Source organism: Pelobates fuscus, chromosome 1, assembly GCF_036172605.1.
Source record: "Pelobates fuscus isolate aPelFus1 chromosome 1, aPelFus1.pri, whole genome shotgun sequence".
Classification (NCBI taxonomy): Eukaryota; Metazoa; Chordata; class Amphibia; order Anura; family Pelobatidae; genus Pelobates; species Pelobates fuscus.
The window spans coordinates 487678398-487750486 of record NC_086317.1 but is presented as its reverse complement, the minus strand read 5'-3'; the positions used below and the strand labels follow the sequence as shown (position 1 = coordinate 487750486).

At 43.6% G+C, this 72089-nt stretch overlaps 1 protein-coding gene across 1 annotated transcript; it reads left to right on the top strand.

Moving 5' to 3' along the window:
• Positions 1-23656: 23656 nt before the first annotated feature.
• Positions 23657-69283, top strand: LRRC51 (leucine rich repeat containing 51). Its single transcript, XM_063445007.1, has 5 exons — positions 23657-23723; positions 26482-26579; positions 47189-47394; positions 60475-60623; positions 68760-69283. Exons 2-5 carry the CDS (start codon positions 26504-26506, stop codon positions 68896-68898), a joined length of 570 nt encoding a protein of 189 aa, XP_063301077.1. The 5' UTR covers positions 23657-23723; positions 26482-26503; the 3' UTR covers positions 68899-69283.
• The last annotated feature ends 2806 nt before the right edge of the window (positions 69284-72089 follow it).

Sequence of the window (72089 nt, the reverse complement as noted above, 5' to 3'; positions counted from 1 at the left end):
TGGAGGTCTGCGAGCAGGGATTTTAACACCCCAGTGGTCACCAGTTCGGCGTCTGGGTCCTTCCTTGGTCCGCTGGGTTTTGCCTTCGGCTTTGGGTCTGGGGTTGGGAGGTATTCATCTCCAGCTCCCTCGGAGTAATCATCTGAAAAGTCTGAGCAGCCTCCGTGGAGCGCCGCCATATTGGATCCGCTCGGGCCGCACGCCTGCCGCCACATTTCCCCTATCGTGAGCCCTGGGGCCGGTTTATCCGGCATCTGCTTCTTGTGCTTTCGTCCCATCTGGGCTGGGGGGTGTTCCGCTGTCGGTTAACGGGTGTTGGGGGTATTTTCTGTCGGCCTTGTGTTAATTTTGTTTCGTTTGGTTCAGAGCTCCTAAGATGTGCGTCTGCTTCTCTCCGCTGTTAGGCTCCGCCTCCCTCATAGAAGACTCTCTTTATATATTTTTCAACCAGCTCTAGGTTAGCAGAATGACCAGGGCAGGAACGTATTGCTCCAGTATAACAGAGAGCAAGAAGAGACCAGCACACTGCAAACTCTTCATATTTGCCTTATAGCTTCCCCCTTCCTAGGACATCAAAACAGGGATCATGTCTTCTCCAACCAGCATCAATAAATCCTCTTCAACTCAGCTTAGTGCTGGCTGAGGCTGATGGGAGTGGGGATGTGCAGCAGCTCATTCCTGCCTCTCCTCCCCATGCTGCTACCTGCTGCTGCCTCCTTCCTCCCGCGGTGCTCTCTCCCACCTCAATAATTTTATTAGGCAGGGATCGTATAGCAAAGTCCCAAATGCAGTAAGATTAGTTTTTGCTCCCTTTTCCTATGCACCTTGTAACATCTATTTAATTTTCTATATACTCATCTGCTCCTGCTGCCCTGGCCTCTTTCCGGATTAGTTACTGTTTTCACTGATGTTTTATGCCAGTCTTCGTACGCAAATCTTTTTATATAGTCGTCCTCAATACCAGGAGTGTGCTCTCGGCGTTCAACCGCTTCAATTCGGCTCAGCCCCATACATCACACGGACCATCGTCCTCACCCTGGTCTACGACCCCTCCTGTAAGACTCTCTCCAATCTCTCCAGGCAACTGCCACTACCTCTCCCAAATCAGCATCAATAACCGCCAATAAATAGCGGTCGGCAGTTGGCGTTGAGACTACAATTTCTTGCGCGGCATACAGCTCCCATTTGCCTCAGTTGCGGTCAGTCTCCTCCTTCATGCTTGCGCACGTCCGTGCGTCACGTCATCACGCCCTGTGTAGATAGCTTCCAGCAGCCATGATGATAGATTTAAAAAATGAAAACGGGATATTCCCGTATTCTATTATATTCATTACATCTAAACCTTCTAATAATAGTTCCTTACATAAAACATTCAAAAACACAATAGCTCTTGATCAAAGGGGTTGGAGAGGGGGGAGGGGGTTCTATGAGCATTTTCTTTGGGTTTAAATCTATTATAACATATTAAAGGACCACTATAGTGCCAGGAAAACAAACTCGTTTTCCTGGCACTATAGTGTTAATAGGTCCCCCTCACCCTCATGGCCCCCCTCCCGCCGGGCTCTAGGGGGAGGAAGGGGTTAAATGCTTACCTTTCTCCAGCGCCGGGCTCCCTCGGCGCTGGGGACTCTCCTCCTCCTTCAGACGTCATTGGCTGAATGCGCATGCGCGGCAATGCTTTCCTATGGACGCTGGCGTCTTCTCACTGTGAAAATCACAGTGGGAAGCGCCTCTAGCGGCTGTCAATGAGACAGCCACTAGAGGCTGGATTAGCCCATATGTAAACAAGGAGTTTCTCTAAAACTGCTATGTTTACAGCAGGCAGGGTTAACCCTACATGGACCTGGCACCCAGACCCCTTCATTAAGCTGAAGTGGTCTGGGTGCCTATAGTGGTCCTTTAAGTAACCTTATTGATTAGTCCCAAAAGCCAATATATCTTAGTCTTTTATTATTAGGGGTCGGAATATATTTAGTTTGTGACATATTTGATGTCTAATCAGGCACCAATCTGGTTTTGATGGATTTTTCCAATTCCTAGCTATAACTAATTTAACTGCTGACAGCATGTGGAGTAATAGTATCCGTTCTTTTTTTTATATTGGGTATGTTAATATGTAGGAGCATCATATCTGGTCTTAGGGATATTGTGCGTTTTAAGATTTTATTTATATTTCTTTCCACATCCTGGCCATAGGTCTTTAATAATCGAACACTCGCACCATATATGTAACAAGTCTGCCTCTTTTGTCCCGCACCTCTAACATTCAGATGATTGGTTTGGAAAAAAATAGTTAATTCTTTTGGGGACTAAGTGCCAACTATTTAAGATCTTATGGTGTAGTTCATTCACGTTCAAACAGTAAAGGTTTTTTTATTTAGGATCGTAATTTAGTTGCACCATTCATTGAGAGATACCCAAATATCTACTCCACTTTGATATGGCTATTGGATAACATTGTTTTTCCATTTATATATCAAAAGATTAGTTTTGGAAATTAGTTCCTTTGGGTCCGTTGAGTTGATTTTTTGTTCAAAATATTTCAACATTTCTTCCTGAGGCACTTTCAGCCTTTTCATTAAAATGATGTTACTTTCAAGTAATCAAAAAAATCTTTTTTCGTAAGACTCTTCGTCATTTTAAGGTCATCAAAGGTTCTGGTTTTACCCGGGTTAATTAAGTCTTCAACAGTGTTAATACCTTCTTCAGGCCATGGGAGAAGATTGATATCGGTTAATAGGTCGTTTAATAGTTACATTTTAAAAGATGGAAGAATTTTTTCTTTTATATCTAATCTCCCTTTTATTTCATAACAATTTTTCATTTTATGGCTTAAAATAAAACTTTCATCAAAAAAACAAAAAATTCCTTAAATTCTTGATTAGATAACCAAACGATTGAGGAGATTTTGTTGGAGGGGCCTATTTTTTTAGTTTCAAGTATATACCAACTTTCCTCTGGGGATTTCTCTTGGAAAGTTCTAGTCCCATGAGTTAGAAGAGTGGCCTGGACCAATCTGATCAAGGATGGAATACGCAGCCCTCCATCTCCTAGTTTCTTTGACAGTAGTTTAATACTAATCCTTGTTTGTTTGTTTTTTAACCATATACATTTAGTAACGGATGAGTGTAATAAATTAATCCAATTTGAGGGAATATTATTTGGAATTAGACTCAGAATATTTGTTAGTTTAGGCAGGACATATAATTTTATAGTATTAATCCTGCCCCACCAGGATATTTCTCTCTCTTTTTTTTTTTTTTTCAGGTGTTCAACTTAGTATTAATTTCTTTTATCAAAAGGGAGCAAGTTAATCTCCATCCAATTTTGCGGGCTTGCTGTAATTTTAAGTCCTAAATAGGAAAAATGCTCCCTTGCCCAGAAGAAATCAAAACCCTCCGCAATCAGCGCCTTCATCTGAGGTGTTAAAAAAAGATGTATTTAATTTGTAGTTCGAGAATCGGCTATATTCTTGTATCACCTCCATTAAGAGAGTTTACTGGATCCTCCGGCACAATAAAGTACGTCATCTGCATATAGCTTTATTTTAATTTCCACCTGATCCTTAAAACCTTTTATTTTATTATTGTTTCTTATCTCAAATGCCAGAACCTCAATGGTTCGTAACATAAAGAAGAGGTGAGAGTGGACATCCTTGTCTAATACCATTTTTCAGTTAAAATAAAGTAGAAGAAATACCCTGGCCTATTACATTTCCCGTGGGGTTCGAATACAAAGCCATTATGGCTTGATGAATACTGCCCGAGAATCCAAAAGCTTTTAAAGTATTTGAAAGAAAATCCCAGCTGACCCTGTCAAAGGCTCTCTCAGCGTCCAATGACAGGGCCAGCATCGGGACACTCCTTCGTTTGACGGTCTCAAATATATTCATCAATGTTCATATGTGGCTAGTTCATGATCGTCCTGGGATGAAACCTACCTGGTCTATGTGTATTAAGTGGGATATGACAGATCTAAGTCTGTGTGTTATAATACCTGAATACAGTTATATATCTTCGTTCAGAAACAAATTAGGTCTATAGCTTTTAACATCGTGGGGGTCTGTCTCCTGTTTTACTATGGTAACAATATTCCCTCTTAATAGATCTTCTGAGAGGCTGCTTTTTTCTGCAAATTCATTAAATGTAATCTGTAGATAAGGTTCCAACTCTTAAGTTTTTTTTATAGAATATAGCCGTCAGGCCATCGGGTCCTGGTGCTTAATTCAATTTTGAGTGATCGATAATTCCCACGATTTCTTTCAGTGTAAAAAGTTCATTATGTTTTTCAAGATGTAAAGAAGTTAGCTTTTTAAGTTCTTTCCCCTAAGAAATAAGAGAATATCTTGAGAGGTGGCCTTAGAATTAATACTATATAGATCGCTATAATATTTTTCAAAGGTGTTTGCAATTTTATCAGGGGATAATAGTGTCATGTTAAAAATTATTTTAGATATAGTTTTTGCTTTTAGAATACTTTTCAATGTATTAGTTATCATCTTATCCTCCTTATTGCTCTTGTAATAATAATACGATTTCAATCTCTCTAATTTCTTAGATGTTTCAGAAGTTATTTTCTCATTTATAGTTTTTTAAGACCGTTAATCTTATTTGAAATATTATTTGTAGGGTTGATTTTGTTACTTCGAGTTAAATCTTCTAGGTTAATATATAATAATATATCAAAAATAACAAGATGGTCCCTATAATCTGTATTAATTGGTCACAATAAAAAAATGGTCTCTTTAATCTGGATTAATTGGTCACAATAAAAATATGGTCTCTTTAATCTGTATTAATTGGTCACAATACAAAAATGGTCATCTGTATTAATTGGTCACAATAAAAATATGGTCTCTTTAATCTGTATTAATTGGTCACAACAACAAGATGGTCTCTTTAATCTGTATTAATTGGTCACAATTAGTATCCAATCAAGGAGCACAACCATTAAATGACCACTCTAGACACCCAGATCACTTCAGCTCAAAAAAGTGGTCTGGGTGCCAGGTCCAGCTAGGATTAACCCTGCAGCTGTAAACATAGCAGTTTCACAGAAACTGCTATGTTTACAATAGGGTTAATCCAGCCTCTAGAGGCTGTCTCATTGACAACCGCTAGAGGCGCTTTCGCGCTTCTCACTGTGATTTTCACAGTGAGAAGACGCTGCCATCCATAGGAAAGCATTGAGTCGGGTCGCTAGGGGCATCCGAGGAGCTCCTTCTGGAAGACAACCTTAAGGTAAGTGTCTATTATTCCCCTTCCTCCCTTCAGGTTGTGGGGGGCAGATTCAGACTTTTTTCCCATGTGTGGTCGCATCTGACATCAGATGATTCGGTTCTGCAGGCTGTAACAGAGTACTGCATAGATTTCGTATCACACCCGACTCAACTCTCCCTACCCAGAGAGATTGTTTTTTCCCATCAAGATGCTATCCTTGTATCCAAGGAAATCCACAATCTGATGTGCAAACAAGCCATCACAGAGATCCTATTCAATACTCCAGGGTATGTCAGCAATCTCTTCCTGGTACCCAAGAAAGGCGGAGGAATGAGGCCAGTCATAAATTTGAAACAATTGAACACCTACGTGGCCCATCACCACTTCAAAATGGAAGGCATACACTGCCTGCGCGACCTCCTACAACCCAAAGATTGGATGGTCAAGTTAGACTTACAGGACGCATACCTCATGATACCCATATCAGACAGATACCAAGATTTTCTCCACTTCACGTGGGAAGGAAGGAAATGGAGGTTCACATGCCTCCCATTCGAACTGTCATCAGCCCCATGGTGTTTCACAAAGGTTCTGAAACTCGTGATTACTCTACTTCGGAGTCGAGGAGTGCAGCTTATCATCTACCTGGACGATATCCTCCTGTTAACCCAGTCTACTGGCCTACTCCACACGCATCTCGCATGAACTCTGACGCTGTTGCAAAACTTACACCCTGTTCCAAATTATTATGCAAATTCTAAGTGTCATAAAGATTAAATATTTTGTTTTTCAGTTTAACTCATGGATGGCATTGTGTCTCAGGGCTCTTTTGATCACTGACAACAATCTTGGACACCTGTGATAATTAGATTGCCAGGTGAGCCCAATTTAAGGAAAAACTACTAAAGGAGGGTGTTCCACATTATTAAGCAGAGCACCATTTTCATGCAGTATGGGGAAGAAAAAGGATCTCTCTGCTGCCGAAAAGAGTAAAATAGTTCAATGACGAGGTATGAAAACATTAGATATTTCACAAAAACCTAAGCGTGATCATCACACTATTAAGAGATTTGTGGCTGATTCAGAGCACAGACTGATTCGTGCAGATAAAGGCACATTGAGGAAGATTTCTGCCAGATCCATGCATCGGATCAAGAGAGCAGCTGCTAAAATACCATTACATAGCCGCAAACAGATATTTGAAGCTGCTGGTGCCTCTGGAGTCCCACGGACATCAAGGTGTAGAGTCCTCCAGAGTCTTGCAACTGTGCATAAACCTTCTATTCGGTCACCACTAACCAATGTTCACAAGCAGAAACAGCTGCATTGGGCTGAAAAATACATGAAGACTAATTTTCAAAAAGTCCTACTCACTGATGAGTGCCGTGCAACCCTGGATGGTCCAGATGGATAGAGTAGTGGATGGTTGGTGGATGGCCACCCTGTTCTAATAAGGCTGCGACGTCAGCAAGGCGGTGGTGGAGTCATGTTTTGAGCCGGAATCATGGGAAGAGAGCTGGTTGGCCCCTTTAGGGTCCCCGAAGGTGTAAAGATGACCTCTGCAAAGTATGTGGAGTTTCTGACTGACCACTTTCTTCCCTGGTACAGAAGGAAGAACTATGCTTTCCATAATAAAATCATCTTCATGCATGACAATGCACCATCTCATGCTGCAAAAGAATACCTCTGCATCAATGGCTGCTATGGGGAGAAAAGGAGAGAAAGTCATGGTGTGGCCTCCATCCTCCCCTGACCTCAATCCTATTAAGAACCTTTGGAGCATCCTCAAACAAAAGATGTATAAGGGTGGGAGGCAGTTTACATCCAAACAGCAGCTCTGGGAGGCTATTCTGACATGTTGCAAACAAATTCAAGCAGAAACTGTCCAAAAACTCACAAGTTCAATGGATGCAAGACTTGTGAAGCTGCTATCAAATAGGGGGTCCTATGTTAAAATGTAACGTGACCTGTTAAAATGTTTAAAAAGTTAAAATGTTGTTATAAGTTTGACATAGCTTTTGATTTCAGTAAATATGCTGCAAACACAACAAATGACAATTTTCAGTTCTTTACAACCTATAAAGTGTTTTGAAACTTACTGTATGTAATAATTTGGAACAGTGCATTGTAAGAGGTTTGTTCAATAAAATTTTAATTGTTTTCTTAATACTTGATAATATGAGACTTATGCTGACTGTTATTTACATCAATTGTTTAGGTAAATGAGAAAAATATAATTTGCATAATAATTTGGAACAGGGTGTATGTATATATATATATAAAATCCTCCTGCTGACATTGAGCCATGTTATAACTCCCAATATCCCCAGCCATATATATATATAATCCTCCTGCTGACATTGAGCCATGTTATAACTCCCAATATCCCCAGCCATACATATATTTAATCCTCCTGCTGACATTGAGTCATGTTATAACTCCCAATATCCCCAGCCATATATATATAATCCTCCTGCTGACATTGTCATGTTATAACTCCCAATATCCCCAGCCATATATATATATGTGGCGGAACCAACCTCGCCACTGAGAACTGGAGAAGCCTGGTTGCTAGCCTCCTGCCCAGTGATTATGGTCCCTGGGAGATATTGCCCTTTAAGGGACTGAATTGGGGCTTATGGACTGCTACCATAATGTACTGACCCTTTGGGAACTACTTTTGGGCATGGGGATTGTATAATACTGTCCCTAGCCCTTTAAATACTTTGGGGACAGATTGGTACTTTTGTATATGGCACTTCGGACACAGTCGAAGCTGTCGAAGCTGTCGAAGCTGTCAAAGCTGTCGAAGCTGTCGAAGCTGTCGAAGCTGTCGAAGCTGTCGAAGTTACCGAAGCTGTCGAAGTTACCGAAGCTGTCGAAGTCGTCGAAGTGGCCGGTATCGGACAAAGGACCACGTGGCCATTTTAACTTCGAACATTGCCGACCCTTAACATCAACTCCACTTCGACACTTCGACTAAAGTCGAAGTACAGGCACACTTCGAATGGGACTTAGTCGTTTTTATGCCAGGAATTGACCGACCGCAGAGCCCAAATCTATGGAACTGTTTTGGGCAAGAAAATGTGCTTGCGGTCGGTCATAAAAGGACTTCCGTGTAACTTTTGATCCACTGGAGGGATTTGCCTGATTTTTGAAAGTGTTTATGTTTAAAGTATGCTGAGTCTGAATATGTGATTTGTATGTGAATGTGATGTATGGTTTTGAAGTTACAGATATTGTGTAAAAGTTATGTTTTAAACTGTATATTAAGTGGATTATCTCTCAGGCTAAGGGGAGGGGATGTGTGGGTTGTACCATATCTCAGATTGGTTATTTTATGCCTCCCCCTGGGTGTGGCCTGTATGTGTGAGATGGAAATAAAAGCCAGGCTGGATGAGCCAGTCCAGAGTTCCTGTTTTAACCCTCAAAGTGATGTGTCGTCTCATTATTGGGGGAAGGATTTATTGCATGCTGTTCCAGTTGACTGCTAGGAGTACAAGCCTATTCATATGGTTCCTATTCAACTGTCTACAGCATTCAGAGGCTTGAGAGCATTCATATACTTCTCAGATTCGGTGATTGTGGTGTCTGCCAGAGTGCTTGGAGGCCTCAGGAAGCGCTAGGAGCATCCTTTAACGGAGGTACCAAGTCGGGGTGCCAGGCGATCCGTTACATTGGTGGCAGCGGTGGGATGGCGTCCTAGTGCGAGGTAAAGCAGCTCAGAGACACTGTTTGGATTTACAAATTGAGGGCAACGCTAGCAGTCGTGCAGCACCCCTGGGAGCAGACAAGTATGGAAGGTTCTGGCTCTGGAGATGATTGGCTGGCCGAGGTGAGGCAGCGAGTGGCCGAGTATGGGGATGATATACCCATGGAGACACGCCGGGTGATCTGGAACCAGGTCATGGCCGAGCGAAACACAAGGCTGGACCGAGAATTCCGGCTGGCGAAAGAGAGGAAGTCTCACGGCATAGCTAGCAACAGGCAGGTAGAGATGGGACCAAGGTCTCTCCACCGGGCCCACAGGGATGCTGGGCAGCCGGCCCAGATCCCCAGCAGCAGCCAGAGTTGCCAGGTGGGGAAGCAGGTGGCCCTTACTCACAAATATTGAGGGGGCTCACGGATTGGTCCTGGGAAGGCACACAGATGGCAGGTGGAGATGGGACTGCGGTCTCTCTACCGGCCCTACAGGGATGCTGGGCAGTCGGCCCAGATCCCCAGCGGCAGTGTGCGTTACAGGGAGCTGAAGGTACTGTTCTTGCTCCCCAGCGGCAGTCTACGGTGCAGGGAGAGGAGCCTGTTATCCCCTCTCCCCAGCGGCTGACGGTGTGTAAGGGAGAGGAGTTTGTTATTCCCTCTTCCCAGCGGCAGCACAGCTCACCAAGGGGAGACAGTAAGCCCCTCACCAGCGCAGATGGGACCGTGGTCTCTGCGCCCTGCCTACAGGGAGTACAGAGGGTCAGCCCTGCTCCCCAGCGGCTGAAAGTGTGTAAGGGAGAGGAGTTTGTTACCCCCTCTCCCCAGCGGCAGCTTAGCACACCAAGGGGAGACAGTAAGCCCCACACCAGCGCAGATGGGACCGTGGTCTCTGCGCCCTGCCTACAGGGAGTACAGAGGGTCAGCCCTGCTCCCCAGCGGCTGAAAGTGTGTAAGGGAGAGGAATTTGTTACCCTCTCTCCCCAGCGGCAGCTTAGCACACCAAGGGGAGACAGTAAGCCCCACACCAGCGCAGATGGGACCGTGGTCTCTGCGCCCAAGTTACAGGGAGCTGAAGGGGCCGTCCTCCCTCCCCAGCGGCAGTGTGATTTGTTGGGAATTGGGAGCCCAGTCTCCATTCCCCAGAGGCAGAGTATCCAGCAGGGAATGGAGAGCCCAGCCCCCTTTCCCCCACAGCAGGACTGGATGAGCCAGTCCAGAGTTCCTGTTTTACCCTGTTTTACCCTCAAAGTGAAGTGTCGTCTCATTATTGGGGGAAGGATTTATTGCATGTTGTTCCAGTTGACTGCTAGGAGTGTAAGCCTATTCGTATGGTTCCTATTCAACGGTCTACAGCATTCATATGCTAGAGAGGATTCCTATGCTTCTCTGATTCGGTGATTGTGGTGTCTGCCAGAGTGCTTGGAGTCCTCAGGAAGCGCTAGGAGCATCCTTTAACGGAGGTACCCAGTCGGGGTGCCAGGCGATCCGTTACAATATATGTAGTAAGGCCGTTTGGCCTGTATTTGTGGGAGGGGCTTAAGTTAACTCAACCCCCTATATAAGCTACACCCCTTACCTGACTCCTTACCGATCAAGGTCAGCGTCTGAATTGCACTTCCGGTTCATCCAGTCGCCATTTTGGATTTCTTCTGTGTTCCCACGAGGTCTTCCACGCTGAAACTGTGTCCTGGAACCCAGCAACAGGTTTCCGTCCGACCAGCTTCTAAATCTCATGTTCATCGCCGCAGATTACATCCCAGGCACTCGCATACCGTAAGTTGACCTACCCGTTCCGCCAGGCTACAGTCCCACGGCGTCGGTAACGGGCCAGGTCCACACTTTACGGCGGGATATCTTTTACAACCCCATCCCCGGTCCGGGCATACAACGGTTAATATATGCGTCCTTCAGACAAATTGAACTCCTGCAGCATACCTGCCCTCACACATATCTGTTCCATTTCGGGCTCACAACATACACTGGGGTATTAAGCAAACTGATTGCCACATATCGGTTAAAACTACATCCTAGGTGTCCCCCGGGCAGTCACATATAACTAACCTCGTCCTGGCAAAATCTGTTGCCCGACCGGGCAGTATCAAACGCCAGATCACATCATATGTACTTACACATGTCCAACTGTTACTGTTACCACACATGGCAGTCTGTTTTACAACAGACGGGGGCCGCCATTAGTATCCTCACCGGTAGTATTATCTTATCACTAACCAATTGTAAAACAGCTGTGTAATACCTAAAACCAAGCACATAGATTTTTCCCCCATACCTGGTCACCGGGATAACTCACTTCCACGCCGGTACTACATTCCCTATGAATGCTCCCACAACCCCTTCCATTTGCCCAATCACATGCCCCCTTGCATTTACATTCAAATCGCACGCCGGAACACGCAATTACAGGCACCAATTACCATAACACATGGATTTAATTCTTACACCCAAACTCACACTAAAGGTCACATAACGGTTTATAAATTTTCTCCCAGACATATATTCCACGCCGGAACTACATTTCCCCCCCCCCCCCTGTTATTTTCAAATTAAATTTACGCTGACAGTGCAATCATAGCGCCAATCACGTGATTCCCTTGTTCCGACCACATTTTTAAACTCAATTTTCGTGGGGATACATAACACAGCTTCATATTGGTTATCATTAAACTTCTTTTTAAATCCATTTTTCACGTTACAATTGCACCACTGATTAAATCACTACCACACTTTTACCACTCCACACATCGTTCTGTAAAATCAAATGCATGCTGCACATAACCACAGCGCCACCTTCAGGTTGCTATTACAGTACAGCATTTTATTCACATAATGATGACATAATTACTCACAGACATTCATATACACATCCTGACACTAAAGTATGTTACATACGTCAGGAACAATCTCCCAACAGACCACATACGGACCATAGGGCACGATTGTTCGTCATACCATTTAAATAAATATTGATGTTTGGGTTACATTAAAAAAAAAAAATGGTTTATGCGTTGTATTTATTTTCATACGGTATCCATCTATTCAGTTACAGGTATCTACTGCCACCTAAACGGATTGTCTAGAAATCTTTAACTAGACCACCAGGTACGTACACCTGCGCACAGATTATCCAAATACTACCCCCATAAATAGATAAAGTACTGGCAGATAGGGTCATAGGGGCCAATAACGTTGTATCTCCCTCTTGGCATTATGCTTCGGTTTAGCGGTCCCGCGAGGCCAACACCCCGCCTCATACTCGGAGGCATACACCCCTCGAGCCACACGTGAGCTAGCCGCCTCGCATGTTTATAGAGAGGGCCTCACCAGTCACTCCCTTTCCCCTTTTTTCTGGTATTATTTCACCGAGAGGCCATCAATCGGCCACCCCGATCAGTGGCCACTTAAAAAACGCCATCGCGCCAACGCATAGATAGAGCCTCTCAAGCCACTTGGCACTAGCAGGGCCTCACCAGCCACCAACTGAGGAATAATCGTTTCGCCTCACGGCATAGCTAGCAAGCCAGTACTAAAACACCCGGTTCAAATAATAATAATTTCACTTTTATTTTAGTTAAACATGTCTCATGCCAGTGGTGAAGGGCTATCGCTCGCTAGTTCCCCAGCTATGGGCGAGACTCCTTCTCACAGGGGAGATATGACCAGTCCAGCGTCAATCAGATCCTGGACTATACCACGCATCACCACCGAGTTAAGGAGACGGCAAATTCCCTACCCGGCTACGGCAAGGAAAGCGGAATTATTTCGACTCCTTAACACAACAACGAATAACACGGAAGCAGGGGAAGGCCCCAGCACCACCAGATCGGGAGACATCCAGGCTATGCTGACCTCACTCATGAGCTCCATAGGCAAGGTCAACGACAGACTGGCTAACCTCGAGGCGGTGACCACAGCCCTTACCAAGGCAGGCCTTCCCGACACCGCTCAAACGACACCAGTCGTACCAGTGGCCACGGGAAACGGTAACTCTTCAGATACCCATGACGTCGACCCCGCACACACTATACCAGCCCACATCAAGAAAGACATCCTGGAGGGCAAAGATGTCAACTTAGCATCCTTACTAATTGCCTCCCAGGATGTGGTAGAAATCAAAACCTACATGTATGATGAGGTATCGGTGGTGGTCAGATCTAAAGACTCCAGGTTGAACCGTAAACTGACCATCCCGGAATTTGTATTAGCATTTGGGATTTTCAGAGATGTTATGTGTGAGGTGTACCCTGCTAGAAGAGAGGAATTCGACCGTTACATGCACAAGCTGGTGGACCTTGGTAACAAATACGGCGGGTCGGCCTTTTATGATTATCACAGGTCATTTTCCACCAAAGTAGCTGGCGCGTTTTCCCAGTATGGTACCCGTATCAATTGGAGCAGGCTAGACACAGAGATCTTCTGCAGACACTTTGCAGGGCTCAAGACACCGGCTTGTGTTTCATGTTCTTCTACGACACACACCACAAATTTTTGTTCCAGCACTGCAGACGACCACAGCCAAGCTCCCAACACTGGCTACGCCGGGAAAACAGGAAGGAACGCCAGGGACAAGCTGGGCCGTCCTATAATTTTCTTCGGCAAATCACAAATTTGCAATAACTTTAATGGTGGCACATGTAGTTTCAGTGCATGTAGATTGTTACACATTTGTTCTCAATGTTTCAGGGCACATGCCAAATCCATGTGCCCTAATAAAATGTATCCTAAACCCTACCTAACGTCTGTTAACATTGATGTTCTAGCAGCACTACTAGCCAACCACCCATCCAGACACCTGGTAGATTTTCTTGTTACAGGATTCAACGAAGGGTTCCACACAGGCATCCTACACATGCCCACGGGCCACCTAGAATGCCCAAATTTACAGTCGGCAAACCAGAACCCAACAGCAGTGGATACCCTAATAGCCCAAGAATTGGCAGACGGGTTCGTGTTCGGTCCATTCTTAACCCCACCATTTACATCATGGCGTACAAACCCCATCGGTATTGTCACGGGTAAAACTTCCCTCAAGCAAAGACTCATTATTGATCTTTCAGCCCCTCATACCTCCCCTACCCCAAGTCTAAACTCCCTCATTCCCTCCGAGGAATTTTCCCTTCAATACGCCACCATCGATCACGCCATTACAGCCATCACACAGACTGGGGTTGGAGCTTGGTTAAGTAAAACAGACATTACGAATGCCTTCAAACTACTACCTATCCACCCTACACTCTGGCACCTACATGGTATTAAATGGGCAGACAAGTACTATTTCTTCTCCCGCTTAACCTTTGGGTCAAAAAGCAGCCCAAAGATTTTTGACACTTTCGCTGAAACCCTTTGCTGGTTACTTCTGAACATCTCAAGATGCCCCATGGTCATCCATTACCTCGACGACTTCCTAATGATAGAAGGGAACGAACTTCCGCCCAGCAGCCTCAAAGAAGCCCTTAATCTATTTCACCACTTGGGTGTCCCGGTATCCCTCAAGAAAACCGAAGGTCCTGACACCATCATAACATTTCTGGGTATACAACTGGATTCGGCATCCATGCAAGCAAGCTTACCACCCGACAAAATCGACAACATCATCAATAGCATAAACCACTACATTTTTCTGGGTACATGCAACCGTAAGGAACTCCAGTCCCTTATAGGTTCATTAAACTTCGCCATGCGCATCATCCCTCAAGGAAGGGCCTTCATATCCAGACTACTTTGTCTTTTTCCCCACTTTCAACACGAGAACCACAGACTGTCCATGGACCCACAAGCCACAGCAGACCTACAGATGTGGAGGAGGTTCTTGACCAGCTGGAACGGAAAAAGTCTGTTCCTCCCCGCCTTATCAGAGACGTCACCAACCGTATGGTCAGACGCAGCATCTAACAAGGGTTTTTCAGCCATCTTCGGTACCAAATGGCTTTGGGGCGCATGGCCAGAAGAAGTCCGTGACGTTGAAGGGTTTTTCACAACCTCAGCCCTCTTTGAGATCTACCCTATCGTGGCAGCTGCGGTGGCATGGGGACATCAATGGTCAGGCTTGTCTGTTCGCTGTCACTCAGATAACCAAGCCACATGTCACATAATAAACAAAGGCCGTTCATCATCCCTTACAATTATGAGGTTTCTTAGAAGGCTCACGTGGTTGGCAGCATGTCACAACTTCTACTTGGTTTGCTTTCATGTACCAGGTATTAGTAATGTAGCAGCTGACAGCCTGTCTCGTTTTAAATTTCAGGACTTTCGTCAAGCACACCCGTCAGCAGCTCAAGCAGCCACAGTAGCACCCCCGTTCTCACAACTAATCATGGACTAGACATTATAATGGAGCATAGCAGGGATCTAGCCACATTAGCACTATCACACAACACTCAAGCGACATACAACAGAGCCTTCACACTGTATAATAGATTTCTGGCAGATCACAACATATCACAACCTTTTGTCATGACATCCGTCATAGCTTTCGCTTCCTTTTGCCACCTCAAATTACACTTATCATATAACACAATTAAACTATATCTTACCGGCATACAACACCACATACTAACCATAAAACCTAACACACAGAGCTTCATGTCATCATACCAGGTAAAAATTATACTCAGAGGTATACAGAAATCCGTACCTCCACGACCACCACAACGCTTACCTATTGACAAAGAACTTTTCCAGTCATTATCCGACCTATTAGATTCCAGACCTTTCCACACTACCGCAAACACAGTCATTAAAACAGCCATGTATACAGCCTTCTACGGATTCCTCAGGCCAAGGGAGTTCACCACTGTCACAACTGACCAAAAAGAGAGGTGCCTACTACACAAACACCTTATAAAACATGGCGATCACTACATACTCTCTTTACCCCAATCAAAGACAAGCCAACATGCGCCCCCAGTAGAAATCACATATTATCCTACCCTAAACAAATGGTGTCCAGTAGCAGCCTTAGACTCCTATCTTCTCAACACCACAGCACTACCCTCACAACCATTATTCCAACTACAACACACAGTACTCACCACCACGGCATTCATGAGATATATACGATCCCTGCTAACAATGCTGGGTCTCAAACCTTCCCACTACTCTGGTCACTCGTTTCGCATAGGAGCAGCCTCCACCGCATCCAGCGCTAACGTACCAGTACACGTCATCAAGGCATTGGGACGTTGGAAATCATCTGCCTATACTACATATATCCCCAAGCCAACACAAGAATTAAGAAATGCTTTTAAAGCCATATCTGGATAAATTGTATATATTGTTGACTGTAATAAATCTTTTGTTATTCATTTTTGCCCTCTTTATTTACAGGCCTACCGTATCGTCGGTATCGGCACACCACAACCGACTTGCTCTTTTATACTATTCCCATTTCTTACTGAAGTCTCACTTCTTATACAAGTACTTTGCCCCTTACACAAGTAGTAAGGCCGTTTGGCCTGTATTTGTGGGAGGGGCTTAAGTTAACTCAACCCCCTATATAAGCTACACCCCTTACCTGACTCCTTACCGATCAAGGTCAGCGTCTGAATGCCCCTCCCACCCACTCCTCATTTCAACACTTTTTTCTTTCTTTTCTTTCCATTTTTCCTTTACTCTCATACTACTTGGTGGGCCCTCTTTATTTACAGGCCTACCGTATCGTCGGTATCGGCACACCACAACCGACTTGCTCTTTTATACTATTCCCATTTCTTACTGAAGTCTCACTTCTTATACAAGTACTTTGCCCCTTACACAAATATATATATATATATATATATATATATATAATCCTCCTGCTGACATTGAGCCATGTTATAACTCCCAATATCCCCAGCCATATATATAATCCTCCTGCTGACATTGAGTCATGTTATAACTCCCAATATCCCCAGCCATATATATATATAATCCTCCTGCTGACATTGAGCCATGCTATAACTCCCAATATCCCCAGCCATATATATAATCCTCCTGCTGACATTGAGTCATGTTATAACTCCCAATATCCCCAGCCATATATATATATATATATAATCCTCCTGCTGACATTGAGCCATGTTATAACTCCCAATTTCCCCAGCCATATATATATATATATATAATCCTCCTGCTGACATTGAGCCATGTTATAACTCCCAATATCCCCAGCCATATATATATATATATATATATAATCCTCCTGCTGACATTGAGCCATGTTATAACTCCCAATATCCCCAGCCATATATATATATATATATATAATCCTCCTGCTGACATTGAGCCATGTTATAACTCCCAATATCCCCAGCCATATATATAATCCTCCTGCTGACATTGAGTCATGTTATAACTCCCAATATCCCCAGCCATATATATATATAATCCTCCTGCTGACATTGAGTCATGTTATAACTCCCAATATCCCCAGCCATATATATAATTCTCCTGCTGACATTGAGTCATGTTATAACTCCCAATATCCCCAGCCATATATATATATATATATATATATATATATAATCCTCCTGCTGACATTGAGTCATGTTATAACTCCCAATATCCCCAGCCATATATATATAATCCTCCTGCTGACATTGAGCCATGTTATAACTCCCAATATCCCCAGCCATATATATATATATAATCCTCCTGCGGACATTGAGTCATGCTATAACTCCCAATATCCCCAGCCATATAAATATATATAATCCTCCTGCTGGCATTGAGCCATGTTATAACTCCCAATATCCCCAGACATATATATATATATATATATATATATATATATATATATAATCCTCCTGCTGACATTGCGTCATGCTATAACTCCCAATATCCCCGGCCATATATATATACAATCCTAATGCTGACATTGAGCCATGTTATAACTCCCAATATCCCCAGCCATATATATATATATATATATATATATATATATAATCCTCCTGCTGGCATTGAGCCATGTTATAACTCCCAATATCCCAGCCATATATATATATATATATAATCCTCCTGCTGACATTGAGTCATGCTATAACTCCCAATATCCCCAGCCATATATATATATATATATATATATATATAAATAAAATCATCCTGCTCACATTGAGTCATGTTATAACTCCCAATATCCCCAGCCATATATATATATATATAATCCTCCTGCAGGCATTGAGCCATGTTATAACTCCCAATATCCCCAGCCATATATATATATATATATAATCCTCCTGCTGACATTGTCATGTTATAACTCCCAATATCCCCAGCCATTGATATATATATAATCCTCCTGCTGACATTGTCATGTTATAACTCCCAATATCCCCAGCCATTTGTATATATATAATCCTCCTGCTGACATTGAGCCATGTTATAACTCCCAATATCCCCAGCCATATATATATATATAATCCTCCTGCTGGCATTGAGCCATGTTATAACTCCCAATATCCCCAGCCATATATATATATATATATATATATATATATATATATAATCCTCCTGCTGGCATTGAGCCATACTATAACTCCCAGTATCCCCAGCCATATATAGATATAGATATATATATATATATAATCCTCCTGCTGACATTGAGTCATGCTATAACTCCCAATATCCCCAGCCATATATATATATATATATATATAATCCTTCTGCTGACATTGAGCCATGTTATAACTCCCAATATCCCCAGCCATATATATATAATCCTCCTGCTGACATTGTCATGTTATAACTCCCAATATCCCCAGCCATTGATATATATATATATATAATCCTCCTGCTGACATTGTCATGTTATAACTCCCAATATCCCCAGCCATTTGTATATATATAATCCTCCTGCTGACATTGAGCCATGTTATACCTCCCAATATCCCCAGCCATATATATATATAATCCTCCTGCTGACATTGTCATGTTATAACTCCCAATATCCCCAGCCATATATATATATATATATATATATTGTCACGAGCGTGGGCTATAGGCCCAGCCGAGACAGTGGGGAGAGCGTGGAAGTGACAGGGTTAATGACACCAGACCCCTGGTTACCTGTTGCTAGTCCCAGCAACCACTCAATTAACCCCTGCAATCCCTTCTACACTAACCCCCTTAGTACACACTTTACTGCCACCACCAAGACTTTTAAACCCGGGCGTCTTAGGTTACCCCACACACAGGAGAATTATAGAATCACAGTTCTACTTTTACTAATCAAACTATTATAATTAACCCTTTTTGGTAACGTTTTTACCTGAGCTCTCTGGAGAGTAAAGCTCGTAGAAAACAGAGACTCAAGCTGATTAATTAAACATTTAATCTGACAAAAAAGATTCACAGTGCTGAGTACAAAATACAGAAATAAATGACATACAGATAACAAATTGCAAAACAGTACATAAAATAAAATAGGAGAAAACACAAGAAATTCCTTACATATATTTACCCTATATAGAATTCTTGTGGGAGTCTTAGATGGTATTGATCTCCTAGAAGTTACTGACAAAAAGAAAAATGAATACTGACCTCTGGATAGTCCAGCACCCTCATTATATATCTAAAACTAGTTATTTCTCAGTGGGCAGACCCCTGGGGGAATCAGAGGGGGTTGGTCTGGCAGTCTATTGCCCACTCTATGAAATTCCTTGTGTCCAGCTCTGGTGATGGCTATCTAGATGTTTTATGGTCTAGGCCTGGTGCAAGATCAAAGACCACAATAAATGCCATCCCAAGGTTTACAAAAAAAACAACTCTTAACAAATAAAAACACACATCAAACAAGAACTCATGCTTTTGGCATGACATATATATATATATATATATATATATATATATATATATATATATATACAGAGGCGGCTCTAGACTTTATGAGGCCTTAGGCGAAACGCAAACATGAGGCCCCACTAACAAAAAAGTGTCACATATACACATTGACGCACTGTCTACCTGTGTATGTGCCTGAGAGTGTGTCTGACAGAGAGTATCCTTGTGTGTGCGAACGTATGTCTCTGTGAGCATGTTTGTGTTTTTGTCTGAGACCCTATGTGTATGGGGTAGCTGATGGTGAGAGGGAGCGGGGGGTGTGATGGTGAGAGGGAGTGGACGGTGATGGTGAAAGGGAGCGGGGGGTTGATGGTAATGTGAGAGGGAGCAGGGGGTGATAGTAATGTGAGAGTGAGAGGGGGTAATGTGAGAGTGAGGGGGTTAATGTGAGAGTGAGGGGGTTAATGTGAGAGTGAGGGTGTTAATGTGAGAGTGAGGGGGTTAATGTGAGAGTGAGAGGGGGTAATGTGAGAGTGAGGGGGGTTAATGTGAGAGTGAGAGGGGGTAATGTGAGAGTGAGAGGGGGTAATGTGAGAGTGAGAGGGGGTAATGTGAGAGTGAGAGGGGGGTAATGTGAGAGTGAGAGGGGGGTAATGTGAGAGTGAGGTAATGTGAGAGTGAGAGGGGGGTAATGTGAGAGTGAGAGGGGGTAATGTGAGAGTGAGAGGGGGTAATGTGAGAGTGAGAGGGGGTAATGTGAGAGTGAGAGGGGGTAATGTGAGAGTGAGAGGGGGTAATGTGAGAGTGAGAGGGGGTAATGTGAGAGTGGGGGGGTAATGTGAGAGTGGGGGGGTAATGTGAGAGTGGGGGGGTAATGTGAGAGTGGGGGGGTAATGTGAGAGTGGGGGGGTAATGTGAGAGTGGGGGGGCTAATGTGAGAGTGGGGGGGCTAATGTGAGAGTGAGAGGGGGTAATGTGAGAGTGAGAAGGGGGTGATGTGAGAAGGAGGGGGTGATGGTGAGTGGGGGGAAGCTGAGGGTGGTGACGGAGGGTTATGCTGAGGGTGGTGATGCTGAGGGTGGTGGGGGGTAATGCTGAGGGTGGTGGGGGGTGATGCTGAGGGTGGTGGGGGGTGATGCTGAGGGGGGTGACGGGGGTGATGCTGAAGGTGGTGGGGGGAGTGATGCTGAGGGGTGGTGAAGCTGAGGGTGGTGGGGGGTTATGGGGGATGGTGAGGCTGAGGGTGGTGGGGGGTGAGGCTGAGGGTGGTGGGGGTGAGGCTGAGGGTGGGCAGGGGTGAGGCTGAGGGTGGGCAGGGGTGAGGCTGAGGGTGGGCAGGGGTGAAGCTGAGGGTGGGCGGGGGTGAAGCTGAGGGTGGGCGGGGGGTGAAGCTGAGGGTGGTGGGGGGTGATGGTGGTGGGGGGTGATGGTGACGGTGGTGGTGGGTGTAGCTGAGGGTGGTGGGGGTGAGGCTGAGGGTGGTGGGGGTGAGGCTGAGGGTGGTGGGGGTGATGGTGGGGAGGGGTGATGGTGGTGGGGGGTGATGGTGGTGGGGGTTAAGCTGAGGGTGGTGGGGGGTGAGGCTGAGGGTGGTGATGGTGGGTGATGGTGGTGGGGAATGAGGCTGAGGTTGGTGGGGGGGTGATGGTGACGGTGGTGGGGGGGTGAAGCTGATGGTGGTGGTGGGTGTAGCTGAGGGTGGTGGGGGTGAGGCTGAGGGTGGGGAGGGGTGATGGTGAGGGTGGTGGGGGTGATGGTGGTGAGGGTGGTGGGGGTGATGGTGGTGGGTGGTGAGGCTGAGGGTGGTGGGGGGTGAGGCTGAGGGTGGGGAGATGGTGGTGGGGGTGAGGGTGGGGTGATGGTGGTGGGGGTGAGGCTGAGGGTGGTGGGGGTGATGGTGGTGGGGTGAGGCTGAGGGTGGTGGGGGTGATGGTGGTGGGGGTTAAGCTGAGGGTTAAGCTGAGGGTGGTGGGGGGTGAGGCTGAGGGTGGTGATGGTGGGTGATGGTGGTGGGGGAATGAGGCTGAGGTTGGTGGGGGGGTGATGGTGACGGTGGTGGGGGGTGAAGCTGATGGTGGTGTGGTGGGTGTAGCTGAGGGTGGTGGGGGTGAGGCTGAGGGTGGTGGGGGGTGAGGCTGAGGGTGGTGGGGGGTGAGGCTGAGGGTGGGGAGATGGTGGTGGGGTGAGGCTGAGGGTGGGGTGATGGTGGTGGGGTGAGGCTGAGGGTGGTGGGGGTGATGGTGAGGGTGGTGGGGTGTGACGCTGAGGGTGGTGGGGGTGGTGGGTGGTGATGGTGGTCGGGGGTGAGCCTGAGTTTGGTGGGGGGTGATGGGGAGGGAGAGCCTACCTTTCCCTGGTGGTCCAGTGGGCTCCCTGGTGGTCCGGTGGCCCCTGCTCCCGGTCTGCAGCTCCTCAGAGCTGCAGACCGTGTATCTCGCGAGATTCAGAGCGTTGCCGTGGTAACCCGCGGCAACGCTCTGATTGGCCAATTCTCGCGAGTCACATGGTCTGCAGCTCTGCACACTGCGGAGCTGCAGACCAGTGTCTGCGGTGGCCGGCCTGGCAGCCAGGAGGGGCCTCGCACCCGGCGGCAGACCGGGCAAGCCGCCGGGCCCCCTCCTGGTGTCAGGTCCTCGGTCACTGACCGAGGACCTGACACACTCTGCCAACAGGCGGTTTAGGCGGCCGCGAGGCCCCAGCCAGCGCGAGGCCTTAGGCGGCCGCCTAAAACCGCCTAATTAGAGAGCCGCCTCTGTATATATATATAATCCTCCTGCTGACATTGAGTCATGTTATAACTCCCAATATCCCAGCCATATATATATATATATATAATCCTCCTGCTGACATTGAGTCATGTTATAACTCCCAATATCCCAGCCATATATATATATATATATAATCCTCCTGCTGACATTGAGTCATGTTATAACTCCCAATATCCCCAGCCATATATATATATATAATCCTCCTGCTGGCATTGAGCCATGTTATTACTCCCAATATCCCCAGCCATATATATATATATATATATAATCCTCCTGCTGACATTGAGTCATGTTATAACTCCCAATATCCCCAGCCATATATATATATATAATCCTCCTGCTGGCATTGAGCCATGTTATTACTCCCAATATCCCAGCCATATATATATATATAATCCTCCTGCTGACATTGAGCCATGTTATAACTCCCAATATCCCCAGCCATATATATATATAATCCTCCTGCTGACATTGAGCCATGTTATAACTCCCAATATCCCAGCCATATATATATATATATATATATATATATATATATATATAATCCTCCTGCTGACATTGAGCCATGTTATAACTCCCAATATCCCCAGCCATATAAATATATATAATCCTCCTGCTGGCATTGAGCCATGTTATAACTCCCAATATCCCCAGCCATATATATATATAATCCTCCTGCTGACATTGAGCCATGTTATAACTCCCAATATCCCCAGCCATATATATATATATAATCCTCCTGCTGACATTGAGCCATGTTATAACTCCCAATATCCCCAGCCATATATATATATAATCCTCCTGCTGACATTAAGCCATGTTATAACTCCCAATATCCCCAGCCATATATATATATATATATAATCCTCCTGCTGACATTGAGTTATGTTATAACTCCCAATATCCCCAGCCATATATATATATATATATAATCCTCCTGCTGACATTGAGCCATGTTATAACTCCCAATATCCCCAGCCATATATATATATATATATAATCCTCCTGCTGACATTGAGCCATGTTATAACTCCCAATATCCCCAGCCATATATATATATATATATATATATATATATAATCCTCCTGCTGACATGGAGTCACCCCCCCCCCCCCCCCCCCTAGTCATTTCTCTCCTTACACTTCCGGGTTCCAGAACAGCCTCACATAAGAGTCACATGATCAGCTCCAGTTGCCATAGAGACCGATTGATACAAAGTGTGGAGCTGATATCGATAGAACACACAGAGAGAGAAAGAGAAAGGGTGAGAGAGAGAGAGGGTGAGGGGGGGGAAGGGTGAGAGAGAGAAAGGGGAAAAGGGTGGGGGAGAGAGAGAGAGAGAGAGAGAGAGGAAAATGGTGAGAGAGAGAGGAAAAGGGTGAGAGAGAGAGAGGAAAAGGGTGTGAGAGAGAGAGAGAGAGGGGGGAAGGGTGAGAGAGAGAAAGGGTGAGAGAGGAAAAGGGTGAGAGAGAGAGAGGGGAAAAGGGTGAGAGAGAGAGAGAGAGGGGGGAAGGGTGAGAGAGAGAAAGGGGAAAAGGGTGGGGGAGAGAGAGAGAGAGAGAGAGAGAGGAAAAGGGTGAGAGAGAGAGAGGAAAAGGGTGAGAGAGAGAGAGAGAGAGGGGGGAAGGGTGAGAGAGAGAAAGGGGAAAAGGGTGGGGGAGAGAGAGAGAGAGAGAGGAAAATGGTGAGAGAGAGAGGAAAAGGGTGAGAGAGAGAGGAAAAGGGTGAGAGAGAGAGAGAGAGAGGAAAAGGGTGAGAGAGAGAGAGGAAAAGGGTGTGAGAGAGAGAGGAAAATGGTGAGAGAGAGAGGAAAAGGGTGAGAGAGAGAGAGAGAGAGAGAGAGGAAAAGGGTGAGAGAGAGAGGGGAAAAGGGTGAGAGAGAGAGGAAAAGGGTGTGAGAGAGAGAGAGAGAGGAAAAGGGTGAGAGAGGGGAAAAGGGTGAGAGAGACAGTGGAAAAGGGTGAGAGAGAGGGAGAGAGGAAAATGATGAGAGAGAGGGAAAGGGTGAGAGAGAGGGAAAAAGGGGGAGAGAGAGGGAGAAAGGGTGAGAGAGAGAAAGGAAAAGGGGGTGAGAGAGAGAAAGGAAAAGGGGGTGAGAGAGAGAGAAAGGTGAGAGAGAGAAAGGAAAAGGGGGTGAGAGAGAGAGAAAGTTGAGAGAGAGAGAGAGAGAGAGAGGAAAAGGGGGTGAGAGAGAGAGAGAAAGGGTGAGAGAGAGAGGAAAAGAGGGTGAGAGAGAGAGGAAAAGAGGGTGAGAGAGAGAGGAAAAGGGGGTGAGAGAGAGAGGAAAAGTGGTGATAGAAAGAGAGGAAAAGGGTGAGAGAGAGGATAAGGGTGAGAGAGAGAGAGGATAAGGGTGAGAGAGAGAGAGGATAAGGGTGAGAGAGAGAGGAGAAAAAGGTGAGAGAGAGGATGAAACAGAGACAAGGTGAAAGAGACAGGCTGAAAGAGAGAGACACGAAGAGGGTGAGAGAGACAGACAGGGTGAGAGAGAAAGTGGCCACACAGGTTGAGAGAGTGGCTACACAGGATGAATGGGGGTACAGGGTGAGAGAATGAGGGGCCACACAAGGTGAGAGAGTGGCTACACAGGATGAAGGGGGGTACAGGGTGAGAGAGAGAGGGGCCACACAGGGTGAGAGAGTGGCTACACAGGATGAATGGGGGTACAGGGTGAGAGACAGGGGGGCCACACAGGGTGAGAGAGTGGCTACACAGAATGAATGGGGGTACAGGGTAAGAGAGAGAGGGGCCACACAGGGTGAGAGAGTGGCTACACAGGATGAAGGGGGTGGGTACAGGGTGATAGAGTGAGGGGCCACACAGGGTGAGAGAGTGGCTACACAGGATGAATGGGGGTACAGGGTGAGAGAGTGGCTACACAGGATGAAGGGGGGTACAGGGTGAGAGAGTGGCTACACAGGATGAAGAGGGGTACAGGGTGAGAGAGAGAGGGGCCACACAGGGTGATAGAGTGGCTACACAGGATGAAGGGGGGTACAGGGTGAGAGAGTGGCTACATAGGATGAAGGGGGGTACAGGGTGAGAGAGAGAGGGGCCACACAGGGTGAGAGAGTGGCTACACAGGATGAATGGGGGGTACAGGGTGAGAGAGAGGGGCCACACAGGGTGAGAGAGTGGCTACACAGGATTAAGGGGGGTACAGGGTGAGAGAGTGGCTACACAGGATGAAGGGGGGTACAGGGTGAGAGAGTGGCTACATAGGATGAAGGGGGGTACAGGGTGAGAGAGAGAGGGGCCACACAGGGTGAGAGAGTGACTACACAGGATGAAGGGGGGTACAGGGTGAGAGAGTGGCTACATAGGATGAAGGGGGGTACAGGGTGAGAGAGAGAGGGGCCACACAGGGTGAGAGAGTGGCTACACAGGATGAATGGGGGGTACAGGGTGAGAGAGTGGCTACACAGGATTAAGGGGGGTACAGGGTGAGAGAGTGGCTACACAGGATGAAGGGGGGTACAGGGTGAGAGAGTGGCTACATAGGATGAAGGGGGGTACAGGGTGAGAGAGAGAGGGGCCACACAGGGTGAGAGAGTGGCTACACAGGATGAATGGGGGGTACAGGGTGAGAGAGAGGGGCCACACAGGGTGATAGAGTGGCTACACAGGATGAAGGGGGGTACAGGGTGAGAGAGTGGCTACATAGGATGAAGGGGGGTACAGGGTGAGAGAGAGAGGGGCCACACAGGGTGAGAAAAGACGTCTATGCAGAGAAAAGGTCCACACTTTCCATAACTAAAACGTAGCCGTCACTCACTGAATACAGTTTAAATCTCATGTAGAAACATAGAAACATAGAATGTGACGGCAGATAAGAACCATTCGGCCCATCTAGTCTGCCCAGTTTTCTAAATACTTTCATTAGTCCCTGGCCTTATCTTATAGTTAGGATAGCCTTATGCCTATCCCACGCATGCTTAAACTCCTTCACTGTGTTAGCACAATGATTGTGTATTATCATTATTATTATTGTCATTAATTATTAAATTATTATTTATTTTCAGGTTTTGTGCTTTCCTTCCAAGAATGAGCGGTAATACAAGAAATTCTGCCCCTGGAGCACCTGTAGATCTATCATTCAAATGCATCAACTTGGTGGCAGGTACTGCAAAGATCTGACACTACATTACATCATACGCAGGTCACAGTCCTCAAACACTAACATCACACGCAGATCACACAGTCATTAGATAACACTAACATTATACGCAGATCACACAGTCATTAACTAACACTAACATCATACACAGATCACACAGTCATTAAATAACACTAACATTATACGCAGATCACACAGTCATTAAATAACACTAACATTATACGCAGATCACACAGTCATTAAATAACACTAACATTATACGCAGATCACACAGTCATTAAATAACACCAACATTATACACAGATCACACAGTCATTAAATAACACTAACATTATACACAGATCACAGTCATTAAATAACACTAACATTATACGCAGATCACACAGTCATTAAATAACACTAACATTATACACAGATCACACAGTCATTAAATAACACTAACATTATACACAGATCACACAGTCATTAAATAACACTAACATTATACGCAGATCACACAGTCATTAAATAACACTAACATTATACGCAGATCACATAGTCATCAAATAACACTAACATTATACACAGATCACAGTCATTAAATAACACTAACATTATACGCAAATCACACAGTCATTAAATAACACTAACATTATACGCAGATCACACAGTCATTAACTAACACTAACATTATACGCAGATCACCCAGTCATTAAATAACACTAACATTATACACAGATCACACAGTCATTAACTAACACTAACATTATACGCAGATCACACAGTCATTAAATAACACTAACATTATACACAGATCACACAGTCATTAAATAACACTAACATTATACGCAGATCACACAGTCATTAAATAACACTAACATTATACACAGATCACACAGTCATTAACTAACACTAACATTATACGCAGATCACACAGTCATTAAATAACACTAACATTATACACAGATCACACAGTCATTAAACACTAACATTATACACAGATCACACAGTCATTAAATAACACCAACGTTATACACAGATCACACAGTCATTAAATAACACTAACATTATACGCAGATCACACAGTCATTAAATAACACTAACATTATACGCAAATCACACAGTCATTAAATAACACTAACATTATACGCAGATCACACAGTCATTAAATAACACTAACATTATACGCAGATCACACAGTCATTAAATAACACTAACATTATACGCAAATCACACAGTCATTAAATAACACTAACATTATACGCAGATCACACAGTCATTAAATAACACTAACATTATACACAGATCACACAGTCATTAACTAACACTAACATTATACACAGATCACACAGTCATTAACTAACACTAACATTATACGCAGATCACACAGTCATTAAATAACACTAACATTATACACAGATCACACAGTCATTAAATAACACTAACATTATACGCAGATCACACAGTCATTAAATAACACTAACATTATACGCAGATCACACAGTCATTAAACACTAACATTATACACAGATCACAAAGTCATTAAATAACACTAACATTATACGCAGATCACACAGTCATTAAATAACACTAACATTATACGCAGATCACACAGTCATTAAACACTAACATTATACACAGATCACACAGTCATTAAATAACACCAACATTATACACAGATCACACAGTCATTAAATAACACTAACATTATACGCAGATCACACAGTCATTAAATAACACTAACATTATACGCAGATCACACAGTCATTAAATAACACTAACATTATACACAGATCACACAGTCATTAAATAACACTAACATTATACACAGATCACAGTCATTAAATAACACTAACATTATACACAGATCACACAGTCATTAAATAACACTAACATTACACACAGATCACACAGTCATTAAATAACACCAACATTATACGCAGATCACACAGTCATTAAATAACACTAACATTATACGCAGATCACACAGTCATTAAACACTAACATTATACGCAGATCACACAGTCATTAAATAACACTAACATTATACGCAGATCACACAGTCATTAAATAACACTAACATTATACGCAGATCACACAGTCATTAAATAACACTAACATTATACACAGATCACACAGTCATTAAATAACACTAACATTATACGCAGATCACACAGTCATTAAATAACACTAACATTATACGCAGATCACACAGTCATTAAACACTAACATTATACGCAGATCACACAGTCATTAAATAACACTAACATTATACGCAGATCACACAGTCATTAAATAACACTAACATTATACGCAGATCACACAGTCATTAAATAACACTAACATTATACGCAGATCACACAGTCATTAAACACTAACATTATACGCAGATCACACAGTCATTAAATAACACTAACATTATACGCAGATCACACAGTCATTAAATAACACTAACATTATACACAGATCACACAGTCATTAAATAACACCAACATTATACACAGATCACACAGTCATTAAATAACACTAACATTATACGCAGATCACACAGTCATTAAATAACACTAACATTATACGCAGATCACACAGTCATTAAATAACACTAACATTATACACAGATCACACAGTCATTAAATAACACTAACATTATACACAGATCACAGTCATTAAATAACACTAACATTATACACAGATCACACAGTCATTAAATAACACTAACATTACACACAGATCACACAGTCATTAAATAACACCAACATTATACGCAGATCACACAGTCATTAAATAACACTAACATTATACGCAGATCACACAGTCATTAAACACTAACATTATACGCAGATCACACAGTCATTAAATAACACTAACATTATACGCAGATCACACAGTCATTAAATAACACTAACATTATACGCAGATCACACAGTCATTAAATAACACTAACATTATACACAGATCACACAGTCATTAAATAACACTAACATTATACGCAGATCACACAGTCATTAAATAACACTAACATTATACGCAGATCACACAGTCATTAAACACTAACATTATACGCAGATCACACAGTCATTAAATAACACTAACATTATACGCAGATCACACAGTCATTAAATAACACTAACATTATACGCAGATCACACAGTCATTAAATAACACTAACATTATACACAGATCACACAGTCATTAAATAACACTAACATTATACGCAGATCACACAGTCATTAAATAACACTAACATTATACGCAGATCACACAGTCATTAAATAACACTAACATTATACACAGATCACACAGTCATTAAATAACACTAACATTATACACAGATCACAGTCATTAAATAACACTAACATTATACACAGATCACACAGTCATTAAATAACACTAACATTACACACAGATCACACAGTCATTAAATAACACCAACATTATACGCAGATCACACAGTCATTAAATAACACTAACATTATACGCAGATCACACAGTCATTAAACACTAACATTATACGCAGATCACACAGTCATTAAATAACACTAACATTATACGCAGATCACACAGTCATTAAATAACACTAACATTATACGCAGATCACACAGTCATTAAATAACACTAACATTATACACAGATCACACAGTCATTAAATAACACTAACATTATACGCAGATCACACAGTCATTAAATAACACTTACATTATACGCAGATCACACAGTCATTAAACACTAACATTATACGCAGCTCACACAGTCATTAAATAACACTAACATTATACGCAGATCACACAGTCATTAAATAACACTAACATTATACGCAGATCACACAGTCATTAAATAACACTAACATTATACGCAGATCACACAGTCATTAAACACTAACATTATACGCAGATCACACAGTCATTAAATAACACTAACATTATACGCAGATCACACAGTCATTAAATAACACTAACATTATACACAGATCACACAGTCATTAAATAACACCAACATTATACACAGATCACACAGTCATTAAATAACACTAACATTATACGCAGATCACACAGTCATTAAATAACACTAACATTATACGTAGATCACACAGTCATTAAATAACACTAACATTATACACAGATCACACAGTCATTAAATAACACTTAAATTATACACAGATCACAGTCATTAAATAACACTAACATTATACACAGATCACACAGTCATTAAATAACACTAACATTACACACAGATCACACAGTCATTAAATAACACCAACATTATACGCAGATCACACAGTCATTAAATAACACTAACATTATACGCAGATCACACAGTCATTAAACACTAACATTATACGCAGATCACACAGTCATTAAATAACACTAACATTATACGCAGATCACACAGTCATTAAATAACACTAACATTATACCCAGATCACACAGTCATTAAATAACACTAACATTATACGCAGATCACACAGTCATTAAATAACACTAACATTATACGCAGATCACACAGTCATTAAACACTAACATTATACGCAGATCACACAGTCATTAAATAACACTAACATTATACGCAGATCACACAGTCATTAAATAACACTAACATTATACGCAGATCACACAGTCATTAAATAACACTAACATTATACACAGATCACACAGTCATTAAATAACACTAACATTATACGCAGATCACACAGTCATTAAATAACACTAACATTATACGCAGATCACACAGTCATTAAATAACACTAACATTATACGCAGATCACACAGTCATTAAATAACACTAACATTATACACAGATCACACAGTCATTAAACACTAACATTATACGCAGATCACACAGTCATTAAATAACACTAACATTATACACAGATCACACAGTCATTAAATAACACTAACATTATACGCAGATCACACAGTCATTAAACACTAACATTATACGCAGATCACACAGTCATTAAATAACACTAACATTATACGCAGATCACACAGTCATTAAATAACACTAACATTATACGCAGATCACACAGTCATTAAATAACACTAACATTATACGCAGATCACACAGTCATTAAACACTAACATTATACGCAGATCACACAGTCATTAAATAACACTAACATTATACGCAGATCACACAGTCATTAAATAACACTAACATCACACGCAGATCACACAGTCATTAAATAACACTAACATTATACGCAGATCACACAGTCATTAAATAACACTAACATTATACGGAGATCACACAGTCATTAAATAACACTAACATTATACGGAGATCACACAGTCATTAAATAACACTAACATTATACGCAGATCACACAGTCATTAAATAACACTAACATTATACACAGATCACACAGTCATTAAATAACACTAACATTATACACAGATCACACAGTCATTAAATAACACTAACATTATACGCAGATCACACAGTCATTAAATAACACTAATGTGATGTAATTCCAGTAAAATACAAGTTTAGCAGGCTAAGATTGCCACAAGGCATATGTATGTATATGTGTTTGTAGTATCAGTTAGTTAATAACACGTAGCTAAGATACTGTCATCACTGTACTGACCAGGTGCAGGAATGTAAGAACTGGAATTACGCGTCCCTCTCCTTTGTATCAGATGAGCCACGTGGTTAGACCGGATGGATGAGTTTAGACTCTATTCATTAAATAGGTTAAGGGTATGTGTGGGTGTAGTTAATTGTGGGAGGAGCTACAGTGCTATATAAGGAATGTACTCTATGTATTCAGTACTCAGACTTTGCTGTATTTTGGTGACGCTAGTCCCTCTGAGTCCCGATCGGTGATCCAATAAAGAATCTCTTCCTTCCTGAAGAAACCTGTGTCCATCTCTCTGTGCTTGGCTTCCGTCAGTTTCTCCGGTATCATTTGGTGCATTGGCCGGGAAGCTCATCGTTCAACGGTAGCTGAGAGGCAGAGGCGTGAGACGGTCTATCTTTGCCCACGTTCTCTACGGCTGCACCCCTGAACTTCTGCGTGGACCTCCCTTCGTCTCGGCGCCACTGGTCTGTTGTCCAGGAGATCATCGGCCTCTACGTGAGAAGTGCTGGGGTGTCCCCGTCGATGAGTGTGAACTCAGGTTCAGGAACGAGGAGGTAAGATAACTGCTGTTTTAGACGGCAGGACCCGCTAGGGGTATACCGATTGTGCGGTAGGCCCAAAGGGGTTTTTGAATCTGTATCTGCCCCCTCTGTCGGAGGGAAGGAGCGAAGGCGCACCGCTCGATCGAACGCTCTTTAGTCAGACCGTTTGATTTGGTTAGTCAGGCGGGGTCCTGGTGTAAGATAGCCCTAGCCGGACACCGGTGTCTTGTCTAGACTAGCGTTCTAGGGTGTATATTACGTTCGCTAGGTCGGAGGGACCGGGAGACTAAGCGGCGCCTGTGTAAATTCGGTTCGCTAGTTCTCATCCTATCTGGGCTAAGTGGGAAGGCGTGTAAATTTGGAACCCACTAGACTTTTGATAGTACGACTAAGAGGCGCCTGTGTAAATTCGGATCTCTAGCTCGTTGTATAGTGCGACTAAGAGGCGCCTGTGTAAATTCGGATCTCTAGCTCGCTATGTATATGTGGTGATTGGGCAGTGTGGCTAACCAAAACGGGTGTATATAGTTTTAGGTAGTCCATTCAAGGTACTGGCCAATAGTTTAGTTGGGAATTGTAAATGTGTTAACGATTGTTTAGTAAAGTGTATATCTTGTTAGATAGCGCGAGCTCAGCCGTCTAGCGAGAGTGTTAATAGTGTGTTGCTGTATTATAGTGCACGGTACCATAACCCTGTATATTTACTGACATTATATAATAAGTACTAATCATTGTCGTCCATTGCATGTTTAACACCATAACCACTAATAATTGTATTGTGACCTTAACTTGTGCTTTGACCTATGCTAACCGTACTGTAACCGCTATTTGTAAAAGACGATGTTACTGGGGTGTGTTATAGACGGGTAATTCGTATATAGAGAATTATAGCGTGGGTGACTGTGTAGTTACGCCAAAGGGCATAATATTGATTATATAGTGACTGGTGTAGCAGCTGTGTGTGTACGGGAATTCCCTGAGTGTTTATTGTTATTGTGTACGTTTCACTTGATAACCGTACCACGTGGTGCTGTTGCCAGAGGAAACGGGTGTGACTGTTGAATAGTACGCGTGTATAGTAATCGTTGTCGACAACGTTCCACTGTTAAATATGGGTGCGTCGCAGTCAACGATTCCGGATCCCTTAGGATGTATGGTTAAGAATTTTAAAAAGGGATTCAAAGTTTGTGATTTTGGGGTTAAGATGTCCCCTGTACGTTTGGTCACTTTGTGCACTAGGGAGTGGCCTACTTTGGTTGCGGCATGGCCGCCACGTGGCAGTTTGGATCCAACTCTGGTACAGCGCTTACACGTGGCTGTATCAGGTAGGCCTGAACTTTACGGCCAGTTTCCTTATATTGATTGTTGGAGACAGGCCGTAAATGACTCGCCAAAATGGCTCCGGACATGCCACGAGGAACAGTGTCGCCTCATGGTAGCTAGGACTTGTTCGTCCACTAGGGCTGGTGTTAGGCCCATTTTGGACACGCCCCCTGAGTCCGAGATCCCTTTGCCGCCCCCTTACTTTCCGTTAAGAAGAAGTGACGCAAACGCAGGAAGTCCTGTAACCCTTCCCTCACTACCCCCATCCACTTCCGCTTCCTCCTCCAGTGCAGGATCCACCCCCCCTCGTACTAAATCCCCCCTTCCGGAACCAGATAGACCAACCTCCATTAAAAATGAATATCCTGATTTGGCGCCACTTCAGACTTCCGGTCAAGCTTCATCTAGCTCGGCCCGAAGTGTTCTATTCACTACCTTTTCCCAAAACCAACCTCCCACATCCCCATACCCTATCTCTCCCCGACCGGAACCCATGACTGACGCTTCCCTACGTAGCCCCATCCAAACCCGACAGTTGACTGGTGCCCAACAATTAAAGCACTATCAGATGCCTCTTCGCTTAAATCCCGGGTCAGCTTATATCGATGCCGCAGGTCAAATGGCACACGCTGACCCTGTCTTCGTATATGTCCCTTTCACCACTACCGACCTTTTAAACTGGAAGACCCATAATTCCTCGTATACTGAGAAACCACAAGCCATGACTGATCTGTTCACCTCAATAGTACAGACGCATAATCCGACATGGGCTGATTGCCAGCAGTTACTAATGACTTTATTTAACAATGAGGAAAGGACAAGAATAAATCAAGCAGCCATTAAAGCATTAGAAGATAGAGCCCGTGCTTTGAACCAAGCTAATCCAGCAGCATGGGCCGCAACACATTATCCCAACACTGATCCCGATTGGAACGTAAATGGTGCTGATATGGTTCAACTCAGAGCCTATAGAGACGCTATAATTGCTGGCATGAAAGCCGGAGGAAAGAAAGCCATTAACATGTCGAAGACAGTTGAGGTGATCCAGAAAAGCGATGAAGCGCCCAGTGTCTTTTATGACCGATTATTGGAGGCGTACCGCTTGTACACCCCCTTTAATCCGGAAGACGCAGACAATTCCCGAATGGTGAACTCCGCCTTTGTCAGCCAAGCTTACGGAGATATTAAGCGCAAGCTACAAAAGCTAGAAGGGTTTGCAGGTATGTCAATCACCCAACTAATGGAGGTAGCTAATAAGGTGTATATGAATAGGGAAACAGAAAGCAAGAAAGAGGAGGAGCGCAAGATGCGTAAAAAGGCTGATATGCTAGCGGTAGCGATCGCAGGCGTAGATAAACGGGGCCCAGATAGAGGCAATAATAGATGGAGTAGGGAGCCTTTGAGTAGGGATCAGTGTGCGTATTGCAAGGAAGAAGGGCATTGGAGGAACGAATGTCCGCAAAGAGAGCAGTACGAGAGGGTCCTACCCAGGGCAGGCTACGGAAACTTTAGAGGCAGAGCGAGAGGTAGAGGAGGCCCCGGAGGGAGTAATGGTTATAGAGGGAGTAATGGGAACAGAGGAAGTGTTAGGGAAGACAGATATATTCCAGCAGCGCAAAGGTCCCGCGATAGAGAAGGTAGGGACTTCGTAGGATTGGCTGACACGGTCATGGAGGACTATTGATACCGACCGGGCTCCATCCCCCTTGGTCGAGCGGAGCCTATGGTCGATGTATCAATAGGGGGGAAAAGGAGTGCGTTCATGATCGACACTGGTGCTGAACATTCAGTGGTGACTAATCTAGTTGCTCCTCCATCTGGAAGGACTATTACTGTGATAGGAGCAACTGGAAGAAGTGCTGAAAGACCGGTTCTTAAAAGTCGACTCTGTACATTGGGAGGCCACGTAGTAAAACACCAATTCCTTTATATGCCTGAATGTCCAGTCCAATTGCTGGGACGTGATATGCTATCCAAATTACAAGCGCAGATTACGTTCCTACCAGATGGAACAACATCTTTAAAGTTTAATGGACCTTCAGGTATTATGACTTTATCCGTACCAAAGGAAGAAGAGTGGCGACTTTATACAGTGTTGACTAGCCAAAACCCTAGGAGTGATGAGACATTGTTTAACATACCAGGAGTTTGGGCAGAGAACAACCCACCAGGACTGGCCCGCAATATTCCACCAATAAAAATTGAACTGAAACATGGGGTTTATCCAGTGAGCCTAAGACAATATCACATTCCGCAGAAGGCTAAGAAGAACATCCAATCCTATCTGGATAAGTTCATACGGTATGGTATCCTAAAATTCTGTACTTCCCCCTGGAACACCCCATTGCTGCCTGTTCAAAAGCCCGGCACAGATGAGTATCGACCTGTGCAGGACTTAAGAGCAGTCAATGATGCGGTTGTTAGCATACATCCAGTTGTACCCAATCCATATAACCTGCTTGCTTTAATTCCGGGCGGGGCTACTTACTTCACAGTCTTAGATCTCAAAGATGCCTTCTTTTGCCTCCGAATTGCCGCAGAAAGTCAATGTATTTTCGCTTTCCAGTGGGAGAACGCTGTAACGGGCTCAAAACGCCAAATGACTTGGACAAGACTGCCCCAAGGGTTTAAAAATTCACCTACCCTATTTGGTTCAGCCCTAAGTCAAGATCTATTGGATTTCGAGTCCATCCCAGGAGAGTGTGTATTGTTACAATATGTAGATGACTTGTTGATAGCAGCAGTTACAAAAGAAATCTGTCAGCAAGCAACGCACGATCTACTACACATTCTCTGGAAGGCAGGATACAAGGTGTCTAGAAAGAAGGCTCAGTTGTGTTTGCCAACTGTCAAGTATCTAGGATTCCATATCTCTGAAGGTCAAAGAATTATGGGGCCAGAGAGAAAAGAAGCTGTCTGCCAAATACCAATACCCAAGAATAGAAGACAAGTGCGAGAATTCTTGGGGGCAGCAGGCTTCTGTAGGATATGGATTCCCAGCTATGCGATACTAGCAAAACCTCTGTACGCAGCTATCAAAGGTACAGAGCACGACCCTTTCTTATGGACCCAAGAACAGCAAACGGCATTTGAAGATGTGAAGAAGGCTTTGATGAGTGCCCCAGCATTAGGTCTACCTGATCACACACGACCATTCTACTTATATGTACACGAGCAAAGAAGAATGGCTGTGGGAGTATTGACACAGTACTTGGGATCATGGCAAAGACCTGTTGCCTACATGTCTAAGCAACTGGATGCAGTGGCCAGCGGACTTCCACCTTGTCTAAGAGCCGTAGCTGCAGCCGCCCTGCTAGTAGCTGAAGCCGATAAACTCACTCTGGGTCAAGAACTTTATGTACGAGTCCCACATGCAGTACAGACGTTGTTGGATTACAAAGGAAATCATTGGTTTAGTAATAGCCGTATGACCAAGTATCAAGCAATGTTGTGTGAAAACCCAAGAGTGCATTTAGAGACTGTAAACACCTTAAATCCAGCTACCCTTTTGCCACAACCTACTGAAAGTCAACATGATTGTTTAGAAGTAATGGATGAAGTATTCTCAAGTAGACCAGATCTTCGTGATTTTCCCATCCAGAACCCCGATGTTCAATATTACACCGACGGCAGTAGTTATGTGAAAGAAGGGATCCGCTATGCAGGATATGCAGTAACAACCATAGACAAGGTGATAGAAGCTCGGCCACTGGCGAAAGGAACATCAGCACAAAAGGCAGAATTAATAGCACTAACACGAGCGTTACAATTGGCTGAAGGTTTAAGAGTAAATATCTATACGGACTCTAAGTATGCGTTTTTAACCACTCATGCCCACGGAGCTTTGTATAAAGAAAGAGGACTACTGAATTCAGAGGGCAAAGAAATCAAGTACGCAGCTGAAATCCTACAACTATTGGAAGCAGTGTGGGAGCCGAAAGAAGTCGGTATTATTCATTGTCGAGCACATCTGAGAGGTGATGGTGATGTAACCAAGGGAAATCGGATGGCAGATAGTGCAGCTAAGCGTGCTGCTGAATCAGGAAGACAGGAGTATGTGGGGCATATAGCTGCTCTTATACCAACTCCACTGTCCCAATGGACTCCAGTTTATACAGCTCAAGAAGAGGAGTGGTTAAAGACTGAACCGGGAAAGTATCTGGAGAACAAGTGGTATCAGCTAGAAGATGGAAGAATAGTTATACCAGCATCGCTAGCGGTAGAAATTGTCCAAAATTATCACAACGGGACACATTCTGGGAGAGACAGTACTGAAGAATCTCTTAGAAAACATTTCTACATACCAAGATTGTCCAACTTGACTCAGGCCATTGTACGCAGATGTGTAACGTGTGCTAAGAATAATGCAAGACAAGGACCAGTAAAGCCACCAGGAGTTCAGTTTATGGGGGGACTCCCCATGTCCGATCTACAAATAGACTTTACAGTGATGCCTAAATCGGGTGGACATCGTTACCTGCTGGTAATTGTGTGCACCTATTCAGGCTGGGTAGAAGCATGTCCTACTCGTACAGAGAAAGCAGGAGAAGTTGTGAGATTCCTGCTACGAGAAATAATACCCCGATATGGACTACCCTGTTCTATAGGATCGGACAATGGTCCAGCTTTTGTTCATCAGTGCCTACAACAACTGACTCATATGCTTGGTATAAAGTGGAGGCTTCATACTGCATATAGACCCCAGAGTTCTGGTAAGGTAGAGAGAATGAATAGAACTATAAAGAACCAGTTGGCTAAAATGTGTCAGGAAACCCAACTTAAGTGGAACGTTCTCTTACCCATAGCTTTATTGCGAATCCGCAGTACCCCTACCAGAAGGATGGGCCTCTCTCCTTTTGAAATCATGTATGGGCGACCACCTCCCGTACTTGGTAACTTAAGGGGGGACTTGAGTCAGTTGGGAGAAGGAATTACCCGGCAGCAGGTTGTAGAGTTGGGTAAGACTATGGAGGAGGTACAGAAATGGGTACAAGATAGATTACCTGTGAATATTTATCCCCCTGTTCATAGTTATCATCCAGGAGATCAAGTGTGGATTAAAGAGTGGAATAATGTACCGTTAGGGCCCAAGTGGAGAGGTCCTTATGTTGTTCTTTTGTCTACCCCTACAGCAATAAAAGTAGCAGAAGTGACTCCGTGGATACATCACTCCAGGGTTAAACCAGCAGCAGTCGATTCTTGGCAAGTTACAGTAGATCCAGAGAATCCCTGCAAGATCCGGTTAAAACGCACTACTCAGTCGGAGTAACGAGGAATTATTGTGGATTACAAATTTTATTGTTACAGGTGTGAGTGAGAAGGCCATAATAAAGCCTGTCCGCTTACCATCACATAGTGTATAAGCCAGGAAAGTCTCGAAGGGACACCTGTGAAGACGAGCAGAACTCCATTCCCTGCAGCCCTCACATCCTGGAAGCTGAGGTTCCATCGCACGGACGAAGACTGAGGATGACGGCGAAAGATGTGCTTTTGATTGTGTTTATTTACATGTGTTTTTATATTCAGGAAGGTAGAGGTACCGACACTCCTAGCTGTGAGGTATGCATTAAGACTACGAGAACAGGTAACCATATTTCCCAAACCCTAATTTGGCATTCACAATACGAGTGTAAAGGAGATGTATCGAGATGTAGATACTTAAATATAGATTATAGTGTGTGCCATTTAGGAGTAGGAGAACCTAAGTGCTTCAGTCCGGAGTATCAACCTCGTACAATCTGGTTGACTCTCAGGAATGGAGATCCTCAGGGGACCCTAATTAATAAAACGGTGTTAGAATCCGTACATTCTTCGGGTGTTCTGCTATTTGATGCGTGTAAAGCGATATCGAGTGGTAGAAAGCCGTGGAATGTATGTGGGGATCTTAGATGGGAGAGGACGTATGGGTCTAACGATAAATATATTTGTCCCAGTAGCAAAAATAAATATGTAAGTCCTAGATGCCCAAATAGAGATTATAACTTTTGCCCATATTGGTCTTGTGTGGGGTGGGCAACTTGGGGACAGACAGTAGACAAAGACATGATAGTGACTAAGTTGCCGACTAGCCCTTATTGTAAGTCTATGGAATGCAACCCAGTCCATATACTCATTAATAACCCCGACAAGTTCTTAGATAAGTATGGAAATTTATTTGGGTTTCAAATATACGGGACGGGTTTAGATCCTGGGACATTATTGTTTATAGGAATAGAGACTGATACGGTATCCTCCCAGACTCATCAAGTATACCATTCCTTTTACGAAGAGATGAGTATAGATAATAAGATCCCCCATAATGCTAAAAACCTGTTCATCGATTTAGCTGAAAGTATTGCCAGTAGTCTTAATGTTACCAACTGCTATGTGTGTGGAGGTACTAACATGGGAGACCAATGGCCTTGGGAAGCAAAGGAGGTAATGTCCGGTTCTGAGGCAGTTGACCAATTAATATCTACACAAGCCGATTATCATATGAGTGTTAGAGGTAAATCTGAGTGGAGATTAAAGACCTCCATCATAGGTTATGTTTGCATAGCAAGGAAAGGAATGATGTATAATACTTCTGTAGGAGAATTAACTTGTCTAGGCCAAAAAGCTTATGATGATGATACAAAGAATACAACTTGGTGGTCGGCTTCAAATGTCTCAGAACCATCTAACCCGTTTGCTAGATATGCCAATTTAAAGGATGTGTGGTTTGATCTATCCATCACATCTACCTGGAGAGCCCCAGCAAATTTGTACTGGATCTGTGGTAAGAAAGCCTATTCGGAGTTGCCACAGGACTGGGAAGGGGCATGTGTGTTGGGTATGCTCAAACCATCCTTCTTCTTGTTACCGATTGAAACAGGTGAGACTTTAGGTGTTAAAGTGTATGATGTGAATCATAGGAAGAAAAGGGGACCCATAGAGATAGGCGCCTGGGAAGATAATGAATGGCCTCCCCAGCGTATTATAGATTATTATGGGCCAGCCACGTGGGCTGAGGATGGTACCTTTGGTTATAGAACCCCTATTTATATGCTCAACCGTATTATAAGATTACAGGCGGTGGTTGAGATTATCACAAATGAGACATCACAAGCGCTCAATCTTCTAGCGAAGCATAACACCAGGATGAGGACAGCAGTCTACCAAAATAGATTAGCCTTGGATTACCTTTTGGCAGTAGAGGGAGGTGTATGTGGGAAGTTTAACCTAAGTAATTGCTGTCTTCAAATAGATGACGAAGGGCAAGCAATAGCTGAGCTTACTAGCCATATGGTTAAACTAGCGCATGTGCCTACTCAGGTATGGAAAGGGTACAATCCAAGTAGTTGGTTTGGTAGCTGGTATGAGTGGTTTGGAGGGCTTAAGGCAGTGGTAGGTGGAGTCCTACTGATTTTACTGTTGTGTCTACTCCTACCGTGTCTTATACCCTTAGTAGTTAGGTCTGTGCAAAGCCTGATAGGAAGTATAGCAGAGAGGAAGGCTGCTGCACAGATAATGGCGATATATAAGTATAAGGCTCTAGATCAGGGAGAACCAATGCAAGAAGATGAATGTTGAAGATTCACATCATAAGATAAGTCTGGTTCATGGTAACCTGAGGTATATGCAAACCAAGGTTAAGTGATGCCTCAAGTAATTGTGAAATATCAGAGGCATCAAAGGGGGGAATGTGATGTAATTCCAGTAAAATACAAGTTTAGCAGGCTAAGATTGCCACAAGGCATATGTATGTATATGTGTTTGTAGTATCAGTTAGTTAATAACACGTAGCTAAGATACTGTCATCACTGTACTGACCAGGTGCAGGAATGTAAGAACTGGAATTACGCGTCCCTCTCCTTTGTATCAGATGAGCCACGTGGTTAGACCGGATGGATGAGTTTAGACTCTATTCATTAAATAGGTTAAGGGTATGTGTGGGTGTAGTTAATTGTGGGAGGAGCTACAGTGCTATATAAGGAATGTACTCTATGTATTCAGTACTCAGACTTTGCTGTATTTTGGTGACGCTAGTCCCTCTGAGTCCCGATCGGTGATCCAATAAAGAATCTCTTCCTTCCTGAAGAAACCTGTGTCCATCTCTCTGTGCTTGGCTTCCGTCAGTTTCTCCGGTATCACTAACATTATACGCAGATCACACAGTCATTAAATAACACTAACATTATACGCAGATCACACAGTCATTAAATAACACTAACATTATACACAGATCACACAGTCATTAAATAACACTAACATTATACGCAGATCACACAGTCATTAAATAACACTAACATTATACACAGATCACAGTCATTAAATAACACTAACATTATACGCAGATCACACAGTCATTAAATAACACTAACATTATACGGAGATCACACAGTCATTAAATAACACTAACATTATACACAGATCACACAGTCATTAAATAACACTAACATTATACACAGATCACACAGTCATTAAATAACACTAACATTATACACAGATCACACAGTCATTAAATAACACTAACATTATACACAAATCACACAGTCATTAAATAACACTAACATTATACGCAGATCACACAGTCAATAACACTAACATTATACACAGATCACAGTCATTAAATAACACTAACATTATACGCAGATCACACAGTCATTAAATAACACTAACATTATACGGAGATCACACAGTCATTAAATAACACTAACATTATACACAGATCACACAGTCATTAAATAACACTAACATTATACACAGATCACACAGTCATTAAATAACACTAACATTATACACAGATCACACAGTCATTAAATAACACTAACATTATACACAGATCACACAGTCATTAAATAACACCAACATTATACACAGATCACACAGTCATTAAATAACACCTACATTATACACAGATCACACAGTCATTAAATAACACCAACATTATACACAGATCACACAGTCATTAAATAACACTAACATTATACGCAGATCACAAAGTCATTAAATAACACTAACATCATACGCAGATCACACAGTCATTAAATAACACTAACATTATACGCAGATCACACAGTCATTAAATAACACTAACATTATACGCAGATCACACAGTCATTAAATAACACTAACATTATACACAGATCACACAGTCATTAAATAACACTAACATTATACGCAGATCACACAGTCATTAAACACTAACATTATACGCAGATCACACAGTCATTAAATAACACTAATATTATACGCAGATCACACAGTCATTAAATAACACTAACATTATACACAGATCACAGTCATTAAATAACACTAACATTATACGCAGATCACACAGTCATTAAATAACACTAACATTATACGGAGATCACACAGTCATTAAATAACACTAACATTATACACAGATCACACAGTCATTAAATAACACTAACATTATACACAGATCACACAGTCATTAAATAACACTAACATTATACACAGATCACACAGTCATTAAATAACACTAACATTATACACAGATCACACAGTCATTAAATAACACTAACATTATACGCAGATCACACAGTCATTAAATAACACTAACATTATACACAGATCACAGTCATTAAATAACACTAACATTATACGCAGATCACACAGTCATTAAATAACACTAACATTATACGGAGATCACAAAGTCATTAAATAACACTAACATCATACGCAGATCACACAGTCATTAAATAACACTAACATTATACGCAGATCACACAGTCATTAAATAACACTAACATTATACGCAGATCACACAGTCATTAAATAACACTAACATTATACACAGATCACACAGTCATTAAATAACACTAACATTATACGCAGATCACACAGTCATTAAACACTAACATTATACGCAGATCACACAGTCATTAAATAACACTAATATTATACGCAGATCACACAGTCATTAAATAACACTAACATTATACGCAGATCACACAGTCATTAAATAACACTAACATTATACACAGATCACAGTCATTAAATAACACTAACATTATACGCAGATCACACAGTCATTAAATAACACTAACATTATACGGAGATCACACAGTCATTAAATAACACTAACATTATACACAGATCACACAGTCATTAAATAACACTAACATTATACACAGATCACACAGTCATTAAATAACACTAACATTATACACAGATCACACAGTCATTAAATAACACTAACATTATACACAGATCACACAGTCATTAAATAACACTAACATTATACGCAGATCACACAGTCATTAAATAACACTAACATTATACACAGATCACAGTCATTAAATAACACTAACATTATACGCAGATCACACAGTCATTAAATAACACTAACATTATACGGAGATCACACAGTCATTAAATAACACTAACATTATACACAGATCACACAGTCATTAAATAACACTAACATTATACACAGATCACACAGTCATTAAATAACACTAACATTATACACAGATCACACAGTCATTAAATAACACTAACATTATACACAGATCACACAGTCATTAAATAACACCAACATTATACACAGATCACACAGTCATTAAATAACACCAACATTATACACAGATCACACAGTCATTAAATAACACCAACATTATACACAGATCACACAGTCATTAAATAACACTAACATTATACGCAGATCACAAAGTCATTAAATAACACTAACATCATACGCAGATCACACAGTCATTAAATAACACTAACATTATACACAGATCACACAGTCATTAAATAACACTAACATTATACGCAGATCACACAGTCATTAAATAACACTAACATTATACGGAGATCACACAGTCATTAAATAACACTAACATTATACACAGATCACACAGTCATTAAATAACACTAACATTATACACAGATCACACAGTCATTAAATAACACTAACATTATACACAGATCACACAGTCATTAAATAACACTAACATTATACACAGATCACACAGTCATTAAATAACACTAACATTATACGCAGATCACACAGTCATTAAATAACACTAACATTATACACAGATCACAGTCATTAAATAACACTAACATTATACGCAGATCACACAGTCATTAAATAACACTAACATTATACGGAGATCACACAGTCATTAAATAACACTAACATTATACACAGATCACACAGTCATTAAATAACACTAACATTATACACAGATCACACAGTCATTAAATAACACTAACATTATACACAGATCACACAGTCATTAAATAACACTAACATTATACACAGATCACACAGTCATTAAATAACACCAACATTATACACAGATCACACAGTCATTAAATAACACCAACATTATACACAGATCACACAGTCATTAAATAACACCAACATTATACACAGATCACACAGTCATTAAATAACACTAACATTATACGCAGATCACAAAGTCATTAAATAACACTAACATCATACGCAGATCACACAGTCATTAAATAACACTAACATTATACACAGATCACACAGTCATTAAATAACACCAAGAGCATATTCACTGAATTGTACTGAAGTGAACCGTAAATGGCTAAAATCCCCGCACAGTGAATATAACTGAAGTGAATGCTTTACCCTAGTACTGTCAGCTTTCTTCACTAATTGAGAATACCCTGAACTGACAGGATAATCTCACATTTTAGAAGAAAGGAGACAAACTGGACGCATTCTCCAACTTATCTATTTTTACCAATTTTGCCTTAGTGACATAAAAAATCAGTTTCTTTATCAGTTCTGGTTTAATGAATGAAAAGCAGAAGTTCCCAATGTCATTGTCACGGGGTTACCCACAAAAGGTTAGAGGTCAACTAGGGTCAAGAGGAAGAAAACAATGAAATATTCACACAGGGCTATACAAACCACTACTAGCCAGTCGCACATTAAATAAAATAATAAAAAAACTGACAGCCATGGGTGGAGGCTTAACTTCTAAATGGTGAGCATCGACTACTTAGCAGGATTAAAAATGTAGTGACTGGGTTGTTATTGCTGCTCAGCTCCTCACCCATGGGCAGCAGGTGGGGGGCTATAATAATACACCAGGAGAACAGGCCAGCGTCCCTCCTGGCCCTCACCCATGGGCAGCAGGTGGGGCGGCTATAATAATACACCAGGAGAACATGCCAGCGTCCCTCCTGGCCCTCACCCATGGGCAGCAGGTGGGGCGGCTATAATAATACACCAGGAGAACATGCCAGCGTCCCTCCTAGCCCTCACCCATGGGTAGCAGGTGGGGCGGCTATAATAATACACCAGGAGAACATGCCAGCGTCCCTCCTGGCCCTCACCCATGGGCAGCAGGTGGGGAGCTATAATAAACACCAGGAGAACATGCTATTGTCTCCCACAACCCTCCAACCATTGATATCAGCTGAATATGTTTTTCCCTTGGTTTAGTGTTTTCCCCTATGGGTAGGTAGGGGTCCCCAATCTCCTAGCCACTCCTCATAACATATCCCTTAGCTACTCCATTTACCCTAATAATAGTGGGGTGGCAATACATCTAAACATCTGTGAAAATAATACTTTATATCCCATGCAGGAACATCTCGAAGCATGGACTGATGGTATGTGTGCTGACAACAGATGTTCAATTTGGACAGAATTGACATTCGCAGATAATAATTGGGCTAATTAATGGTTTTGCATCTTCCAGGCTGACTAATGGCACCTCTGGCCGCTCTGTGATGTAACTCTTAAAAAAAACAAAAAAAAAAATACATGAATCGCAAAAAAAAACAAAAAAAACTTGACACACAAGAACAATGCATGTGGGCCCATGGAGGGCTCCGCGCATACTGACAATTCCACCCATGCATTGTTATAGAGCCCCCACCCGCAAGCCACTGCTTTAGCTTGTCACTCCCCCCCCCCCCCCCCCCATCCCCATTATTAATATTTAGCCACATACTGATGTCCAATGAGAGGAGGCAGACCAGTGCCAGGTTCATTTTCTGGTCCTTTCCCTGTGGGACAGAGTCTTTTTAGTGAATAGGCAGCAATGGCTAATGCCTGGGGCAATAAGGGTGTTTATATTTAGACAGGGGTAATATTAACCCTTTGTCTTTTATACAAATACAGGTCTACTTATTGTAAAACAACTATAGAAAAATGAGTTAGTGAAAGAGCCATTTGTACAGTGTTTTACTATGTCCTGTCATTGCAGACGCTATGTTGGAGGAGCCCCGCATGGGACTGAAGCCAGTCAAACGATGTAAAGATGGGAAGTTGCTGAGTCAAGCCTTGCGTCTCAACAACAATATCCTAACTGACCTTCAAGGCTTCGGGGAAACAATGGAGAAGCTTCTAAGTGACTCATCACAGCTCTCCTGGATTGACCTGTCTTTCAATGACCTGTCCACCATTGATCCAGTAAGCCTGTTGACATACGTTGTATAGACACAGCTCAGCATCTGATCTGCCATCTCTAATTGGGATCCAATGCTCCCCCCATCTCATTCATACAATGTACAACGTTCTCATTGTGAACATTCTTGTCAACCCTCTCTTATTCTTGCTGCATTTGTTCCTAGTATATGGAGCCTCTATACTCTAGTGTGGACTACGCTGGTATAAATTAGGGGTGCACATCATTTTTAGAGCGGTAGCCAGGTGACTGACTGAAATTCTTATCGGAGGCCACTGCCATGAGATGTCAACATGTTGGTTGTGCTCGATCTTTTTGATAATTGGTTGCAGGTTGATTTTCTTTTTCACCTGTTAATTTGCTTCGGATTTGTATCTGTGAAGATTCGTTTCTGTTCACAGATGTATGTGCTTGCAAACATGATTGCACATATTGCTGCATTGTGCAGAGGAATGTAGCAGAACAGCGTCACCAGGAATCGGCATGTAATGGACCAGGCCGCTAGTAATGTAACTATCTAGCATGTAACAGACCACTTCCCAGGAATCGGCATGTAACAGACCACTTCCCAGGAATCGGCATGTAACAGACCACTTCCCCAGGAATCGGCATGTAACAGACCACTTCACCAGGAATCGGCATGTAACAGACCACTTCACCAGGAATCGGCATGTAACAGACCACTTCACCAGGAATCGGCATGTAACAGACCACTTCACCAGGAATCGGCATGTAACGGACCACTTCACCAGGAATCGGCATGTAACAGACCACTTCCCAGGAATCGGCATGTAACAGACCACTTCACCAGGAATCGGCATGTAACAGACCACTTCACCAGGAATCGGCATGTAACAGACCACTTCACCAGGAATCGGCATGTAATAGACCACTTCCCCAGGAATCGGCATGTAACAGACCACTTCCCCAGGAATCGGCATGTAACAGACCACTTCCCAGGAATCGGCATGTAACAGACCACTTCACCAGGAATCGGCATGTAACAGACCACTTCACCAGGAATCGGCATGTAACAGACCACTTCACCAGGAATCGGCATGTAATGGACCACTTCACCAGGAATCGGCATGTAACAGACCACTTCCCAGGAATCGGCATGTAACAGACCACTTCACCAGGAATCGGCATGTAACAGACCACTTCCCAGGAATCGGCATGTAACGGACCACTTCACCAGGAATCGGCATGTAACGGACCACTTCCCAGGAATCGGCATGTAACAGACCACTTCACCAGGAATCGGCATGTAACAGACCACTTCCCAGGAATCGGCATGTGACAGACCACTTCCCAGGAATCGGCATGTAACAGACCACTTCCCAGGAATCGGCATGTAACAGACCACTTCACCAGGAATCGGCATGTAACAGACCACTTCACCAGGAATCGGCATGTAATAGACCACTTCCCCAGGAATCGGCATGTAACAGACCACTTCCCCAGGAATTGGCATGTAACAGACCACTTCCCAGGAATCGGCATGTAACAGACCACTTCCCAGGAATCGGCATGTAACAGACCACTTCACCAGGAATCGGCATGTAACAGACCACTTCACCAGGAATCGGCATGTAACAGACCACTTCACCAGGAATCGGCATGTAACAGACCACTTCCCCAGGAATCGGCATGTAACAGACCACTTCCCCAGGAATCGGCATGTAACAGACCACTTCCCCAGGAATCGGCATGTAACAGACCACTTCACCAGGAATCGGCATGTAACAGACCACTTCACCAGGAATCGGCATGTAATGGACCACTTCCCAGTAATCGGCATGAAATGGACCATGCCGCTAGTAATGTAACTATCTAGCATGTAACAGACCACTTCACCAGGAATCGGCATGTAACAGACCACTTCCCCAGGAATCGTCATGTAACAGACCACTTCCCCAGGAATCGTCATGTAACAGACCACTTCACCAGGAATCGGCATGTAATGGACCATGCCGCTAGTAATGTAACTATCTAGCATGTAACAGACCACTTCCCAGGAATCGGCATGTAACAGACCACTTCACCAGGAATCGGCATGTAACAGACCACTTCCCAGGAATCGGCATGTAAAAGACCACTTCACCAGGAATCGGCATGTAACAGACCACTTCCCTAGGAATCGGCATGTAACAGACCACTTCCCAGGAATCGGCATGTAACAGACCACTTCACCAGGAATCGGCATGTAACAGACCACTTCACCAGGAATCGGCATGTAACAGACCACTTCCCAGGAATCGGCATGTAACAGACCACTTCCCAGGAATCGGCATGTAACAGACCACTTCCCAGGAATCGGCATGTAACAGACCACTTCACCAGGAATCGGCATGTAACAGACCACTTCACCAGGAATCGGCATGTAATAGACCACTTCCCCAGGAATCGGCATGTAACAGACCACTTCCCCAGGAATCAGCATGTAACAGACCACTTCCCAGGAATCGGCATGTAACAGACCACTTCCCAGGAATCGGCATGTAACAGACCACTTCCCCAGGAATCGGCATGTAACAGACCACTTCCCCAGGAATCGGCATGTAACAGACCACTTCACCAGGAATCGGCATGTAACAGACCACTTCACCAGGAATCGGCATGTAATGGACCACTTCACCAGGAATCGGCATGTAACAGACCACTTCCCAGGAATCGGCATGTAACAGACCACTTCACCAGGAATCGGCATGTAACAGACCACTTCCCAGGAATCGGCATGTAACGGACCACTTCACCAGGAATCGGCATGTAACGGACCACTTCCCAGGAATCGGCATGTAACAGACCACTTCACCAGGAATCGACATGTAACAGACCACTTCCCAGGAATCGGCATGTGACAGACCACTTCCCAGGAATCGGCATGTAACAGACCACTTCCCAGGAATCGGCATGTAACAGACCACTTCACCAGGAATCGGCATGTAACAGACCACTTCACCAGGAATCGGCATGTAATAGACCACTTCCCCAGGAATCGGCATGTAACAGACCACTTCCCCAGGAATTGGCATGTAACAGACCACTTCCCAGGAATCGGCATGTAACAGACCACTTCCCAGGAATCGGCATGTAACAGACCACTTCACCAGGAATCGGCATGTAACAGACCACTTCACCAGGAATCGGCATGTAACAGACCACTTCACCAGGAATCGGCATGTAACAGACCACTTCCCCAGGAATCGGCATGTAACAGACCACTTCCCCAGGAATCGGCATGTAACAGACCACTTCCCCAGGAATCGGCATGTAACAGACCACTTCACCAGGAATCGGCATGTAACAGACCACTTCACCAGGAATCGGCATGTAATGGACCACTTCCCAGTAATCGGCATGAAATGGACCATGCCGCTAGTAATGTAACTATCTAGCATGTAACAGACCACTTCACCAGGAATCGGCATGTAACAGACCACTTCCCCAGGAATCGTCATGTAACAGACCACTTCCCCAGGAATCGTCATGTAACAGACCACTTCACCAGGAATCGGCATGTAATGGACCATGCCGCTAGTAATGTAACTATCTAGCATGTAACAGACCACTTCCCAGGAATCGGCATGTAACAGACCACTTCACCAGGAATCGGCATGTAACAGACCACTTCCCAGGAATCGGCATGTAAAAGACCACTTCACCAGGAATCGGCATGTAACAGACCACTTCCATAGGAATCGGCATGTAACAGACCACTTCCCAGGAATCGGCATGTAACAGACCACTTCACCAGGAATCGGCATGTAACAGACCACTTCACCAGGAATCGGCATGTAACAGACCACTTCACCAGGAATCGGCATGTAACAGACCACTTCCCAGGAATCGGCATGTAACAGACCACTTCCCAGGAATCGGCATGTAACAGACCACTTCACCAGGAATCGGCATGTAACAGACCACTTCACCAGGAATCGGCATGTAACAGACCACTTCACCAGGAATCGGCATGTAATAGACCACTTCCCCAGGAATCGGCATGTAACAGACCACTTCCCCAGGAATCAGCATGTAACAGACCACTTCCCAGGAATCGGCATGTAACAGACCACTTCCCAGGAATCGGCATGTAACAGACCACTTCCCCAGGAATCGGCATGTAACAGACCACTTCCCCAGGAATCGGCATGTAACAGACCACTTCACCAGGAATCGGCATGTAACAGACCACTTCACCAGGAATCGGCATGTAATGGACCACTTCCCAGTAATCGGCATGAAATGGACCATGCCGCTAGTAATGTAACTATCTAGCATGTAACAGACCACTTCACCAGGAATCGGCATGTAACAGACCACTTCACCAGGAATCGGCATGTAACAGACCACTTCCCCAGGAATCGGCATGTAACAGACCACTTCCCCAGGAATCGTCATGTAACAGACCACTTCACCAGGAATCGGCATGTAATGGACCATGCCGCTAGTAATGTAACTATCTAGCATGTAACAGACCACTTCCCAGGAATCGGCATGTAACAGTCCACTTCACCAGGAATCGGCATGTAACAGACCACTTCCCCAGGAATCGGCATGTAACAGACCACTTCCCCAGGAATCGGCATGTAACAGACCACTTCACCAGGAATCGGCATGTAATAGACCACTTCCCAGGAATCGGCATGTAACAGACCACTTCACCAGGAATCGGCATGTAATGGACCACTTCACCAGGAATCGGCATGTAATAGACCACTTCCCAGGAATCGGCATGTAATAGACCACTTCCCCAGGAATCGGCATGTAACAGACCACTTCCCCAGGAATCGGCATGTAACAGACCACTTCCCCAGGAATCGGCATGTAATGGACCACTTCACCAGGAATCGGCATGAAATAGACCACTTCCCAGGAATCGGCATGTAATAGACCACTTCCCAGGAATCGGCATGTAACAGACCACTTCACCAGGAATCGGCATGAAATGGACCACTTCACCAGGAATCGGCATGTAATAAACCACTTCCCAGGAATCGGCATGTAACAGACCACTTCCCCAGGAATCGGCATGTAACAGACCACTTCACCAGGAATCAGCATGTAATGGACCACTTCACCAGGAATCGGCATGTAATAGACCACTTCCCAGGAATCGGAATGTAATAGACCACTTCCCAGGAATCGGCATGTAACAGACCACTTCACCAGGAATCGGCATGTAACAGACCACTTCACCAGGAATCGGCATGAAATGGACCACTTCACCAGGAATCGGCATGAAATGGACCACTTCACCAGGAATCAGCATGTAATGGACCACTTCACCAGGAATCGGCATGTAATAGACCACTTCCCAGGAATCGGCATGTAATAGACCACTTCCCAGGAATCGGCATGAAATGGACCACTTCACCAGGAATCGGCATGAAATAGACCACTTCCCAGGAATCGGCATGTAATAGACCACTTCCCAGGAATCGGCATGTAATAGACCACTTCCCAGGAATCGGCATGTAACAGACCACTTCACCAGGAATCGGCATGAAATGGACCACTTCACCAGGAATCGGCATGAAATGGACCACTTCACCAGGAATCGGCATGAAATGGACCATGCTGCTAGTAATGTAACTACTACATTTATTGTACAAATAAAAAACTCCACTAGTAATAAATAGCCCCCAAAAATGAAATGGATAAAAACTAGAAAAAATTATAAAAATGTATACATATAAAAACGTGTGGAATAGAAAGACTTGAAAATGACAGTTTAATATATACTAAAACTTTTTTTATTTATTTTAAAGGAGGAGTGACTAAAACTAATCAGTTAAAAAAATGACACATTTCGAAATCTGAATTTAAACCATTAGGGATAAGGCTATTGAATTTAAAAATCCATTCCATTTCTACTTTACTCAGTTTTAAATTAAAATTACCTCCTCTCCAATCTTTAGATATCTTATTTATTCCCAGAAATATTGTACCTTTTGTCTCACAATTATGGTGGATTTTATAGTGTAATGACACGCTATGTTTTTCAAAACCTTTGTTAATATTTCGACCATGTTCTTCTATTCTTAAGTGTAGGGCTCTTGTAGTCTTCCCTATATAATTTAGCCCACATGGGCATTGCATGAGGTAGATGAGGTTTTTTGAATGGCACGTTATGAATTCTTTAATCGGATATTCATGCCCTTCATTGCATTTAAATTTATTTCTATGTCTTTTTTTTTGTTTTCGGTTCTTTTACAGGCTAGGCACATTCCACATCCAAAGAAACCTTTTTCTGAATTTAAAAAAGTGGTGTTTGTATTGGGTTTTTCTTTTATATAACTGGAAGTTAAAGATTTCCTTAGGTTATTGACTCCTCTATGTATAAAGCGGGGTTTCTCTGGGAGAAAAGTTTTTAATGCAGGATCTTGGAGGAGGATGTGCCAATATTTCGACACTGTCTTTCTCACTTTATAATTATTTGAACTATACGTACATACAAACGGAATTTTATTATCAGCATTTCCCTCTTTCTCTTTATATTGTTGTCACGGTAATATACCCCAACACGCAGGAATAGTTCAGATAGTCAAGAGACAAGAAACCAGGGTTCGTCTTACCGGACCTTAGAATGGCCGGACTGGACGAGTATAAGAAAGACAGAGTCTAGAACAAGCCGAGGTCAAGGGAACTGAGAGACAGCGTAACGTAGAACAAGCCGAGGACTGGTACACAGAGAACAAAACAGCGGATAAGCAAGCAAGGATAAAGAGAGAGCGGAGTCAGGAACAAAGCCAAGGTCAAGCACCAAAAAACCAACTGAACGATACAAGCACTAAAGGGAACTGGACAGAAACCACGATAGGGCAAGGAGCAAAGGAAACAGGTGAGTATAAATACCCTAATGTTCACTTTGATTGGCCCCTGTCATATCCACGCCCCCAAAACGTGAGTGTATGGGGAACGTGGCATGACAGGGGCCAATGGGAGACTGATTCTAATTTAGTCTCCCACTGTCCCTTTAAGAGCGCGCCCGAGACGCGCGGCGCGCTCTTAGTGTCGGGCGGGACACGTGACCGCTTCTCGCGGTCACTGCCCGCCTGACTGATCTTATCGTTGGCTGAGCCGCGCGCGGCGAGAAGAGAGGACCCCGGCCGGCCCCTGGAGAGGGTAAGTACCGCTACAGTACCCCCCCCTGAAGACACGCCCACCGGGTGGGGAGGAGCAGGCCTGGCAGGAAAACAAGCGTGGAAAGAACGCACAAGGCGAGGAGCGTGAACAGCGCCAGCGGAAATCCAACTGCGTTCCTCAGACCCATAGCCCTTCCAATGTACCAGATATTGGAGGCGACCCCGAAGAAAACGAGAGTCAATTATAGCCGCCACTTCAAATTCCTCATGGCCCTCCACAGAAACCGGAGGAGGAGGAGGGACATGCCGAGTATAACGGTTGCACAGGAGGGGTTTTAACAAGGAGGTATGAAACACGTTAGGAATGCGTAGATTCCTAGGAAGATCCAATGCATACGAGACAGGATTAACCACATGCAAGATACGAAAAGGACCAATAAAACGAGGGGCCAACTTCATAGAAGGCACACGAAGACGAATATTGCGAGTAGAAAGCCAAACCCGGTCTCCCACAGCATAGGATGGAGCCGCCCTGCGATGCTTGTCTGCCTGAACCTTCTGGCGAGCAGCGGAAGCCACCAAAGAACACTGAACCTGCTCCCAAGTATTACGTAGACTAGCCAAATGTTCATCCAGAGCTGGCATGCCCTGCAAGGAGAACGCAGCTGGAAGAACCACGGGATGCCGGCCATAAACAACGTAAAAAGGGCTGTTACCGGAGGATTCATGAGCAGCATTATTACGAGCAAACTCAGCCCAAGGAAGAAGGTCAGCCCAATTGTTCTGATGGTGGGACACGAAACAACGAAGATACTGCTCTAGAGATTGGTTGGCACGTTCAGCAGCTCCATTAGACTGGGGGTGGTAAGCGGAAGAAAACGAGAGGGAGATACCCATCTCTGTACAAAACGTTTTCCAGAATCTGGAGATAAACTGGCTACCCCTATCGGACACGATCGAAGTGGGAATACCATGCAACCGAAACACCTCCCTGGCAAAGATAGAGGCAAGTTCCTTGGATGATGGCAATTTGACAAGCGACACAAAATGAGCCATCTTAGAAAAACGATCCACAATCATCAGGATGACAGTTTTACCATTAGAGGGAGGTAATTCAACAATAAAATCCATGGATATATTGGACCACGGCCTCTCGGGTATGGGCAACGGATGCAACAACCCACAAGGAACTCTGTGGGAGGACTTCATACTGGCACAAGTACTACAGGCATTAACGTAATCGGTGACGTCCTTGCGCAAGGAAGCCCACCAGAAATATCTAGAAACTGCTGAGAATGTCTTAGAAATACCAGGGTGTCCAGCAGTTCTAGTGTCATGATATAATGACAAGATGTCTCGTCTCTCCGGTATATCAACGAATAGCTTATCAGCAGGACTCTCCCCAGGAGCCAAGTTTTGTTTAGCCTGAATAGCTTGTAAGAGGGAAGACGAAATAGAAAGAACAGTAGTAGCTATTATTCTGTCAGGCGGAATGACAGGGGTAACATCGATCTCGAGTTTGTCAGTAGTCTCGAATTGTCTGGACAGAGCGTCAGCTTTAGTATTACGATCACCTGGTCTGTATGTGATTATGTAATTAAAACGAGACAAAAACAGAGACCACCTGGCCTGCCTAGAAGACAATCTTTTTGCTTCACTGAGATAGGAGAGGTTTTTGTGATCTGTTAAAATGAGGATGGGATCCCTAGTACCCTCTAGCAGATGTCTCCATTCCTTGAGCGCCAAAATGATAGCAAGGAGTTCACGATTGCCTACATCATAATTCTTCTCTGCTTTGGACATCTGTCTGGAAAAGAAGCCACAAGGGTGTAACGGCTTTTCAGGTGAATCTCTTTGAGACAAGATAGCACCTACCCCTATCTCAGAAGCATCAACTTCAAGAATAAAGGGCAGTGAAGGGACAGGATGCTGTAAAATAGGAGCAGAGGCAAATGAAGCCTTCAGGAATTTAAAGGCCTCGAGTGCTTCTGGTTTCCAGACATGAGTATTACCATCCTTCTTGGTCATTCTGGTTATAGGTGCTACAATGGCAGAAAACCCTTTAATAAAACGCCTATAATAATTTGAGAACCCCAGAAAACGCTGAATGGCTTTCAAACCCTGAGGTAGAGGCCATTCCATAATGGCAGAAAGTTTCTTGGGATCCATACGAAAACCCTTGGCAGAGATTATATAACCCAAGAATTGGACTTCAGATTGATCAAATGAACATTTTTCGAGTTTGCAATAGAGACCGTTAACCAGAAGAGTTCTCAACACTAATTTAACATGCATGTGATGAGTCTGTAAATCAGTAGAATAAATTAATATGTTGTCCAAGTATACTATAATGAATGTATGTATATATTGACGTAGGACATCATTAATAAATTCTTGAAAAACTGCTGGGGCGTTACAAAGGCCAAAGGGCATCACAGTATATTCGTAGTGGCCACTCCTGGTATTGAATGCGGTCTTCCATTCGTGATCCTTTTTGATACGTATGAGATTGTAAGCACCCTTAAGGTCCAATTTAGTAAAAACTGTGGCCTGTTTAAGCCTATCAAATAAGTCTGTGATCAAAGGTATGGGGTACGCATTTTTGATGGTGATTTTATTTAGGCCCCTATAGTCAATACAAGGCCTTAATTCGCCATCTTTCTTAGATACAAAGAAGAAACCAGCCCCTGCCGGGGAAGAGGATCTTCTTATAAATCCCTTCTCTAAAGATTCCTTAATATATTCCTCCATAACCAGATTCTCCTGAGGAGATAAAGGATATATTCTCCCTTTGGGAGGCATCGTACCAGGTAGTAAATTAATAGCACAGTCGTAAGGCCTGTGAGGTGGCAATTTTTCAGCCTCCCTTTTATCAAAAACAGACTTAAGAGACAGGTACTGAGGGGGTATGACCGTAGGCACGGGAGGAATATTAGTAGAATTCAAAGGGGTGATTTTAACAATACAAGACTCTTGGCAAGAATCACTCCAAGAAACTATTTGTCCTGACTCCCAATCAATGGTGGGATTATGAGTACGCAACCAAGGATACCCTAACACGAGGTGAGAGGAAGGAGAAGTAATGATCTGAAACCGAATGGTCTCAGAGTGTAACACCCCTGTAGACATATGTAGTGGAACAGTTTCATGTGTGATAACTGGAGAGCATAATGGTCTACCATCTATGGCCTCAACGGCCAAGGGTGTCTCCTTCTCTCTGGTGGGTATGTTATTCTCCTTGACAAAACTGGAATCAATAAAGTTTTCGGCCGCTCCGGAATCAACCAGGGCTAGTATATTCCCTACTATGCAGTTACTACCAAGGTGCAGGGAAACAGGGAGAAGTAATTTATTAAGAGGCAAATGTGAGGACTGTGATGTCACACCCAAGGCCAGTCCTCTATACGGTCTTAGGTGCGATAGTTTCCCGGACGCACGGGACATTCTTGTCTCATATGACCCCTCCTACCACAATAAAGACAAAGTCCCTCCTTTCTCCTATAAAGCTTTTCAGCGTCAGTAAGTTTGGCAACCCCTAACTGCATAGGTTCCTCCTCTGACCCTTTAGATCCCTCGGGAGTCTCAGCTCTAGGTGAGTTAACGGGAACAAAACGTCTATTTCTGGACCTGGTATATAACCTGTCACGGATCCTGTTATCTATATCGATAAGATAGTCAATCAGGTCCTCCAGGGGTACAGGGAGGTCCTTAGCTGCTACCTCATCCAACATAGTTTCAGACAGACCTTCCATAAACGCAGTAGTAAGCCCATTATTAGTCCAATCTACCTGTGAGGCAAGGGTACGGAACTGAATAGCATAATCGGCTACAGATTTAGATCCTTGCTCTATTCTCATTAATGCCCTGGCGGCATTTTTTGACCTTTTAGTCGTGTCAAATGTTCTACGAAACGCTGTGAGGAAGCTATTGAAGTCGTGTACCATAGGCCCATTAGCCTCCCAAATAGGATTTGCCCATTCTAGTGCCTTATCCGTAAGCTGGTGCATAAGAAAACCCACCTTAGATCTATCAGTGGGAAATGAACGTGGGTACATTTCAAAGTGGAATTCCACTTGATTAAGGAATCCCCTACATGTCTTAGCGTCCCCTCCATACCTAGGTGGCGGGGTTAGATGTGCTGAAGCATTAGGCATATTAGCTGTGTCTAGTATAGGGTTTACAGGAGGCGCAGGTACAGGTACCGGAGCTGATCTGGATAACAGTGTCTGGATGGCTTGAGCCATTTGATCCATACGGTGATCCTGTTCTGCGAATCTAGCCTCATGAGTGGCCATCTGTTGCCCTAAACCTGCGGGGTCCATGGCCCTATCGTAATGTCACGGTAATATACCCCAACACGCAGGAATAGTTCAGATAGTCAAGAGACAAGAAACCAGGGTTCGTCTTACCGGACCTTAGAATGGCCGGACTGGACGAGTATAAGAAAGACAGAGTCTAGAACAAGCTGAGGTCAAGGGAACTGAGAGACAGTGTAACGTAGAACAAGCCGAGGACTGGTACACAGAGAACAAAACAGCGGATAAGCAAGCAAGGATAAAGAGAGAGCGGAGTCAGGAACAAAGCCAAGGTCAAGCACCAAAAAACCAACTGAACGATACAAGCACTAAAGGGAACTGGACAGAAACCACGATAGGGCAAGGAGCAAAGGAAACAGGTGAGTATAAATACCCTAATGTTCACTTTGATTGGCCCCTGTCATATCCACGCCCCCAAAACGTGAGTGTATGGGGAACGTGGCATGACAGGGGCCAATGGGAGACTGATTCTAATTTAGTCTCCCACTGTCCCTTTAAGAGCGCGCCCGAGACGCGCGGCGCGCTCTTAGTGTCGGGCGGGACACGTGACCGCTTCTCGCGGTCACTGCCCGCCTGACTGATCTTATCGTTGGCTGAGCCGCGCGCGGCTCGTGCAGGAGCAGGACTGCGCGCGGCGAGAAGAGAGGACCCCGGCCGGCCCCTGGAGAGGGTAAGTACCGCTACAATTGTAGGATACTAGTTCTCTCTATTTCTTTAATTTCCTGTCTTGATATTTCTAATTTTGTTCCTTCATATCCTTTTTCCATAAAATCTGATTTGATTTTATTGGACTGAATTTCAAACATTTCTACATCTGTGCAATTCCTTCTTATTCTAAGGAATTGCCCCTTAGGGGCTTTCTCCAACCATGGTAGAAAGTGACAGCTGTCTCTTCCTATAAAACTATTCGCTTCAACGGTTTTAAAATGTTTTTTAGTCTTAATACAATTGTTTTCTATATATATATATTTAGATCTAAAAAGATAACTTCTTTTTTACTCCAACTACTTGTTAGTTGGATCCCCCATGTGTTGGAGTTTAAAATATTTATAAAGGTGGACAGATCTTCTTCTTGTCCTTCCCATATAAAAAAGAGATATCATCTATGTAACGGCCATAGGTAACCAAGTTCTCCACCCAGTCATGCTGCCCGTAAATAAAGTGGTCTTCCCAAAATGCCATAAATAAATTAGCATAACTGGGTGCGAACTTGGTTCCCATTTCTTTCTTTTACAATACAAATCAGTTGAGAAGATTTGGAGAATGTGGACAACATGCATTAAATAACAATCTTGCCGATCCATCACTTAAAGAGTAACAAAGTGCTACCTTTCTCTTTGTGTGCTCCCATGTAACGCTGTGAGAGGTGAACAGGGCAAGGGCCGTGTATTGGACATTTTGGATTGTCTCATGTATACTAATACATCATTTTTCCAGATTCCTGGTACATATCACACGATTTGCCTTAAATAAAGACCCATTTAGTTAAACTATAAATTCTCTGCTATTAGATTACCCATTTGGGCATGTTTAAGCAGGTATGCTGGTCTGAGCATGGTTCGCGTCACTCCTTCCTCTGTGCTAAGCATGCTCTGCTGCAGTTACTTGTACATTTGTTTTTTTATTCTGCACGTTGGTGTTTTATAAACTATAATATTACATTTTATTGTCTCCTTTCCAGGTCCTGACCACTTACCTCCAGCTTTCAGTGCTCAACCTTCATGGTAACAGCATCCGCCAGCTGTCAGAGGTGGATAAATTGGCATGTCTGCCCAACTTGAAGAGTCTCACCCTGCATGGCAACCCAATCGAGACCGAGAAAGGATACAGGTGAGCAGATCACCACTTTGTAATGCAAAATGGCAGGGATATTCACTATAGTGAGAATTCAAAATTAAAGGGACACTATAGTCACCTGAACCACTTCAGCTTAATGGGACACTATAGTCACCTGAACCACTTCAGCTTAATGGGACACTATAGTCACCTGAACCATTTCAGCTTAATGGGACACTATAGTCACCTGAACCACTTCAGCTTAATGGGACACTATAGTCACCTGAACCACTTCAGCTTAAAGGACCACTCTAGGCACCCAGACCTCTTCAGCTTAATGAAGTGGTCTGGGTGCCAGGTCCTTCTAGGGTTAACCCATTTTTTCATAAACATAGCAGTTTCAGAGAAACTGCTATGTTTATTAATGGGTTAAGCCTTCCCCTATTTCCTCTAGTGGCTGTCTCACTGACAGCTGCTAGAGGCGCTTGCGTGATTCTCACTGTGAAAATCACAGTGAGAGCACGCAAGCGTCCATAGGAAAGCATTATGAATGCTTTCCTATGTGACCGGCTGAATGCGCGCGCAGCTCTTGCCGCGCGTGCGCATTCAGCCGACGGGGAGGAACGGAGGTGGAGAGGAGGAGGAGAGCTCTCCGCCAACCGCTGAAAAACGGTAAGTTTTAACCCCTTACCCCTTTCCAGAGCCCGGCGGGAGTGGGTCCCTGAGGGTGGGGGCACCCTCAGGGCACTCTAGTGCCAGGAAAACGAGTATGTTTTCCTGGCACTAGAGTGGTCCTTTAAAGGGATACTATATTCACCTGAACCACTTCAGCTTAATGGGATACTATAGTCACCTGAACCACTTCAGCTTAATAGGACACTATAGTCACCTGAACCACTTCAGCTTAATGGGACACTATAGTCACCTGAAGCACTTCAACTTAATGGGATACTATAGTCACCTGAAGCACTTCAACTTAATGGGATACTATAGTCACCTGAACCACTTCAGCTTAATGGGACACTATAGTCACCTGAACCACTTCAGCTGAGAGGGACACTATATTCACCCGAACCACTTCAGCTGAAAGGGACACTATAGTCACCCGAACCACTTCAGCTTAATGGGTCACTATATTCAAATGAACCACTTCAGCTTAAAGGGACACTATAATCACCCGAACCATTTCAGATTAAAGGGACACTATAGTCACCTGAACCACTTCAGCTTAATGGGACACTATATTCACCTGAACCACTTCGGCTTAAAGGGACACTATAGTCACCTGAACCAGTTCAGCTTAAAGGGACACTATAGTCACCTAAACCACTTCAGCTTAATGGGACACTATAGTCACCTGAACCACTTGAGCTTAATAGGACACTATAGTCACCTGAACCACTTCAGCTTAATAGGACACTATAGTCACCTGAACCACTTCAGCTTAATGGGACACTATAGTCACCTGAACCACTTCAGCTGAGAGGGACACTATAGTCACCCGAACCACTTCAGCTGAAAGGGACACTATAGTCACCCGAACCACTTCAGCTTAATGGGACACTATATTCAAATGAACCACTTCAGCTTAAAGGGACACTATAGTCACCCGAACCATTTCAGATTAAAGGGACACTATAGTCGCCTGAACCACTTCAGCTTAATGGGACACTATATTCACCTGAACCACTTCGGCTTAAAGGGACACTATAGTCACCTAAACCACTTCAGCTTAATGGGGTTGTTCAGGTGAGTACAATAGCTCCCTACAGGCTTTTTCATGTAAACACTGTATTTTCTGAGAAAATACAGTGTTTACATTAGAACCTAGGAACACCACTCAGACTGCCACCAGAGGGACTTCCAAGTCAAGTCCTGCCTGATGTGCAGCACTCACGTTTGACGTCTTCACGCTTAGCTCGGAGCCATCAAACGTGCTTTCAGGACACAGGAGGCACTGTGAACGCGCCTCCTGTGTCGTGTAGTAACCCAGAGCCTGTCAGCAGCCAGAGCCAACAGTTTGGGAGATAAGGATTTCCTGCAACACACAGCGTCGGCTCTAGCTGACAGGCAGCTGAAGGCAGGAGACCGAGCAGGAGGATCTACTGACTTCAAACAGTAAGTAAACTTATTTTAAAAAATGAGTTAGTGAGTGTGAGAGTGTGAGTGAGAGAGTGTGAGTGAGAGAGTGACCCATCCATCCCTCTCTATCCATCCATCCCTCTCTATCCATCCATCCCTCTCTATCCATCCATCCCTCCCTATATATATCCCTCCCTCTCTATCCATCCATCTCTATCCATCCCTCTCTATCCATCCCTCCCTCTCTATCCATCCATCCCTCCCTATATATGGATATCCATCTCTATCTATCCCTCCCTCTCTATCCATCCATCCATCCCTCCCTCTCTATCCATCCCTCCCTATCCATTCATCCATCCATCCATCCCTCTCTATCTATGGATATCCATCTCTATCCATCCATCCATCCCTCTCTATCCATCTATCCATCCATATCTATCCATCCATCCCTCACTATCCATCCATCCCTCTCTATCCATCCATCCATCTCTATCCATATATTCATCTCTATCCATCCATCCATCCCTCTCTATCCATCTATCCATCCATCAATCAATCCATCCATCCCTCTCTATCCTTCCATCTCTGGATAGAGAGGAATGGATGGATAGAGAGGGATGGATGGATGGATAGTGAGGGATGGATGGATGGATGGATGGAAAGGGATGGATAGATGGATAGAGAGGGATGGATGGATGGATAGTGAGGGATGGATGGATAGAGATGGATGGATAGAGAGGGGTGGATGGATAGTGAGGGATGGATGGATGGATAGTGAGGGATGGATGGATGGATAGAGAGGAATGGATGGATAGAGAGGGGTGGATGGATGATTAGTGAGGGATGGATGGATGGATAGTGAGGGATGGATGGATAGAGATGGATGGATGGATAGAGAGGAATGGATGGATAGAGAGGGATGGATGGATTGATTGAGATGGATGGATAGAGAGGGATGGATGGATTGATTGAGATGGATGGATAGAGAGGGGTGGATGGATGGATAGTGAGGGATGGATGGATAGAGATGGATGGATGGATAGAGAGGGATGGATGGATGGATTGAGATGGATGGATAGAGAGGGGTGGATGGATGGATAGTGAGGGATGGATGGATGGATTGAGATGGATGGATAGAGAGGGATGGATGGATGGATGGATGGATTGAGATGGATGGATAGAGAGGGATGGATTGAGATGGATGGATGGATAGAGAGGAATGGATGGATAGAGAGGGATGGATGGATGGATTGAGATGGATGGATGGATAGAGAGGGATGGATGGATAGAGAGGAATCGATGGATGGATATATAGAAATAGAGAGGGATATATATATAGGTGTATAGATAGAAAGAGTGTGTGTATGTTTACAATATTTACAATGTGTGTGTTTGTATACAAACACTATATTTCTATAGAGATATCACTATATATAGTGTTTCTATGCAAACACACACACTTTGGGCTGAGGAGGGTTGCTGTTGGAGGGGGCAGGCATAGACAGCAAGCCGACCTGTCAGTCAGCTCACGAACGCGCATACTAGAGCGCTCAGAGTTCATTCATAGAGCGGCATTGATTTCTCTATGAAGAACAATGCGATTGGTGCAGTGCAAAGCCGATGATGCTTCTCTAAGAGAATCGTCTGATTGAGCCCTGCTACTTCGTCATTTTGCCGATAAGGGGGGCGTGGCTGCTGAGGATCTCTGCGCTGGATCAGAGGTAAGTTTACACGATTAGCACCTGATTTATTTTATATTAGAGGGAAACTAATATAAAAGCAAAAACAAGGCTAGGGGACCGGTCTTTCCTGCTTTTATATGTTGACTATAGTGCTCCTTTAAGGTCAAAATAGCCGAACTGGAAGAATTCTCTAAGCCAGCTGTTCTTTCAGTTCCGCTACTCTGGCCTTAAACATTAAATTCTCTTTAAATTCCCACTTTTATAAAAAACCCTAAAAGACGCTCGATAAACAGAACAATTTTCAGGATGCCTGAGAGGGGTGAAGCTATTCAGACAGATTTTCGTACGTTTTGAACACGGTAACTGCCATAATCCTCACGCAGCGTAGAAAGAAAACCGTGGGGAACGGTAATACGGTGCTCAGTCAGGTCCCATTCTTAGAGTTTGTCACTAATCTCGGTTTATGGCAGAATACACCCTACGTATGAGGATTGGAATAGGGCTCAAGGTTTCTTCTAGCTGTTAGAAAGTGAAAATCCCACCTCCAGACTTAGTGAGAAGTAAAGTTTAGGCCCGGCTAACAGCCTACGACTTGAGATTGCTAGCCCTGATTGCCGCTATGGAAGCCCTAGTATTCTCCTAAAATCCTGAATTGAATCCACAAGTTCTCTGGCAATAAATGAGTATACTTTAACCAACTCCACTTTGTAGCCAGAGCAAGTCGTTAATTCAGCAAATTAGCCCTCAGTTCATCAAACGTACCCGAGCTCTCGTCAGACTATTCGCTAATGTATTCGTTTGTAAATGTTGTTGTTTTAGTTAGTGTGTCACCCAGGGTAAATATGATGTAACTCACGTTGATTTAAATCATAATGTAAAGACTCATTCTTGCTGGTTGTTATAATTGTAATATTTACATCCAGATGAAGATTCCATATTTAGAATAATACGTTTGTACTTTAGTTTATCAGTTACATCAGAACTGATTTTGTTATAAACAATTGGACATTTATACATAATAACTCAATGATTGCAAGGTGAACTAACTCTAGTTTAATCGTACAGCGCTACGGAATTTGCTGGTGCTATATAAATAATTATAGGTTAATCACTCATGTTTGGATTGATCTATTTTATAAAATAATAACACATAGGATATATATCCTTGTACTTGCTTAAACATCAGAATTGGTTAAATAAAACATCTTTTAAAAAAAGAAACGGCAATGGTTTCCCACCTTACCTGGGTCCTGGTTGGCGCAAAGCTTTCTCTAACACGGGGTGCTGTTCAGAAGCCAGACACTGATCCCCCTAGTCATTCATTCAATGAAAAAAGAATATGCGTAGAATTGACATTAGCTAGCCTGGAACTCTTGTTTCGGACTGGCTAATGACGTACTTATGACACCTCTGCACCTCTGACAGCAATTCAAAATATCTCTGTGTGTTTTATATTGAAAAGCTGCAGATACAGACTCCAGGTACCATAACCACTTGAAATTACTGAAGTGGTTATGGTGCTTGGAGTAACAGTTAAGGTAAGCTATTCATGGTGTGTACATTGCAGAAAGGCCAAGGGATTGAGGGTTTTTTTCTGAACTTTGTTAATTTTATAACGTTTTCGCTATAGAAGAATGCATATTATCTCTCCAGATACAAGTTCAGTTAACTGATTAATGTAATTCATTTACAAAAAATGTAAATATTGCCTAAATGTCAAGCCCCATACTGCAAAACTAATCCCTGTTTCGTGCTAAATAACTTTTGGACTACATGGTATCTTAAATAGAAAACTATCTTTGGATAGATGTTTCATGCAAAAGCATTTTATTAAAATACATCTGATTAAAATTAAAATAAAAAAAAAGTCAATTTAAAAAAATATATATTTATATTTATTTAGAAATATAGGTTTTCTTGCAAATTTTCACCCTCTAACAATTATAGACACACATTCTATATTTTTATTTTTATCCCTTAATATTCAGTATCTCCACAATGATATCACAGCATTTAAATAACATTAAATAAATATTGCACCTCCCACCCCTCACTGCTCTGTCATTCCCTGCACTGGCTTCCTGTAAGATATAGGGTTCAATATAAAATTCTGGTTCTTGCTTTCAAATCTCTACATAATGCTGCTCCAACCTACCTATCCTTCCCTAATACACAAATATGTCCCATCTAGGCCCCTACAGTCTGCCAAAGACCTGCGTCTGATGCTCGCATCATAATACTTCCCTTACCTTTTGTGTCACTTTACCCCACTCCCTTTAGCATATAAACTCACTGCCTCACTCCTCAAACCCTCTGTTACTGTGTCACTATACCCCACTCCCTCTAACATGTAAGCTCACTGAGCAGGGCCCTCAATCCCTCTGTTACTGTGTCACTATACCACACTCCCTCTAGCATGTAAACTCACTGAGCAGGGCCCTCAATCCCTCTGTTACTGTGTCACTATACCCCACTCCCTCTAGCATGTAAACTCACTGAGCAGGCCCTCAATCCCTCTGTTACTGTGTCACTATACCACACTCCCTCTAACATGTAAACTCACTGAGCAGGGCCCTCAATCCCTCTGTTACTGTGTCACTATACCCCACTCCCTCTAGCATGTAAACTCACTGAGCAGGCCCTCAATCCCTCTGTTACTGTGTCACTATACCACACTCCCTCTAACATGTAAACTCACTGAGCAGGGCCCTCAATCCCTCTGTTACTGTGTCACTATACCCCACTCCCTCTAACATGTAAACTCACTGAGCAGGGCCCTCAATCCCTCTGTTACTGTGTCACTATACCTCACTCCCTCTAACATGTAAACTCACCGAGCAGGCCCTTAAAGGGAAACTCCAGTGCCAGGAAAACAATCCGTTTTCCTGGCACTGGAGGGTCCCTCTCCCTCCCACCCCCCAATCCCTGGTTACTGAAGGGGTGAAAACCCCTTCAGTCACTTACCTCAGGCAGCGACATGTCCCACGTCGCTGCCTGCTCCTCCCCCACCGCTCCACCTTCTGATTCCATCGGCCGGTGGGTGAGACTGATCCCGCCCACCGGCCGAGGAGTCCCAATGCGCATGCGCGGCAATGCCGCGTATGCGCATTGGTGCACCCCATAGGAAAGCATTGAAAATGCTCTAGCACAGATAATCTGTGCTAGGGACCAGGAAGTTCCCTCTAGTGGCTGTCTAGTAGACAGCCACTAGGGGAGGACTTAACCCTGCAAGGTAATTATTGCAGTTTCTAAAAAAACTGCAATAATTACAGTTGCAGGGTTAAGGGTAGTGGGAGTTGGCACCCAGACCACTCCAATGAGCAGAAGTGGTCTGGGTGCCTGGAGTGTCCCTTTAATTCCACTGTTACTGTGTCACTATACCCCACTACCTCTAGCATGTAAGCTCACTGAGCAGGGCCCTCAATCCCTCTGTTACTGTGTCACTATACCCCACTCCCTCTAACATGTAAGCTCACTGAGCAGGGCCCTCAATCCCTCTGTTACTGTGTCACTATACCCCACTCCCTCTAACATATAAGCTCACTGAGCAGGACCCTCGATCCCTCTGTTACTGTGTCACTATACCCCACTCCCTCTAACATGTAAACCCACTGAGCAGGGCCCTCAATCCCTCTGTTACTGTGTCACTATACCCCACTCCCACTAACATGTAAGCTCACTGAGCAGGCCCTCAATCCCTCTGTTACTGTGTCACTATACCCCACTCCCTCTAACATGTAAACTCACTGAGCAGGGCCTCAATCCCTCTGTTACTGTGTCACTATACCCCACTCCCTCTAACATGTAAACTCACTGAGCAGGGCCCTCAATCCCTCTGTTACTGTCACTATACCCCACTCCCTCTAACATGTAAACTCACTGAGCAGGGCCCTCAATCCCTCTGTTACTGTGTCACTATACCCCACTCCCTCTAACATGTAAGATCATTGAGCAGGCCCTCAATCCCTCTGTTACTGTGTCACTATACCCCACTCCCTCTAACATGTAAGATCAATGAGCAGGCCCTCAATCCCTTTGCGTCCAACTCGTCTGGTTACAATTACGTGTTTGTTAGTCCACCCATTGTACAGCGCTACGGATCTTGTTGGCACCTTTATAAATATAATAATAATTGTATAGTTCCACTTTTTAATGTCTCACTTTTTCTTTCCTGTTTCCTCTATTTGGTTCTGGTTCTGTTTGTATTCTTGTTGATGATATTCACATTTTTCTCTGACAAATGTTGTATTCTTCCTCTCCAGCACTCTCTTCAATGAAGGCGTTAGTACATTTAATGTATGCTATTTATACATGTACTCTTTGAAATAGCCCTCAATAAACTGATCGCACGACAGTCTCAACGATAACGATTTATTAATCAGAAAGTAATAATCTGTTTCCATTTACATGCTCATTTTACCACCAGATCGTACATCCTGTCTGTTCTGCCGCAGCTCAAATCCCTAGATTTCAGCGGCGTCACAAAACAAGACCGTGTCATGGCGGACGTGTGGAGGCGAACAAATGGAAAACAAAAGCGAGCAAAGAGAATAAAGGAGGAATAGACATCACTCAACACCCACAGCTATGGAGGTGTAATTTTTGCCAATAAATAGACATGTTCTGTGTAGGATTTATTAGACAAACAGCGATCCAGTGATTGACTCCTTTTATCGAATACATATCAGGTAGTGTAAGTAAAGTGCCTCGGTCATTACTAAACGTCTCTTTTCAGCTATCGTAATATATTCTGTACAGAATACACTTTGTGTTATCATCACATTCACTGGTTAGTGTGCTGGGAGCACTTCAGGTAAAACAAATCCTAGTTTATTTCACTGCTAAGAAAGCCGATAACTCAATGTGACTGTAAGGGGACACAAGTAGCAGCCAGGATTATTATTATTTTTATATTATTTATAGAGCGCCGTCAAATTCCGCAGCGCTTTACAATGGGTGGACGAACAGACATGTAGTTGTAACCAGACAAGTTGGACACATAGGAACAGAGGGGTTGAGGGCCCTGCTCAATGAGCTTACATGCGAGATGGAGTGGGGTATAGTGACAGTAACAGAGGGATTGAGGGCCTGCTCAGTGAGTTTACATGTTAGAGGGAGTGGGGTATAGTGACAGTAACAGAGGGATTGAGGGCCCTGCTCAGTGAGCTTACATGTTAGAGGGAGTGGGGTATAGTGACACAGTAACAGAGGGATTGAGGGCCCTGCTCAGTGAGCTTACATGTTAGAGGGAGTGGGGTATAGTGACACAGTAACAGAGGGATTGAGGCCCTGCTCAGTGAGCTTACATGTTAGAGGGAGTGGGGTATAGTGACACAGTAACAGAGGGATTGAGGCCCTACTCAGTGAGTTTACATGTTAGAGGGAGTGGGGTATAGTGACACAGTAACAGAGGGATTGAGGGCCTGCTCAGTGAGTTTACATGTTAGAGGGAGTGGGGTATAGTGACACAGTAACAGAGGGATTGAGGGCCCTGCTCAGTGAGTTTACATGTTAGAGGGAGTGGGGTATAGTGACACAGTAACAGAGGGATTGAGGGCCCTGCTCAATGAGCTTACATGCTATTGGGAGTGGGGTAAAATGACACAAAAGGTAAGGATAGTATTAGTACTAGTGACAGTTGCAGAAGAGGAATCAGTTGGGAGCTATTTAGAGTTTAATTGACACGCTTTTATGAAGAAGTGGGTTTTTAATGATTTTTTGAAGGAGTGGAGACTGGGTGAGCATCTAACGGAGGAACGGTGCAGCCCTCGAGAAGTCTTAAAGGCGAGCATCAGAGGTGGGAGTACGGACAGAAGATAGACATAAGTCTTCAGCAGATCGTAAGGGCCTAGACGGGACATACTTGTGTATAAGGGAGGATAGATAGGTGGGAGCAGCATTATGTAGACATTTGAAAGCAAGAACCAGAATTTTAAATTGAGCTCTATATTTTATAGGAAGCCAATGTAGGGACTGACAGAACGGTGAGGCATGGGAGTGCGGGCGGACAGGAAGATGAGCCTCGCCGCCGCATTCATTATGGACTGTAACGGCGCAAGTTGGGAGCACGTAAGACCACTGAGAAGTGGATTACAGTAGTCAAGGCGAGAAAGTACAGTGGAATGGACCAACACCTTAGTCGCATCTGGCGTTAAGTAGGGGCGGATGCAATGTTTTTGAAATGGAAATGACAGGATTTGGCGATAGAGTGAACATGAGGCTTAAAGGAGAGGTCGGAGTCAAAGAGAACACCTAGGCAACGAGCCTGCGTGGTGGAGCTGATGGTAGCACCATTGACTTGGAGGGAGAAAGACACAGGAGTAACAACACTTGAGGGAGGAAAGACCAGAATTTCAGTTTTGGTCAAGTTTAGTTTAAGGAAGTGGGCAGCCATCCAGTCAGAAACAGCAGAGAGGCAGTCAGAGAGACTAGTCAAGAGGGACGGGGAGAGATCAGGAGAGGACAGGTAGATTTGCGTGTCATCTGCATAGAAATGATATTGGAGCTAATGAGTTTACCAAGGGAGGCAGTATAGATGGAGAACAGTAGGGGACCAAGGACTGAACCTTGGGGGACACCAACAGAGGATCTTATTCTTACAGTAAATACATGTGTAAATATCAGCTGGCTGGGCCAGACACCTAGCGATATATATCCGGCTACCTTGTATCCTCATAGATTGTAAGCTTGTTTGAACACGGCCTTCTTCACATCCCCTCCCTATATTATCCCCTTCCTATAATTGGAAAGTGCTGCAGAATATATCGGTGCTATATAAATGCAAATTGTATTTTATAAGGAGTTTTATCAAAATCATTTTAGGTGATTTTTTCCCTTCAAAACGGAATAGAAATGATACCATCAGGTTGCATGTCCCACTACACACTGAGCAAAACTCGTAATGGATTCTAAGCACAGAATGTTCCGTGTTTGTTTCTTACAATATATTCATTAAAGTCAGAGTTCCCAAACTGGAAGAATATCTGCCTTGGAGAGTGCCTCCACTTCGGATATTTTTACCTTGAATTTGAAATTCACTTTGGTGAATAATCGGGTTATTTTTGGATTCCTTTATTTCCTGATTTTCTCGTTGCCATTTGTCTATAAATAGAGCCATTGAGCGGGGCTGTGTGTAAGATCTATGCCGTTTTCTTTTGTTGTCACGTTGTCGACATCCTATCCCTTAAATAAAAGATTAAAATAGAAACATCATGGAAATTAGTGGCAAATGTCTCCACCTAGAATAGATCTCAGAGAAAACTACTGAGAGCAAATACTGTGTATAACTCATCTCTATATATTCATACCCTACATAATTCTAAACCCCCATACGGTCCCTCTATATAATAATCTCATACTGTCTCTCTATATAATAATCTCATACTGTCCCTCTATATAACGCAGCCTCATACTGTCCCTCTATATAATAATCTCATACTGTCCCTCTATATAATAATCTCATACTGTCCCTCTATATAATAATCTCATACTGTCCCTCTATATAATAATCTCATACTGTCTCTCTATATAATAATCTCATACTGTCCCTCTATATAACGCAGCCTCATACTGTCCCTCTATATAATAATCTCATACTGTCCCTCTATATAATAATCTCATACTGTCCCTCTATATAACGCAGCCTCATACTGTCCCTCTATATAACGCAGCCTCATACTGTCCCTCTATATAATGCAGCCTCATACTGTCCCTCTATATAATAATCTCATACTGTCCCTCTATATAATAATCTCAT

Coding starts and splice junctions, on each gene's coding strand:
- LRRC51 (XM_063445007.1), top strand. CDS start 26,504: ATGAGCGGTAATACAAGAAATTCTGCCCCTGGAGCACCTGTAGATCTA. Junction 47,395..60,474: donor ACCTGTCCACCATTGATCCA/GTAAGCCTGTTG, acceptor TCTCCTTTCCAG/GTCCTGACCACTTACCTCCA. Junction 60,624..68,759: donor GAGACCGAGAAAGGATACAG/GTGAGCAGATCA, acceptor TTTTACCACCAG/ATCGTACATCCTGTCTGTTC.